Source organism: Seriola aureovittata, chromosome 9 (assembly GCF_021018895.1).
Source record: "Seriola aureovittata isolate HTS-2021-v1 ecotype China chromosome 9, ASM2101889v1, whole genome shotgun sequence".
NCBI classification, from domain to species: Eukaryota; Metazoa; Chordata; class Actinopteri; order Carangiformes; family Carangidae; genus Seriola; species Seriola aureovittata.
In genome coordinates, this window is record NC_079372.1 from 23506038 (window position 1) to 23566985 (window position 60948).

A 60948-nucleotide genomic window follows, 5' to 3' on the forward strand; every position below is an offset into this window, starting at 1 on the left:
GTGTCTCTGCTGTGTCTCTGCTCACCGTGCAGTCATCATGGTGCAGTCGATCCGTCCGTCAGCGGGTTCACTGTACTGCGTCTCACAGCTGGGGGGCGACAAACAGCAGCAGAGGACCACAGTGTTTGTGACGAAGCAGCAGTCGGTGCATGTTAAGGTGGTGACGACGTCTTACCTGGAGGAGCTGAACTCAGAGAGCCTCACTTCACTCAGAGAGCTGCTGTTCACACATAAACCCTGCAGGGAGCCCGGGCCTGGATTCAGATGAACAAATGAACAAACAAATCAACTGGCACAAATATCTTATTATGACACAGAACATGTCAAGTTTTTATTTTTATTTTATTTTTTTATCCATGTATGTTGGACATATTTCTCTGTACCTTTCACGTGGATCTGTGCGGTGGTGCCGTCAAACAAGATGGATGTGCTGTAATTGGAAAATGTCACTTTGGCGGTGACTCTGCTTTTGTCCTTTGAGAGCTCCACGCCGTGAATCAGCTGAGCGGAGCTGTTCAGTCTCAGTGTTGTGTGGTTGAGCTGCAGACCAACATTAATAAGTAGCTTAATGTCATAATGTTTATCATCATCAATCAACCATAATCTGATTCACCTGTATCCAGTCATGCCATGTTACAGTGCTACATTACGAATGTATTGCACAGTACATTATGTTCATCCAGTGTTGGGAAATACACCATAACAATACGAGCAAATCTGTCAAATATTATAGTTCCCAGTAATTTTAATTATATAACTCTGTATAAGATATAGTTTATATAGATGGAAGATTAAGGATTTTACCTAGTGACAAAATTAAAAGGGAAAATAGAAAAGCCATACAAACAAGCCATAATTAATTATTAAAAAGAAAAAGGAAATCAAAAAAGGAAAAAGAAAATAAGAATAAACAATTTAAGCTTTTGCATTAAAGATTTTTGGTATTTTCCTTTTTCAGTTTACATTGTCTTTTTAATGTTTGATTATGACCTGATTATCCTGAGATAATTATCCTGAGATTATCCTGTCTATTATTTTTTCAATTGTATTTCTGGTTTAAAATAATCCTCCATGGCAGATTGTCTGGGTAACCTGAGATGTACGCTAGAGTATCATCAGCATATGTGTGAGGTTCTGCTGCTTGTTGAATTTAGTTCACCAAGAATCATTTTAGATTTTGGTGTAACTGGACTTTTAAACAGACACATCACTCTCTGCAGCTGGAGGCATCTTACCTGAACGTTCCCACCTTGTCCCAGGTGAATGTCAACACCTGACCCGTCCAGACGCAGGATCACACGCTCCAGAAAACTGACGTCTTTGCGGCGCCGTTCCTGAAAGGTGGCCAGCAGCTGGAGGCCTGCAGCCGACATCAGAGTGTACGCACAGCGGTCCTGGACGGAGCTAACATGGCCGTTGAAATCTATGACCGTGGGGCCAGTCACAGTACAGGTGGAGTACACTACACACCTGACAGGAAAAATAACTATCAGAAGGGGTGTAATTTGGCACTGAAAATATTTTTCTTAGAATTGATCTGTTTCATCAGAGTTGACACAGACGTATCTAGAAACCACCTCTGAGTTAGACCTCAGGGAGCCTCAGTGTTACTGTAAAACTTCAAAGGTCTAATTCTAATTTAAACCATCAGGTTTAATCCATTGACAAGAGTCTCAGACATGTAAATCATATTTACTGGCCGTTGCCCTGGCAACGTCTCCCAGGGCCACAGGGGCTGACGCTGAAGGCTGCTGATGCATCACAGGTTACAACAGAGGAGGAGTTAGAGTTGCACGCCACTGTGTTGGGTTCATAGACGACACCTGGAAAACACACGGAGAACTGACCCTTTAATAATAATCCTAATTATTTTATGTAAAATTGATTTCTTTTAGATTAAATTAATAAATATTAAATACATTTAATTAGTTAAATTAAAAAATTATTTCTTTATAATTTATTTTATTGCATTTCAATTTGATTTAACTTAATTAATTTTATTTCATTAAATTTCATGTTCAATTTATTTTAATTTTAAATTGAGTTTTATTTTATTTTATTGAAATTTAAATTTCATTTTAATTCCGCTTTCTTATTTTATTTAATATAAAATGTTTTGTTGAAAATAATGTATTTAATTAAATTTCAGTCACTTCAGTTTTATTTTATTGTAATTTTCTTTAATTTAAATTTAAATTAAATCTGTTTTAAGTTTAGTTTTTCCTTTGTGATGTGTGTCAACTGACCCAATTCAATTGATTAAAATTTAGATAAAATTGAATTTAAATATAATAAAATTAATAAGATATAATCTTTTTGTTAAAAGGAAAAAGGGGTAAGTTATCGGGTAATTCATTTCATTGTTATATAAGGTGAATATCATTATGATAATATCCTCACTCAGCACATGATGTGTCCTGCAGATCCCTCTTGTTTTTGTGTGTCTGTATTTTGGTGTCCGGCCCTTTAAGGACTCACCTGAGTGTCTGCATCCGCTCAGGTCCCTGAAGTACTTCTTGTTCTTTTGCGTAAAATTGAAGTGACGAAGTGAAACACCATCGACCTGCACATCGACCTCCTGCAGCAGACACACATAAAACACAAACCACACTCAACACACACTTTACAACACACACTGTCAATAATAAGGATTACACAATGTTCAGACTCAGAAAAGTAAATTATCTGAATTTAAAGTCAGAGTTTCAGTTGTGACAAACAGAGAGTGAGTCTGAACAATTTATATTCATTAAGTTCTTTACAAAGTGGGAAAGTTTAGCTATCTTGTGTCTTTCTGTTGTTCTGGTTAGCAGACATCAATATATGTTATAACATGTTTCAGGCATTAGGGTTACTGGTGTTTCCCATTAGAGTTACATGTATAGTGTCTCATGTTTATTTTCTCCAGTATTTAGTTCAAAGTACAAAAGTCCTGTTATAATTTTACAGTTTTGAGTTGAGTCTTTATTTCTGTATAATCGCAGAGAGAGGCTGTGAGCTGTGTGACAGTCCAAATAAGAAAGATAGTCTGTGCTGGAGAACCCCGGTGATTCACCTGGTAGAGTTTGTGCCATTTGGGGTTAGTCCTTGTTCTCTCTGTCTCACTATGACTGAAATAAAGGCAAAACCCTGGAAAAATAACTTGAAAAAAGACAAATAGTTTGTCTCTTCTAACTTTCTCTCTGAGTGATCATTTTACAGTAAATACAGCTGAGATCAAAGCTCAGTCTTTGTCTCTGACTTATGTGTTTGGTGAATTTGTCACATGACATCTCAGTTAAAATGAATGATAAAATAAAATCAGGATTTGACCATAGACATACTTGATTTAGACCTAGTCTAGTTTCTCTCTATTGCTGCCACCTGATGCTCCAACTGACACCACAGTATCAAAAAGACATCTTTAATCATCCCACTGTCTTCTACGTTTCCTCACCAGAGAGCTCTGTGTGAAGGCGTCCTGAAGGGACACCGACACAGCTGCTTGGTCCTCAAAGCGGCGCATCTGGCTGAGCATCTGGAGACATGACACAGACAGGAATCTGTCAGGATACGGCCTCCGAAGCCTCTGAGTTGTTGTCAGAGATATTCAGATGAACAGTACTAACATGGTCAGCGCTCCGGTCGTCCTTCAGGATCAGAGACACAGCGCAGGGTGACGAGCCTGTGAGTTGTCCCAGAGAGAGATGAAAGTCTGATCCAGGACCAGTACTATTGTTTTCTATGCGGACTTCAACATCGGTTACACCCCCATAAGATGCCAGGAGACAGTCGTTCTTGGCTCCAGGGCTGTAAGGGCCTTTAAAACAAACTGAGAGTTTCCCCCGCTGCTGTCCACCTGTGAGCATCAGAGAGACACAACAGACAAAAGACAGCATGACAGATGTGGCTTTGGTTTGAGGGTTAATGTCCAATTGCAGAATCATTTCTGTGCTCAGTGAAGTGTGCAGCTGAACTCTGACAGTATGTCTAGTTTAATGAAGTGGAGTATTTGTGATTTGCTTTCTGTTGAAAATGAAAACACTTCTGGCCAGTTGACCTGTGTAAAAACCTCTGGGCTCATGTGGACGTCTTTTCCATCAATAGTTGAATGTGAATGATCTCTAACTTTGCTCTGTCCGACAGTTCAGCAGCTTCATGTTTACTGTGTCAGTGACGTTTCTGTTGTGGTTAGATTATTGTTTCTTCAGTGAGTTTGTATGAATACTTGTGTTTGGAGTTGAATCTTTCTTTGTTGAATTATTAGTTTATTGTATAAAAAAATACTGTGATTACTAGAAGAATAGCTCGTGTTTATTCTCTTCCACCAGTTCAAACTTTTCCTCGTTAACAGAATAGACTGGGACTCACAGCCTCTTTCCTCACACACTGATTCCTGATTCCTATTCTGCGCCACCTCAAGGCCATTTCTAGTCAAGTCGAGTTCTATTTATATTGTGTCAGATCAAAACAGAAGATATCTCAAGGCACTTTTCAAATAGAGCCGGCCTAGACCGAACTCTTTATAATATTGATTACAGAGACCCAACAATTCCCTCCATGAGGAATCACTCAGTAACAATGGCGAGGAAGAACTTCCTTTTAAGAGGCAGAAACCTCGAGCAGAACCGGACTCATTTCACAGTATATTAATTAATTCTGCAGCATCTGACTTCTCAGCTATGGAGACAGTCGAACCTGAGGTAAGGTCCTCTGAGACAAACTTTACTCACATATATTGTTGTGTAAAGTTTTCCAAAGTAGAGGACGGGACAGCTGCTGATGTCTGTTTCAGTGGGAGGAGTATTTGCACCTGCAGGCACAGACACATGGTAAGAGTCAGTCAACAGGAAAAGCTGCAAACACGGATGTTAGGCAACAAAATGTCAAATTAAAGGTCAAATAAAGTTACAATGTTTTGACATGAAAAGCATAATAACAAAAAGTTGGCATATTTCAAGAAGAAATTTGTAATATTTCCAAAAAAAAAACACTGTATGTTTTCAAGAAAATTGTTTGAAAAAGTTGTATTATTTAGAGAAAAATAATTTAATGTAAAAGCCAAATGTTTCTTGATTAAAAGCATAATATTTCAAGATTAAAGTCAAAATATTTTGAGATTAAAGTTTGATTATTTTGAGGGTACAGTTGGAATAGTATGACTTTATTATATCATTTTTCAGAACTATGAGACTTACACCACGAGTTTAGGTAATATTTGTAGATGGCTGGTGTGGGTGGGGTCAGATGACGTCAGGTGTGTTCTTACCTGTGAGCTGGCCGAGAGCAGCCAGGTAGAGCAGGAGGTGCAGCATGTTGGAGGAAGCCAGTCAGCTGACGGACATTTACATGCGCACAATGACCAGGTTACACAGAGAAATCAGGTTACACAGGTAACTGAAGTGAATACATCCACTGTGACCTGGTTCCTGTTTGCAAAAGGTAAAATGTGAACGTAAAAGTGAAATGATGGAGAAGTAACTGCTGTCGCCACTAGATCCAGTTTCATATGGTCAGACCAACCAATCAGTTATAAATAAACTTTGATTATTTGAATGTGGCAGGGTTTATGATTGGTCAAATTGACAAGGACAAAATAAAATACTTTTCAGTTATTTTTTGGGGGGGATGAAGCGGGACAATTTGGTGGGGCATTGCCCTGCTGTGCTGGGCCTGGCCCGTGATGTCATAAATGATTTATTTAATCATGATCCCTTAAGGTTTCCACATGAATTAAGGTCAGTGATATCACATCAGTTAAAGTTATGATACTGTGAAGATGACTCTGACTGACTGACCTTTTTTTGGCTCCTGTGTTTCTTATATATTTGTGTATTCTGTGTAGACTTATCCTGTAGACTCACACTGGCTTATAAATGATGATATTCACAATTCTAGCATTCTTATCACATTTTTTATACTTAACAGTGAAAGAAACAAAATGAAAAAAAAATGTTAGGAAAGAGAATGAAAAATAATAAAATATAAAAAACAAGAACCACCACAAACATAAAACAGAAAGAACTGAAGGTACCACACTGAGTGAGCAGTCTGTGTTGTGTCTGTAGAGACAGCAACAGAGACCGTCATCTTACCTCCTGGAGGTTTTGTGGACGATCACAGGGACGATGCTGCAGGACTCAGGACTCTGAGGAGACAGTTTGATCTTTTTGGTGCAGGAAGCTGTGTCTTAGTCAAACATTTGTCCTGATTGTCTCCACCCAACACACAGATGACATTTTCACAGATTCTTGTAATTTTTCTGTCTCCACCAACTGGTTCTGTCATTTACTGATTCAACCTGCAGGGCACGACTTAAAAAACATTAACCACAAAATTGATAAGATAAGATGAGCTAAGATAAAATATCTTTATTGATCCCTCGCAGGGAAAATTCAGTTTGACACAACAGAACAAACGCAGTTACATCAAAGAAAGACATTTCCATAAATACTTACTTATACATCAGAAATAAAAAACAAATAAACTATCATAAGATAAAATAGGAATAACGACTCAATAAAAAATATCTGTGTGTCAGTGTTTGTGTGTTGTGCAGTATCTGTGGAGGACACAGGTGTGTACAGTTGTGAGTCTCAGTCAGTGGAGGTGGGAGGTTCTGGGTGCTGTGGTGTTGTGGAGTCTGATGGTTGATGTGTTTTGAGGCTGTGACTGGATGAGTCTAATAATAATAATAATACATTTTATTCATAGAGCACTTTTCATACAAGAGATGTAGCTCAAAGTTTTTTTTACAATAAAAAAATCTAATGGTCCAATAAAATAAAGGCAGATTGGAGGACAATGAAAATAGACAATAGAAAGACAATAGGTGATAAAATATGAAAATGAGGATCGAACTATAAACCAGTAAGAATAGTGAAATATGAGACAATTCTTGTCTTGGCAGGGTGTTCAATAGTTTTGGAGCATAGTTTAAAAAAAGCTGCACTTCCTATTTTCTTGTGCATAAAATTGTGTGTATTTAAAAGCCTGGCAGGAGAAGATCTGAGGGCTCGTGAAGGATTATAAAATGACGGAGAGTCTGCCGTGTCGGACGGTCCCAAACCATTAAGAGCTTTAAAAACAAGTAAAAGGACTTCACACTCTATTCTAAAAGATCCTGGGACCCAGTGGAGTGAAGCTTAAACCAGAGTTATATGATCTCTCGTCCTTGAATGTGAGATTGTGTGATTTTTCGTGAATTCTGAGTAAAATTCGACAGAGTTTGGTTGTGCAGAAGGAATCACGACGCTGGGACTGTGTGAGTCCACAGGAGGGATGATTGACAGCAGCTTTTCTCTTATAGGTAAATGAGCAGAGTTGTGTTTGTGGAATGGAGTGGAGCTGGAAAACAGTTCAACGTGTCCTATCATCAGCTGCGTGACTGATGAGAACCTGTAGGCTGTTTAAGTCTAATTACTTCATCCTCAGGGTGGAAGCCAGTGAGAACCGCTGGAGACACAGCAGACTTCAGAGTGTGTTACTGCATGAGAGTGTGTGTTAATGTGAGTAATGACAGGCATGTTTTAACACTGACTGATGTCACTGTCAGTCTCTTAAATGGTAATGTGTCTGAACATGGACCATGATTTTGTATCCTGGTGTAATGATTTTGTCTCAAGATAAATGTGCCAACTAAAGACTGAAGACATGATCACTGGTTTTAGATGAATACAACCACAGGAGGTTTATCCAGCCACAAACACAGCTCAGTGTTACTGACACAACCGTCGAGGACACACACACACACTGATGCTGTTCCTGAGGACAAACACTTGGAGCTTTTGTTTTGAGTCAGACACTGATCCTGATCCAGACAGAAAGGTCCAGCAGTTTTGTTTTTTCTAAGAAAGATGAATTCTTCTGTGCGATGATCTTATGGCTTTATTTTATCAGTGTTTTATTGATCTTACTGCATTGTAGCTTCATCTTGTTGCCTCAGTCTGGTGAATAAAAACAGCCTGATTCTGAGCCCTGATCTCAGCATCATGGAGTCAGTCTGGAATCACAGGAAGAGACACTGAAACAGGTTCTCCAAGATACTGGAACTACCTACATGACAAGAACCTGAGGAACTGTGTTCAGGTGTACTGAGGAGAACTGGAGCTGGTTTAAAGGCAAAGGGGGGTCACAGCAAATATTGATCTGATTTAGGTTTTTACTCTTTACTGAACTTTCGATGAAGTTAACTGAGAAATAAAAACTATTCTTGACTTTATTTTTTTTATAACATCCTCACTTTACATTTACTGGATAATATAAATAACCTTATGTCTCCTCATGAATTAATCTCAATGATATCATGTCAGTGATGTTGTGATCCCTGAGTCATCGCTGCTCTGAGCTCATGGTCATAAACTACCTTTGTAAAACTTAAGATAAAGGTTCGATACAAACTATAAAACTGAAAAACTTTGTTAAATGTTCTGCTTTACAGATGTGACCGAGCTCCCCATGAGATCATTATATAACTTTTCATTTAAGGCACAGCAGGATCATCCACCTGTTCAGTAACATCAACTCCAACAGGTGTAGCCTCAGTTAGTCTTGTTGTTCACACGGTGGCGCCCTGAGGACTAGAGTTGCAGTAACTCTCCCCTTCCAGCAGTTAAATGTTTCCTTCTTAGAATTTGAAATCTTGTTCTCCATCACTGATCAGCTTCCTCTCATTATCAGTTTCCCCCATGTTGCTAGGCAACACACCTGCTGTAAAAACAACGCTGCCTGTTGCAGTTGAACCACTGCTTCCTCTGTCTTCCGAAGCTCTCGGTTAATCTGGTTAACCTGGTTAACCTGGTTAACATTTCACAGATTTCAAACTTTCAAAGTCACTATTTTGGACATTGCAGCAGAATGTCTCATTTTTTTCTCAAAAGATTGAATTACAAAAGGAACTTATTATCTTTTCCACCTCAAGTTCAGTTTAAAACTTTTACAGAAACTTACAGCAGGCTTTCTAACTGCTGCATTTACTGTGATGAAAATTGAGCCATCAGATCATTCATCATCATCATGACTGAGTGGTTCATTTCTGGTGTTTATAGGGAACTTGGTCTGACAGATTTTATAAGGCAAGAAATATTTTTTAGTCTCAGCCTGAAAACCCAAGGACATGAACTAATCCATTTGTCTGACTTTGTGTGGTAAATCTCTCATTATGGTTGTAGATTGTTATTTTCATGTTGTTAATAAAGTAGAACTGTGTGGAGAGAAAGACAAACTGACTGAACGTAGTTTTTATTTTATTTTTATTTTGTATATTCTTCTTTTTGTATTCTAATTTGAAACTTACATTTCAATCAAAGAAAATGTTTTTAATATTTTTAAGAAAATAGCATGTTATAATTTTACAGCAAGATTTGAAAAAAATGATTTTATTAAACTGATAATAAATCTTATATTTCTTTGTGTCATCTTAGTCTTATTTTTTATATATTTATTTTAATTTATTTGAGTGTTTATAATTTTCTGCCTTTTGCTGCCACCAATAACAATAATAATCAAATATCCTGTCTCTATTATATATTTTTTTCTATTTTTATGTCAATAAAACACACAGATACACACACATAGATACTGTACATATAGATTATATTTATATCCATTATATATTTATTGAAATAAGCTTAAGCAATGAATATCAGTCCAGACTTAATATAGACTGCTAAAGTTACAGCATGAGGTCGTGGAAGTTTGGTAAAAATAATAAAAACAAAAAATTTAAGATGAACGTGGTGACGTAAAAAGTGCCGTCGCGACCAGGAAGTGACGTCGCGGCCTCCGTCAGACTGTTGATGTTGTGGACTGGTCGGCCGGAGAACGGGAAGACGGAGACGCGTTTTGTTTTTGTTCAACTAAACCGTCGAAAAGGAGCCGAGTCGTCGCTTCTGTCGTCCGTTTCGGTTCGCTAAGAGCCTTAGCTCGGTGATTAGAGCCAAACGGCCGGGCCGGAGGGCGAATACACCGAGACATTTGATCTAGAAAGGGAGGACTCTTCACCCTCTGACCCCCTCCCTGCCTCCCTCACACGCTCACCACCATGACGATTCTCCCGAAGAAGAAGCCCAGCTCGGGGGTCGGCGTTTCGGACCACGCCGATGACAGCGATCGTCGGAGCGGCTCCGACCCGCACCAACACCCGCACCCACACGCAGGGAGGACCGGAGCTCGGCCGAGGGCTTCACCTCCGCCGTGGTCCTACCAGCCCGCTCCGCCCTCCACCAGGGACGACAGGCGGAGCATCGAGGCGAGCTCCCGGCCGCAGCAGGCCTCTCCGCCGCCCGTCGGCTCGGTGTCCCCCGTAGGACCAGGAGACGGTCGGGACAGCAGCGGCGGGATGGTGGCCGGGACGCGCGGGGAGCTCGTCGTGTCGGCCGGCGTCGTCGGATGCGGTGGAGGTATCGGCAGCTGCTGCTCTGGGCCCGGACTGAGCAAGAGACGGCGGCAGGCAGGCACCTGCTCCGGTGGGGTGGTGGCGGCTCTGGCCGGCGGAGGCCAACCCGGGGTAACCGGACCGGGAGTAGTGGGGTCCAGCCAGGATACGGAGGAAGGAGCCGGGAACAACAGCGAGGACGAGTATGAGAACGCCGCCCGGCTGCAGTCCATGGACCCGGCTACCGTGGAGCAGGTAGGAAGCTAACGTCAGCTAACACAACAGCAACAAGCGAGAACCAATGCTAATGCTACCGTGGCTACACAGATGGACCCATGAAACGGTTCACTCCGAGTTTAAATACGATTCATCAGGTTTATCGAGGTGACACGAGAAAACAACATTAAAACAATACACAGACCGTCGAGAGACGTTCTCAAAACAAAAACAACTGATTTACTCACAATATGTTTTGAATAAACGACGACTGTTCCAGTTTGTTTGTGTGTTCAGCAGTAAAATAACATACATGTGAAATATTTAAAATCATACGTGTGTTCGTCTCAAACACAGTTCAGGACAACAGTTTAACCACCTCTCATTCACCTGCAGGTAACCATAGCAACATGAGTGATGCTAGAGTTAACTAAGTGGTGAAACAAACCTATAACCACTGAGTTAAACTGATCAGAGACACACAGGATTTAAACACAGCAGACTTTTGTTCACACAGGGACAATAACCAGCTGTCCAGGTGACCCCCAGCTGTCCAGGTGTTAGCTTGGAGGGGCTCAAACACAAATCAGATACATCGTACAGAATATTCATTTAATGATGATTGATTTTCACTTTTATGTCATAATGAAATATAATAAGGAGTCGCAAAAGCAGTGCATAATACAAACCATATCCATTTATAATCCAGTTATTATCAAAATTCAGGTCAATAGTTTAACCACCTTTCATTAACCTGCTGGTAACCATAGCAACAGGGCTGATGCTTCAAACTGTGTTCTTAGTCCTTTTTTTTGAGGATAGAAAAAGACTAAACTTGTTGCTTTTGTTTGTTTTGATTCACATTAAGTTGAAGCTCTTTGGGTTTCACCTTAGACTCTGAAAACCATGGATGGACATTTTCACAGTTTTCTTATCTTTTAAAGCAGTTGGTCTATTAGCTTTAATTGTGCTATTGAAAATAATCTGTAGTTCCAGCCCCAGAACAAATGAACCTTGGTTAAATTGACTGCAGACACAGAATTTAAACATATCCACATTTGTTTCTTTTGATCTGTGGACCTGATAGAACAGAAAGTGATCTCTGTCCAGGTGGAGATGATAACGTGCACAGAAATATGAACACCTGTTGTTGACGTGCACGTGTCTAGACAGCCATAAACTCAACAACAGAAACTGCTCAGTCTCACTATGTTGTCTTTTCTGTGGTTTATGGTTTTTATTTTGACAAAAATTAATTTGTGGAGGTTAAAGAGATTATTGAAAAACATCAATTTACAGACAAATCACCACGTCAATAAAAAGAAAATACTTAGGTGTTCTATTGTAATTAAAAACATTTTAAATATTAAAATAACTCATTTCAAAACATTAAAACTCTAAATAATCACCATCTGCCCGTTTAAGGTTTTTAAACCTGACATAAAAGAGAGTAGAGCTGAAAATAAAACAACATTTTTAACATTTAATGTAATCAGAAACTTTTCTGAGTATTGATTAACTTCAAAAAAAGTCATTTTAAAGTAAAACCTCACTTTGTTCTCTGGTGTCAGTTTCTGTGTCTTAGATTTTATATCAGTAACCAGAGCTGCATTAATTGATCAGTCACTCAACAGAAAATTAATAAGCATCTTTTTTGATAATTGACTAATGGTGTCAGTCAGTTTTATAAACATTTTATAAATGGAATAATTGTCAGAAAATAATCATAAATTGAAGTCTCACAGTCACTGAGTCTGTTTTGGTTTTGGACAAAAGACGTGTGATGACATCACTTCAGACGTTGAGGAACTATAGATGACATTTTGACTATTTTTATAGACTAATTGATAATGAAAATAATCAATAGTAAATAAGTGTGTGAGGATAGGGAGGAAACACTTACAGGCTAAATTATCTCTGTCATAGGACACTTTGGTCAAGGACATGTCAGAGCTGCTGTCACATATTTTCCTCTGGTGAAAACTGAAGTTGAATTTTGTGAATGTGTTTACATTCATATTTGTACCGTGATTGTGATCAGGTTTGTTAGTGGTGTGTACGTACACATGTAAATATCCTTGTTTCAGAAACTTCGATTATCTTCTCTGAGAGCTCGGAGGACTCTGATAGAAACTGAGATGTATTCAAACACCAGCTTTCCTGGTCTCTGTCATGTTCACAGCTGTGTCATAAAGTCAAGTTAATACTTAGTCTTTAATACTTAGTTAGTAAAATGAAAGCTATGATGCAATGCTGATCTGTTTCTGTGAAGTGAAAGTAAAAGTCTGACAAGAGTAATACAGAAGATGAAGTGTACTGTTGAAGAACTAAATCTTGTAGTCGTGAATCCTGCAGCCACAGTTGGATCAAATATCAAATTATAACCCAATGTCCAAAAAAGTGTAAAGTCAAACCTGAGTGAAGTCTTGTTCACTCTGCTGCTTTGTTTTGATGGAGATAAACAGCTGGTGGAGCTGATTCTCAAGTTGCTGCCATCAAACCACAGAAGAAGATGAGCTAATTAACAGATGCAGTTAAAACTCAGACAATGGAAACATGTGGAGAACATGATGGATTGTAAATGTGAGGAGGGTTCAGCCTCCTCGTCAACATCGCTCTACACATAGCTAATGTTTCCTCTGTTCATCCTTCATGTACGACTTTATTCATGAAGTCTGTTTCACTTTGGTTTTTTTATCCACACAACAACAAACACTCATCTTGACTCGACAGATTTTTAGTTTTTTATTTACATATTGAAAAGGTTGATAAACACAGGTCGATGTAAACATACCTCAGTTCACCTGTCCAGGTAACTCCGTAAGTTCAGTGAGCTCACCTGTTCTGACCAACAGTTAAAACCTTTATTGTGATATAAAACTGCTCTGTGGCTCTGAGGGAGGGCGTAGCTAAATGTCTCTGTTCTGTGTTGACGACAAAAGAAACACCATCATTTCAGAAAACACATGTTCTACTCGGCTCTTATCTGGAGGCACAGTTGTGACGGTTTGAAGCTCTGTTAACAATCTGAATGGTGCTGATTGGAGACAGATGAGGATTTGGATGATCACACCTGAAGTGGTGCGTTGGATCTAGCAATGTATGGGTTTCAGTACTGAGAGAGCCTCAGCTCAGGATATCAGGTGGTACAGAGAGTCCTAAAACCCGTGACCTTACTGTGTGGAGGAGACTGGAGTCAGTAAAGGGAGAAGATATTCCCCCAGTGGGGAAATTTGCAGTGTTACAGCAGCAAAGTGGACAGTACAAAAAAAAAGTAAAATAATAATATGTACAATTACATATTTAGAAAATATAAAAAAAAAAAAAATAGCAGCAAAAACAATAACACTGGATTTATTGTTGACACGTCAGAGTTCAGCCTCTGCAACACTAGACAGGTGTAGTACACGATGAGACTGTTTGGTGCCGAGACCACATCCCTGTTCATGAGGTCAGTGTCCATACTACAGCTGCACGATATGCAAAAAAATTATTACTTATTGTGATTACTTTGGGATTTGGATTGCGATTTCAGTTTGAATGGTCGTTTTTAAATTTAATTTTCACAAAAATTTAAAAATGATGATGATGTAATTTTTGTTGGGTCTTGTACCAGACAAACATGTTCCTTTTCATCTGGAGAATATGATTTGTAGACCGGGGCGTCTCTGTAGCACAACAGATGGTACTTACAATGCACAACAATGTTGTGACACATTTTGACTTTTACCAAATTGCACTTGGCTATAGTGTGATTTCAATTACATTTCAATTAATTATGTAGCCCTAGTCCATACAGATCTACGTTATTACTACTTACATGGTATATTCTCTTTACAGTGCGGGGCTAATACACTTCAAAACTTTGTCTTCAGTCTTGACACTGATGATGAGATTTACTCTTTAGGATCTTCAATAGATTCAAACAAATTCAGTCACTCCATAAAAGTTCAGTACCCAGTGTCCAGATTGAGGACACAACTCAAAGTGACCAAACTGTGAGATACAATGTTCAGATTTTTCTCTGAGATGATGTTGATGTTCAGACGTCTCATCATGTGAGTCACATCATTTAAGGTCCTACCATCAGACTCCATGACTGGACACTGTGAGAGTTCATTTTAAAGTGGAGATCATATGCTTTTCCAGGTTTAACACCTGCACTACACATCTGTTTGGTGCTTTAATCAATAATCAAAACTACCAAACACTACATTCATCCAGCTGCTCAGATGTGAACGGTTCTTCATGCCCTTTGATTGTAAACTTAGTGTCTTTGTGTTTTTGACTGTTGGTTGGACATGATGAGACATTTGATGTCATCACCTCAGACCAAATGATTAATTGGTTAATTGATAAAAACGTTTCTGATTTGATAATGAAAATAATTTTAAATCGCAGCCTTAGAACAGTTAACATCTCTGGGACCTGAGAGAAGGAATTCTGGGTGGTGAAGTCTTTAGCTGTCCAGGCCCAGTATATGGCTGACCCTCCGTGTGTGTGTGTGTTCAGCAGGAGCACTGGTTTGAAAAAGCTCTGAGGGAGAAGAAAGGCTTTGTCATCAAGAAGATGAAGGAGGACGGAGCGTGTCTGTTCAGAGCCGTGGGTAAGTGATACACACACACACACACACACACACACACACACATACACACACACAATCACTAGGTCTAAAAGACATGCAAAAAATCATGTTGTGATATCATGATTTCGGTTAATGATAATAAAAAACATAAAGATGATAATGATGTGATTTTTGTTGGCAAACAACCAGTTCCTTTACATCTGTAGAATATGATCTGCAGACCGGGACATCTGTAGCACCACAAAGCCTCATCTATAATGATCTGTTGTTGTGGCACATTTTAACTTCATCAGAAAAACTGCAGCTCCTGTGATTTGGATATTTCACTTGGCCATATTGTGATTTCAATAATATTTTGATTCATTGTTCAGCTCTAATTAACATGTAACGCTGCAGTTCGTCTGCTCGCCAGCAGGTGTCAGTGTTTAGCTGCTGTTGGACTGTGTTGTGTTTTACTGAGCATGTTTCCATCTGACTGACAGACAAACCAACAACCAGTCACCAGCTCAGTTATATCCTCATATAACTGTAACGTCCACAGCTCTTGGCTGGAGGAGTGTGTCACATGAGTCCCTCTTAAGTTAAGATAGTTTAATCTTTAAAAGAAGAATAAATCAAACTGACTTGACGTCATCAGCTGTGTGTTGTCAGGCCTCTGGTCTTTAGTGGTCGTTCATTTATTGTGGGTTTAGGTTTGTTTGCTTTAGTCAGTGTGGTGTCATTGATGTGCAGGTGAACAGGTTCAGGTGTTTCTGTTTTGTTGAAAAGTTCTTCAGAATAAAACCTTTTGAATGGCATCTCTGTGACTATACTGTGTACTATATACATATAGTACAAACTGGACATATGTCTCTTTGCCTTGTTTACTGTTTCACACCACCTGGATGAGTCAGTAGAGGGATTAACCTGTAAACAGGTGTCTGTACAAACCCAGCTGATTTTCTGTTGAACCTGTTTTTTATTATGTGAATGTGAACAATGATGAGATGACCTACATCACTGAGCACTGACAGGAAATTGCCGCTGTGATTCCTCACTGACAGCAGGGGGCACTGTGTGTGTGTGTGTGTGTGTGTGTGTGTGTGTGTGTGTGTGTGTGTGTGTGTGTGTGTGTGTGTGTGTGTGTGTGTGTGTGTGTGTGTGTGTGTGTGTGTGTGTGTGTGTGTCAGGGTGTGTGGTGGGAAAGTATGTTCAAATGTGGGTCACAGTGAAAGATGAGGGTTCCTGTGTCTACCTTTAGGACACACACACACAGACACAGAGGTCCATTCAGTAGAGTCCAGGTTGTGTTTCAGATAACAGCTATTATGTTGCTGCAGTTATGTCACTTCACTGACCTCAGCCATGTGTGTGTGTGTGTGTGTGTGTGTGTGTGTGTGTGTGTGTGTGTGTGTGTGTGTGTGTGTGTGTGTGTGTGTGTGTGTGTGTGTGTGTGTGTTGTACCTGTAAGCTCACACCTGTCTTCCTGTTGTTGTGTAATAAGGTGTTTATTGAGTCTTCATGTTAAAGTCAGAATCCTGTAGCGGGTCTGTTTTGTGTGAATTGGACTGAACCCTCCTCTACCAGGTCTTGGTCCAGCTGTTCAGTCCACATCAGTCGCTGTAGCTGGTGCGTTCAGAGCAGTTAAAATTATTGTGCTGTGTGTATCCTTTGTGTTTTTGTTAGTTCAGTTCATATTGATCTCACAGTAACACTCGTCCTATGATTGATCAGTATAATTGATTTTCAGTCTAATGGCGCAAATAAAGCTGCAGTCATTTCTGTGCGAGCTTCTGTCGACAGCAGAGAAGATGAATGCACATAAACACAGTAGAAGCAATCAAGACTGACCTGGAGTCAGGATCTGGTCCTGATGGTGCAGGATGACATCCCGCCAAAACCGACCAATCACTGACTTAGCTGTCAGTCAAGTGACTTCATGTTTACTCCTCCGGTTTTGTTTATAAAAAGTCAGTGTGAACATAGACTGTCCACATTTAGACTAAAATGCTACAAATGCAGCATTTTACCCAGCATGCTTTTGGGAGCTGAGTGTCAGGGCGGCTGAGACAGCTGCTGCTGTATCATGTACTGTACATGTAAATGTTGGAAATGAGGCCACTGTAAAATTCACTCAGGTGTTGTGGGAGAAGGAACAAGCTGCTGGACAGGTGAGAGCTTTCAGTCAGTGTCCATGGTCATCATCATGAGGAGAACAATGTTTAGGAAACATATGACGTATTAATTTCTTCATGAAGAAACACTTTGGGCTCAGTTTGTCTGAAGGTAAAGAGAAGCTTGTTTTTATTGGACAGTTTAATCGCACTAAATAAACATTAATACGTAAAACATGTATCTCCAAGAGAGCAGACAGGGGCAGAGTGCTGTGTGATGTTAGAGTTAGTTTTATTATAAAGATATTAGAGTGAAGACAAGTGTATCTGTTGATACTCACTCACACATCACAGCTGAAAACTGAAAACTATTAGTGGCCGTTTTCACTCGTGTCAGACAGAGATGGTTGAGGCCTCAGTGTCTGGGTCGACTCCAGGGCTCGTTCAGGTGTCAGAGACCAGAGATGCTGGACGGACAGACGGACGTCAGTGTTTCTCATTCTCTCTCTGTTCACTTCTGATTCTTTTCACTTCTGTTTTCAGAGGCTGTTTCTTCACTCACTGCTGCATTTCACAGAAATACACACACACATTCTTTCTCACAAACACACACACACACACACACACAGACACACACACACACACACACACACACACACACAGACACACACTCCCACACCTGCCTACCTGAAACAGAAAGTGGACAGTGAGGTGTAAAAACACTTTTGAGACATCAAACACTAAACAACAACATTTCGTAAAGTATGTGAATGTGTGCGTGTGTGTGTGTGTGTGTGTGTGTGTGTGTGTGTGTGTGTTCGTGCGTGCGTGCGTGCGTGTTGCAGCCCCTCTGTCCGTCTCTGCTGCAGTGAACATTTCAAGTCAGTGTTTCCCGCCCTGAGGGTTGAGATGATTTCCAGACAGTGTGGAACAGAAAAAACTAAATTCTGCTTCTTTTCTGATTTTCCTTTGATATTATAAAGAAAAAGTTTTTTTTCTTTCTTTTAGAAGAAGCTTTTTTTATCTGTTTCAACAATGAAAAAAAAACGTCCAGGGGTCACAGCTCATTCTCCCTGACACCAGAGGCCTCAGGTCAATTCAGTACAGTTACATTAACAGTAACACTGAATTGAACATTTGAGGTAAATGTGCTTTATATGTGTGTGTGTACTTTGCCCCAGGGTTCATAGTTCTCTGTGTTTCATTAGTTCACTCACTGGAGGCAGCGTTCATTGTACTAAGTGTAGTAGCTATGACTAAAGAAACAGAAGAAGAAGAAACTTTGTCCTGCACATGTGTATGTATGCACACACCTTCTCTCACCGGCCCCTTTTAAACAGAGATCCCACTATACTCCCGTTAATCAGACCCTGGTTTTGCCGCCTTTTCTCCTTCACACTGAAACAAGCGCAGCTTCATGCTGCCTCAGTGTGTGATGTCAGAGCAGGTTGCCGTTCAGGAATCAGAGACGTAACAGTGTATGCGTCTGTTCCGACATGACAGCTCTCGTCTTTAACACAGACGTTGGTCCGGCTCTGTGATGACCTCTGCTGCCAGAACGATGAGGAGGAGGTGAAGTTTTTACTGATGTTAATTACTTTTCAAATTAAGACTCCAGAGCAGCACTACAGATGAGACCAGCTGAGACTCTCTGTGCACTGTTACTACATTACTACTGATACTTCAACTACATGAAAATCACTACATGAACACGTGTACTTTTACTGCAGTAGGTTTTGAATGCAGGATTATTCTTGTACTTGTGTGTCTGCTTGGTTCAGTGAAGGCTGTGATAAGTTGTTCCTCTGCTGTAAACACAGATGGGTGTGTTTCCTGTGGTCAGGTCACATTCCTCCATGACAGCTGGTCGACATGCCGATCATCTGTCTGGGGGGTTTGGTCCAGAGTGAGACATCTCTACAACAATCAATCAGCACACGCTCGGCTCCTGATCTGTCTGATGCTGTAGTGAAGGGTGTGTGATGACTCGTGGAGCCTGTAGGAGGAGCTGCTGTCAGCTCCTCACACTCTGTGTTGTTGTCTCTAAATGCAAATGAAGCATGTGTGATGTTCTGGGTGGTGGTGACACTCGTCCACCTGTTGTCGTCTCTCAGCGGGTTCCTGCTGAGCAACATCACACACACACACACACACACACACGCACACACACACACACACGTGATCAGCTGATCCACACACACCTCACTGCATGACAACACTGTTGCTCAGTAACACAATCAACAAATAACAGTTTGCAGGAATCACAGAAACTATTTGGACCTCACTACAATTACAGCTGCATCCATTAGTTGATAAATTGGTTAATTGATCAATAGAACATGAATTGGAAACTATTTTCATAATCAAATAATGGTTTTAATTATATGTTGAAGCTGAAATACAGAATCTCCGCTGCTTCCAGCTCATAGATATGAAGGTTTCATGTTTTCCTGTGTGACACTGAACATCTGTGGTCTCTGGACAAAACAAGACATCTGAAGATGTTACACTGATGTGGGAAATATAAAAACAGTTTTTGCTTTTGTTTGACACTTTATTGACAAATCAGTTAATTGACCAATTGACACAATAATCAGCAGGTTAATCAGTGATGAAAATTATCAGTAGTTGCAGACCTACACGATGCTTTACTTTTATTTTCTCTGATGTTTTCACCTCACACATGAACAGAGACATTACAGGTAAACATGAGACTCGTGTTGGTTTGGAGCAGAAGAAGCTTCAGTAATGATGCAGAGTTTTTATAAAAATGAAAAACACTATGATGTTTTTAAAACACCATAGTGAGACGTCTCACAGAAACTGAATGAATGAAGGGAAACATCATCAGTTTATTACAAAAACCCTGCGCTCAGAAGCAGATTAAAGTTCTGTGTGTGTGTGTGTGTGTGTGTGTGTGTGTGTGTGTGTGTGTTAGATACAGTAAGTCAGATGTGGTTGTTCGGCACGTCTCCTGCTTCAGACCCATTGAGCAACCTCTGATTGGTCAGACACGTGTTCCCAGCGTGCTGATAACTCCCAGCATGCACTGCTGCTGGTCATGCTTTATCAGAGAGAACAAGAGCAAAGAGTGGGTCACCACGCTGAGGAGGCCTTCTCATCTTTGGTCAGGTGCTTTTTTCTTATCCACAGTTTCTGTTTTTAGAAACTTTTCTTTGACGTCTACTTCAGTAAACTTCATATGAAACATTCACACCGTTCAGCTGCTCCACACCGGACTCCTCTACAAGACTCTTGTCTGATCTAAACTCATATTTTAATGTGTCTGTTTGTCACCTGGGATGTCATCTCTGCTGCCAGGCTACTGAGAGCCCCTCGTGCCCCTCCCCTGTCTCTCCTCCATCACAGTTAGATTTGTGGTTCGGTCGTTTTAAGACACTCGATGTGTAAAAGACCTGATGGTATCTTCCCGTGAAAGAGAAACTAAAGCTGTCAACATGTTGACGTGATGAGTATCTGTCTACAGCCGGTCCTACTGGTTTTACTGACTTAAATACTGTCAGGTTCCAGCTTTCAGGTGACCGACCTGTCTGAGCTGCGAGTGCATTGTCACGGTAACGCTGTCAATCATCCCTGAAGGTTTTCACTTCAGTCCAAAAATCTTGTCAGGCCTGTGGTTCCGCATCTGGAGGAAGTGGAAAGTTCAGACCAGACCACTGTGTTTTTAGAGCTTTTATAAAGTGTAGAGTCATAAGTTATAAGATGTGATAACCTGTGATGTTTGGAATTAATGTAGTAATTTTATTTTCCTGTCTTGTAGGTGCATCACTTGTGATTAGCCTTTTATTAATCGATCACTTCTGTTTACATTTTTCTAAGTTTAGTGGTTAAAGCCCTAATGTCCTAAGTGACCATTATGAGGAAGCAGTCATGAAGAGGCACCTCTATAAATTCTGGTGCTGGATGACATATGGAACACACCACATGTAACAGAATAAGAGAAATTCAATTTTGGATGTGTAACAATTATTTGAAACTAAATGAGGACAAAACCAAAGTTAAAGTCGCTGATGCTGCTGATTCTAAAAGGGACAAAATTCTGAGTCAACTTTGGTAAAGCAGCGTCAGTGAGAAGCGTCTTGACTACATCAGTAACACTGTGTTTCCACCTGAGTCAAACCAGGTTCATGCTCTGAATCTTTACACTGACTGATTCTTTATGACTAGCTTTTAAGGTTTGAACGGTTTAGCACCTCCACTGTTTATCCTCCCAGTCGCTGCCTCAGCTCATTGAACACCAGCAGTAAATGAACCAATTTCTCATTATGAACAAAAACTGTGGAACAGAGTATAAACACCGACCATGCAGCTTCTAAACACCTATAACACTCATCTCTCAGATCTTCTCCAAAGCGATTGTTTCCTGCTGTTACTGAGTCTCACAGCAAGTTTTTAAAATTCATTTGATTTGAAATGAATTGTATGAATGAAAGATTCTCTGCAGAGGAGAATCAGATTCTACTGAATCTGATGAGGAAAACGGCGGATCAGCTTCATTAGTCCAGACTGCAGCTGGACCCGGTGAATAGTGAGGAACGTGATGTCATGGAGGATACTGTGTGAGCGCTCACTTTCCAGGGAGTCTCAGAGTTTGATTGACACGAAGAAGACTTCACTCATGTTCAGACACGTTTCAACCTCAGTTTTTAGCTCGTTCATAGCAGGTCCCTGTCAGCATAACGAGCTGTGTATGTGTGTGTGTGTGTGTGTGTAACAGACCCCGGTGTTGAGGATGAAGACCACACTGTGAGTTACTGTTCTCTGCTCGTTAACAGCTGTTTGATGACGTGCTCATGATGTTACAGGATAAACTGGAGCAGAGTTCAACCTGACAGTCTGTTTCATCACGTTACAGTGTGATAATGTACAAATGTACACAGTAGGGAAATCTACTGTGTACAAATGACCTGCTGCTAATGAGTCGCTGAGCTCACGTGAAGACCAGGTGTGTGTGTGTGTGTGTGTGTGAGTGTGTGTGTTTGTTCGTTCGTTCGTTCGACCTCTGTCATAGTACCCTCTGACCCGTATTACTGTAACACCGACGTCTGACTGTTTGAGTCCAGACAGTGTGTGTAAAGAGGAATCTCCACCACAGTTTCTCCATCAGTCTGCTGCTGTGTGTGTCTGTGTGTGTCTGTGTGTGTCTGTGTACAGAGTCAGATCTGGGTTAAGGTGGATTTTCCCTTCACACTGAAATAGTCTACTCTTACATAGCTTGTGTTTGGATAGAACTCATACACACACACACACACACACACACACACACACACACACACACACTGCTCAGCTGACTGTGAACAGTATTTACACACTGACCTCTGTCTCTGTTGAGCACAGCAGCAGTGTGTGTGTGTGTGCGTGTGTGCGCTGAATGACAGTTTTGTTCTCAGTTTTTATCTGAAGTGACACAAATGAAAAGTCAACCGTGAACACTGAGCGTGGACAAACACTGACGAGTGTCACGCAGCTCTGATAACCACGTTCTACCTGACAGAGGTAAAGACCAGAGTTCAGTCTGAGTCCAGGATCTGTGGAGGAGCTGAGAGCTTCCTGGTGAAGCTGCAGTCAGAGATCATACCTGTTACACCTGTTGTCTAATTCTGATCAGCTGACACAGTGATGGCAGGTCAAGGTGTTATTGACCAGCCGCACGCACACACACACACACACACACACACACCGTAATACAAACCTCTGCAGGTGTAGCAGTCTCAGTGATATAACACCTGAGCTTCACTGTCCTGGATTCAAAAATGATTTTTGTTGTGTAGTTGTGTTGTGTGTCTGTGAGTCTCCAGGACTTCAGCTGTGATCAAGGTTCAAACCAAGTCCCATTCAGTCAGGAACAATACAGGGGGCGCTTGGGGTTGGGGGTGTCTGAACAGTGTGGTTTGGTTCAGGTTTGGTGCAGCTCTGAGCCACCATTCAACACCCATCTGCACAGTTTACTGTGGATGCACTGACCAATCAGAGAGCAGGTCCTCCAGATGTTCGACTTCAGGAGACGTGTAGGTGAAAACATCAGCAGTGAAACTGCACCTGTAGGTTACCTGGGAAACACAGGTAGTTACAGTAGAAGAAGACTCACAGAGGGGTAATATAACTCTGTGTGTGTGTGTGTGTGTGTGTGTGTGTGTGTGTGTGTGTGTGTGTGTGTGTGTGTGTGTGTGTGAGAGCAGATGTATAGAGTTTCTTGGTATGAATAGAGAATCTGGTTGACCTCATTTACACTTCATGTGTCTGTGGATCACATAACAGTTCAGTGTAAACACATCTGTACCTCTGATGGTTCAAACATCTGGAATCTGTGGAACAACAGTTGTGTCTCAGACAAATATTTTTTGCAAACAAATACGTCATGTTGTTTTTTTTTTTTTTTTTTAGAAACAACTGTGAGACTGTAATTTCAGCAAGCAAAGCTTTTGTGATCCGTTTTTAGATTGATACAGAAAAACCACTCAATAGCTGGTAAAAGTAAAATTGAGTGAAAGTTGAAAGTAAAATCTTTTGTTTTTACTCACAAACTTCAGAATAGAATTCATAAATGAAAGTGTTTTGACTGTTAAAGTGTGTGAAGTGTCAAAGAAGTGACTCTGACAGCTACACAGATAAAACAGGTCACCTGCAGCTGGTCACTGAGGACTGACCCTGGATCAGCACACACACACACTCAGTGTCTGAGCTGTGTCTGTGTTGTGGTGATTCAGTATGGTGGTTCAACAGGGTTATAAACGTGATCTCTGACAGGAAGGGCAGTGGTGTTAGAACCAAGCGCTGCTCAGCCAGTCAAATGACCCCCTGATGGTGGGCGCAGCTTCAGAGCTGATAGACTTCTACAGAAAACAGATGACACAGACTGACTTCTCTCTGCTTTGTGATTGGTCAGCTGCAGTGAGATAACACCACAGCAGAGACACACACACACATTAACACACACAACCTGTCCTTAATGTGTGTAGCAACATCACCACTACCTCCTCTGTGAGGGAGGGCCTGATGTTGGTCCAGATCAGAACCTCATGCTCTCATGCTCTCTCTTGTCCATACTGGACTTTGGGCACTGAAAACCTTTCAGTGTCAGTGATGGACAGAATCCACAATGTAAAGGCTTAAGGTTTCTGAGTTAGACAGATCCAGTGAGTATCTCCCATATTATACAGCTTTTATTGAGAAATTCCCTCATCGTGTTCCTGTCCCTCCCCTGCAGCTCAACAGAATCACCATAGAAACAAAAACAGGGAGTTTAGTTAGACTTTGATGAACTTGGCTGATTCACATTAACTCTGTCAGTAATGTGATTAACAAAGAACAACATGAAACTTTGTGTCTGTTCTCTGCCAAAAATTGTTTATGAGGTAAAAGAAGCATCACTCTGTAACACCACCGTACGGTCAGAGCAGAGAGTTTCTGGAGTTCAACAACTTCAACAGAGTGAGACATCATCTCTAGAGGATCAGGAGTCGCGTTAAAGTTTGATTCATATCATTCAGTGAGTTGTGTATTTTTCTCTCCATGCTCATAAATTAAACTCAGCCTGATCATTTTGTTTCCTGTTTGTTGATAAAATAAGTGAATTTGTGTAAAGATCCTGATGAATAATGAGTCCAAGGAGCCAACTAACGACCTGTCAGTGAACTACAGTACCCAGCATGCTTTGCAGTTTGCTGTTGCTGGTGGTCCGGGTGGTGTCAGTGTCTGTGAGGTTCAGATAAAAACTTTATCAACATCATTAGTAAAAACGAATGGACGGACGCAGTTCCTCTGTCAGGCCCCACCCCTACCTTTCTGAGAATAATATCCAGGCTGACCAATCAGAGCGCTCGCTGTGGTTTCCTGTGTATTTGTGTGTGTGGTTTATTAATTCTGCAGAAGTCTATCTCTGTGTGTGTTTCTCAGCAACAAACTCACATTTACCTGCTCTCCTCTCCTTGTCTCCTCTCCTCGCCTTGTGTCTTCCTCTCCTCCTCCCCTCTCCTTTCCTTTTCTTTTCTTGTTTCCTCTTCTCTTCTGTCCTCTCCCTGTTTCCTCTCCTCTCCTGTCCTCTCCTTGTTTCCTCTCCTATCCTATCCTCTCCTCTTCTGTCCTCTCCCTGTTTCCTATCCTCTCCTATCCTCTCCTTGTTTCCTCTCCTCTCCTATCCTCTCCTTGTTTCCTCTCCTATCCTATCCTCTCCTCTTCTGTCCTCTCTTTGTTTCCTCTCCTATCCTATCCTCTCCTCTCCTTATTTCCTCTCCTCTTCTGTCATCTCCTTGTTTCCTCCCCTCTCCTATCCTCTCCTCTCCTTGTTTCCTCTCCTCTCCTCTCATCTAGGGCTGGGCGATAAAACAATAGCAATAATTATCTCGAATAATCTCGATAATTTTCCTCGATAGAAACATTAAAAATGTTTGATAAATATTCAGTGAGAGGTGTAAATGTAGGCCAGCACATGATATTAATTACAGATGCACGCAGTGGTTGAGAGGCTTGAAGTTGGAGTGGAGTAAGCAAATATGGCGAAATGACAGACACCGCAGAAAAAGCAGAACACAGCTCGGAGGACGAAGAGAGGCCACTCAACTTCAGTAGTTTGCGGATATTTTGGCTATTTACAGTCCGACAAAAAACAGAGCGACGTGCACCGGAAACTGTGCCGGAGACACATTCCTTCGAAGACGGGCAACACCACAAACCTGTTTGATCATTTGAAAAAATATCACTCGTTAAAACACACAGAAAGTAAGAAAAACAAGTATTAGTGGAACTTCGATGAGCACCAGGCCAGTGCCCACTGCAAATCTTCTTCGTCTATTTATTTTTTTTATATATTTTGCAGTCTGAGCCATCTTCCTTTCAAAACTTAATTTTTAACTTTACTTTGTTAAATAAAGAGGACTGAAAAGGATTTTAATTTTAATAATGCATATTTTATCATAATTTGAATGTTTGTACCTCAAAGTTTTTAAGTGTTCTGCTGTTTGTCATGTTTTAGAACATATGTTCTAAATAGAACAGTTTAAAACCACAGTTGACTGTCTGGTTTCTTCAGCTTTCACTCAGGAGCAAAAATCAGCCTTTAAACCTCAAAGAAATAACGATGTGGCATTTATCCTGATAAATATCGATATGGAAATTTTTATTGTGATTACAGTTTTGGCCATATCGCCCAGCCCTACTCTCATCTCAGCTTCTTTCCTCGTTTCCTTTCCTCTCCTCTCCTCTTCTTTCCTTGTTTCCTCTTCTCCGTCCTTGCCTCCTCTTCTCGCCTCCTGTGAAGTGTGTGGGACTCGCTCAGTGACTCACTCACTGTGGGTGATCTGAGGGGAGATTCCCTTTGTGTGTGTCTGACTCACACACCTGGTTTGTTTTTGAACAAAACTCTATTTTTTCTTTATGTAAAAGAAGCTGAAGTTTCCGCTGTGAGACTGACTCTCTGCTGAGGTCAGATTTTTCTTAGAGTCAAGAAACTCCATGTGCAGACTTGTAACTAAGTTCAGCTGATCACTGTAGCTTTTTATCAAACAGGAGGAAGTTGTGCATTTGTTAAGGGCTATTTTCAGCGGCGGATTAATCCACATTTGTTGCTCTAGTGGACAGCGTGTGTGTGTGGTAGAGTCATGATGAACTAGTGTGCAGGGCTACATTGTTAAAACATGTATTTATTTTTTGTACCTGCCACAGTTACTGTGTATGTATTATTTATTATTATATATTATTAATTAATAATTTCTCTGCTTTAAGTTAATTAAATAAAAGTGACAGAGCATCAACATTTGAAAAAAGACTCGTTTTAATGTCAGTTTGGTTTATTTCCTTCTTTTCTCTGCAAAAATCGACTAATATGGAATTTGTACAAACATTTCCCAACAGCTGTTCATCATCTTTTATTCATATTATTCATCTTTAACACCTCACACAGCAACAAACATTTACACTGATGTTGACTTAAGTAATTGAATTAATTAATTTAGTTTTTCCCTCTTTTTAATGTGAGTAAAACGGTTGGAAACACTGACTCAGTGTGTGTCGCCCTGCACATCAGTCTGATTCATATATATTAACATCATTAATATCATACACTCAGACTGTGTGTTTCTGATTCACACACCTGCTGCTGCTCAACGGTGTGTGTTAGTTTTGTTCTGAGTGTGACCCTATATCTGTCCCTCCGTGTGTGTGCGTGCGTGCATGCGTGTGTGTGTGTGTGTCAGTCATCACTTAGCAGCTTCAACTTCAATAACATCACAACTGTCTTTACACACATGCGCACACACACACACACCCAGAAACTGCTGATGAGAAAAAGGAAGTTGTAGGGGGGGTTCTGAGAATCGCCGCGGTGACAGACCATGTGACTTGCTGGAAATCGAACCAAAGTGATGCTCATTTGCATACCAATGCAGGAAGTGTGTGTGTGTGTGTGTGTGTGTGTGTGTGTGTGTGTGTGTGTGTGTGTGTGTGTGTGTGTGTGTGTGTGTGTGTGTGTGTGTGTGAATAAATGTGTAATTGAGTAAAAAGACTGGTTCACTCACATTTTCACTGAATACCAGTATGAATCAAAACTGACAGTTAAAGGAACATTTCAACAGTTCAAAGTCAAAGGTGCAGTTCAGCATTTAAAGAACTCCTGTTGTTGACTTGTTTTTTGAACTTGTGTTTGTATCAACTGCAGTAGTTACATTAGTGTTTGTGTGGACCCGCAGATGGACATTTTTTTTCTCTTTGTATGAGGTTCATGGTTTTGACCAAGATCCCTGACAAGTAAATTTATTCAAATTTAATTCCAAAATGACCAGCTAGTTATATTAGCTTAGCATAAAGACTGGAAACAAGGAGAAACAGCTAGCCTGCTCTGTCCACCCATCAGCCCGCTGAACAGTTAAACTGCACAGTATTGTCACCTTCCTCTGCAGACATCTGTGTTTGACATTCACATGTATGAACAGTGTGCACACACCATAAACATGTGTTAATGTGTTTTTAATGTGTTTGCCTCACAGACGTCCTCTGGTATCAGGTTTGACATCACAGTAAACTGAGTGTTTGGGACAAAACAAAACATCTGACGACATCACTTTGGACATGCCACTGATTCTGACCTTTTATAGACTGAATGATTAATCGGTCATTAAAGTGTTCGTCAGTTGCAGGTCTTCACTGTTCTTTACTTTTGCCCGGTGGAGGAAACGGTGTGTTTGAGTCCATATAGGATGAACTGTGGAAGTGTTTCATAGTGACTGAGACCCATCACACATGTTAACTGACTGATCAGAACCCAACACAGCCTGTGTGTCTCTGTTTTAGTTGAAACTACACACAGTCTGGGCTCTGATTGGTCCTAACCCAAACTCTCTGTCTCTGTCTCTCTCAGCTGATCAGGTGTATGGAGATCAAGATATGCATGAAGTGGTCAGGAAACACTGTATGGATTACCTGGTGAGTCACTCTGACCTCTTACTTCGGACCTTACTCTCAGCTGATGAATCTTCTTCTTCCTTTGTTAAAGTCTTTGTCAGCGTCTGTGTTCATGAAGGTGTTTTTCCTCCTTTAGATGAAGAACGCCGACTATTTCTCCAACTACGTGACAGAGGACTTTACCACATACATCAACAGGAAGAGGAAAAACAATTGCCATGGCAACCACATCGAGATGCAGGCCATGGCTGAGATGTACAACAGACCGGTGGAGGTGTACCAGTACAGCACAGGTGAGTCTGACTGTCCAGTAACAACCTCCACGTATGTTGTCATCAGCCAATCACACCTTACCCTCCTCCCTCTGCCACAGAGCCAATCAACACGTTCCATGGCATCCACCAGAACAACGACGAGCCAATCAGAGTGAGCTACCACCGCAACATCCACTATAACTCTGTGGTGAACCCCAACAAGGCCACGATCGGCGTGGGACTGGGACTGCCCGCCTTCAAACCAGGGGTACCTAAACCTGACACATTTAAAACCATAGATCAGGGGTGTTCAAGCTGTGAGGCCTGCCGGGCACTTGACAAAGATACTTGACCAAATGTAAACAAGCACAGGACAGAGTTAGAGAGTTACAAAAGCCCTGCTCTGTAGTGTTGATATTTAACCCCTGGTAGGCAGGAAAAGTGTGTGTGAAGTCAGTACTTGGTGGACTGGTATATCTGTTGACAGTGGATTTCCTTCCCACCCCCCACCTCCACCCTTCCCCCCCCAGTATGCAGAGCAGTCTCTGATGAAATCAGCCATCAAGACGTCAGAGGAGTCGTGGATCGAGCAGCAGATGTTGGAGGACAAGAAGAGAGCGACGGACTGGGAGGCCACCAACGAGGCCATCGAGGAGCAGGTGGCCCGGGAGTCTTACCTGCAGTGGCTGCAGGACCAGGAGAAACAGGCCAGACAGGTACAGGGGGGGACTCCTTACACTTTTAAAAGTGTAAGGATCTGCATAAAAAGTACTTTCAGTATGTGTTGTTATCAGTCGCTGTGTGTTGAGACCCAAACCTGTTCTCATTCAGAGGAGGAGGAGCTGATCCACTGGAATGTAACTGGAACTTTTTATCAGAGGAAAACCTCCTGAAGGGAACAAAGACTTCACAAGAAGCAGAACACTTCAATCAGCCACCAAACAAACATTGACTGCTTATGTCACCTGAGTCCAGTCAGATGCAGGAGCTGGATTTACAGACAACTCAAAGGGTTAACAGGAGTCGCTCCATAGAGACTCACTATATGGTCTAGTCTTAGAGCCCTGTGTGTCTCTGTGTTGATTCATTCATACGTCGCAGCATCATCTCTGTGTTAGAGGTCTGTTACTAAAGAGCAGGAGCCAGTTGCACAAAACACCCTTAAGTCTTCTCCTTAAGGTATTTAAACATTACTCTTCTCTTACTTAATGAATCTCTTAAAGTCAGTTAAACTGTTGCACAAAAGAACTTAGTGACCACAGTAAGGAAATAAACTAAAGGTATTTCTGACTCTATCTTAACTGCAACATGACTGAGTTTATGATGATAAATGAAGGAAATTAACACATCCCAAGAAGATTAGAATTTTATGGCTGTAAAATCTCTATTACTGCTGTAAATTACTTTTTTCCTTAACTAAGGAAACTTTTTAGGAGATTCTGTGTAATGCCCTTAATTAAGACCCTTAGCTAAGGAGAAATTAAACCTCGAGTGTTATACTTAGGTAGAAAACTTGCAGCAGAACATGTCAGCTATGACGTAACCTCCATCAGTATCCTGTAACCCCTCTGCACATGGCTTTGAAGCTACAGTTACCATGAGGTTGTTGCCTTCAGTCTCCACCCCCAGCTGACTCAGCACCACCAGAAAAAAATAATTATTTAACAGATGTAAACATCTTTTCCCTCTCAGCCCCGTAAGGCAAGTGCCACCTGCAGCTCGGCGACGGCAGCGGCTTCCAGTGGGTTGGATGACTGGAGCGCCCGGTCGCCACGGCAACGCGACTCAGACCCCTCCCACTCCGACCTCACAACCACCCCATCGACCAACAACAAGCCCCCCTCCCCCGCTGGAGCCGCCCTCATCCTGAGCAAACCGCCCTCTCCCTGCGCGCCAGGTAACCTGTATACACACACACACACACACACACACACACACACACACAGGTACATCATCCTCACTGCATGTGTGTCTCATGAAGTGTTCAGTACCTAACGTGTGTGTGTGTGTGTGCGTGTGTGCGTGTGTGTGCGTGCGTGTGCGTGTGTGTCTGTGTCTGTGTCTGTGTCTGTGTGTGTGTAGGTCCCAGTAATCAGAGTCGTCATCATTTGGAGTACAGAGCCATCATGCAGGAGATGTCACCTACAGCATTTGGTAAGACACACGCATGTTTGTACTTCTACCTTTGTGAGGACCCTAATTAACAGAATGCATTCTCTAACCCTGATCTCTCCTAGAGGAGGGAAGGGATCTCTCCTCTGTTGCTCCTCCTCAGGTTTCTACCATTTTTCGCCTTTAGAGATTTTGTTGAAGTCCTTTTTTGATTCAAGGGTCAAAGGTTGTTCACTGCACAGATATTAAAGCCACCTGGGCTGTAAAACTAAACTAGACTTGCTAACGGTGAGTGGTGCTGCTCGTCTCTGCAGCAGACATGTAGCTCTCAGTCACTGCCTGTTGTTTACCATCAAAGCTCAGCTTGAGTCAACAGGAAGCTGCCGAGCAGAGCAGGGCGTGGTGTGTGTGTGCGTGTGTGTGTGTGTGTGTGTGTGTGTGTGTGTGTGTGTGTGTGTGTGTGTGTGTGTGTGTGTGTGTGTGTGTGTGTGTGTGTACGTGTGTGTGTGTGTGTGTGTGTGTGTGTTTAAAGTTATCTGGGGTTAAGCAGAGGCTGGTGTCCCTGTGAGAAAACACTCTCAGTTTCATTGTTGTTTTCTAATAATATGAGTTTTATCAGCTGTTTACAGCTCAGCTCTGAACACTCAAGTATGTTTTTATCAAAGGACAGAACAGTGTTGAACTCTCACCACGATGTTTCTGTCTGTTTCATCTTCACTGCTCAATAATTTCTTGGGATATAATCATGAGCTGTTGCCCAGAACTCTGCAGCTCTGAACATGCTGCTGTCTTCCTCTCGGCTCCACCAAGGTCTGGTCTTTTGACTCCACTGATGTTCACCAGAAAAGCTTCAAAATCAAGCTACAGAATGAAGAAATAGAGGAGGTCGATGATTTCAAGTTCTTAGGAATAATTTTAGTTTCACAACTCAAATTTGATAAACATGTAAAGAAGATCTCAAAAACAGTAAAGACCAACCTTAATTGCTTCAAATTACTGAGACACAACATACCCTATGGTTTTTTCACATTTCTCATATTGTATCGCAGTATGGGCTCAAGCGTCACTATCTACAGTCAGACCCCTCACATCCTACAATCAGGCACTGGAAATAATGGACAAAAAGCCTGTCCGATGGCATCACTGTCACATACTGAAAAGATACAATCTACTTAGTTTTGAGAGCTTTATTCATCTTTGCTTCCTCAAATTAGTTTATAAATGTATCGATAGTTTAGCCCAAGACTCTCTCTCCAGATATATCCAAAGGCAGGACAGGAACAGAGTAACCAGGAGCGTGTAATGGCAACTACTAAATAAAATACCACATTGAACATCTAAATTTAGACAATCAGCCCTCTCCATAAAGAGCTGTGAACACATGACCAACTGATTAACTCCAGATATAACTCCAGATTAACTCCAGATATAAATTCCTTTACAACAAAGGTTCAGTGCTGCTGAAAGCAAACCAGAGCTTTATTCGTTTCTAGGTAATTGTATCTATTGTTTATTGTCTTTGTTTGACTATTTGTAGCTTGTTGTGCTGTTGTTGTCTCTTTTTAGACTGAACATCTGTATATTTTTAGCTAATTGTAAGATATTATCAATTGTGTGGTCTGTTTTGTGTTGTTTTTGCTATTGACTGTTTTAATTACATTATACACATAAAAGCCCAACTAAGGACAGGAGTCGTGAATTAGCAATAGCTATAAACTCTTTGTACGACACATTAGTTTCATTCTTTGTGTTGAAACTATGTTAAATTGCATTGTCTCAATCAAGTAAATAAAATAAAAATAAAAGCAGTTAAAACACAGTCTGCAGGTCAGCGTTGAACTCTGTTTCCTCTGTAATAGTCTTGACTGTTGCTGATGTCAGGAGACATTCTCAACCTCTATACTCAGAGGGGTTTTTTGACGGCGGATTTAGCTGCAGGAGGTTTCAGTCTGATCCATCATACCTGCAGCAAACACAGGAAATAAGATCATCAGTTGTAAAAGATTAATGCCGCAACTTAACTGTTATTTTGCCTCATCAATTCATCTGGTTTTTCCTAGTAAGTCTATTAAATGTTGAGATGTAGTGAAATATGTCCATGAGATGATGAACAGTGTGACTGTGAACATCTCATCTTCAATAGTCCCTCCTGCCAAATCCAGCCAAAGCCATAAACCATTCATTTGTGGAGTCCTAGGCATGTCTGGCCCCTTGGCAGCCATCTTGGCGACACCCTTCGGCAGTTATTTCAGACATCATCTTCTTTTATGGCTCAGTCCAGAGAGCTGTGACACTATGCTGTCAGTTCAAATGTGAGAGTTTGTGTCTGATGTTTGAATAAAGAAAGTTGATGAATTACAGAATTGTTTGTTTTGATCATTGTCTGTAGAAAACTAACACAAGATTTTACTACAAAGTTAGTTTTCACTCAGCTTAAAACTTTTATGAACCTCAACTGTGTGTGCTTGCATCAGTGCAACAACACGATTGGCTCGATATGTTTTTTGGTTCAGCTGCTATAAAGCAGACGATTGGCTTTCTGGGGGCAGAATATGTGTCATACATCTTTATCGTTACAGACTTTTTTGTTCAGGATTCTTGAAGTAGATTACCGTCTCTGGTTGAAACTGTCAAGTGTGTATCTGTCACCCGGTCTGTGTGTGTTCCAGGTCTGACAGACTGGGAGGATGATGAGATCCTGGCATCAGTGCTGGCCGTCTCTCAGCAGGAGTACCTGGACAGCATCAAACACCAGAGTGCCGCAATGCACCGAGAGAGAGAGCCGTCACCTGACAGCAGCTGATAACCAGCCGACAAACGACACACAAACACACACACCGACACAACCATGACCTTTGACCCCTGCCCTCCACCATCCTGACCCCTCCACCCCCTCACCTCTGACCCACAGAAGGAGATCGACCAGGGAAAAAATAAAACATCAAAGAAATGCACACTTGTTTTTTTTTTTTTTTTTTTTTTTTTCAACTCATCTTCTCATCTCTCTCCGTTCTGTCGGCTCCTCTTCCCTTCTTCCCTGTTTCCTTTCATTTCCTCCTCCCCTTTCTCTCATAATGCCCTGCTTCCAGCCAATAGTGATCCAGCATTACCAAACAACCCCCACTTTTCATTTTCCAGAGGGAGCTCGGTCTTGCTGCTGATTTGGGATCAGTTCTGACATTTAAACATCACATTTGGCAGCTTTCAACTTCATCGGTTTAAATTTTTATCTTTTGTTTAGTTTTCAGAATTACACCGATGACTCTTTTTATAGCAGGATATTAGCTCTGCGGCTATCAGGCCATTGGTTTCAATGACGAATGCTAATCAGAACTGAAAAAGACAACCACTCTACAGGTACTGTTTATTGGTGTCCTGTATGATAAAATAGCATAAAGTGTAAGTCTAGTCCCTGCTAATGCCACCAACCAGCCACATTGCTGTTAGCTTAGTTGCTGATAGCAACAATTTTTGCCACAATTTGTACTCCTCGTCGCGTCCGTTGGCAGCCATTTTGTGTGATGAATGCTAATCCCGCTAATCAGAAGTGAAAAACACGACCTCTCCACAGGTACTCCAAGCTATCACCTGAAGTCTTACTGTGTTTAAAGCTAGTTTCCTCTCATATAGCTAACAAGCGCCATTGCTGTTAGATTAACTATCAATATCTTCATTTTTCCCCACTCATTCTTACTCGTCTCATAATTCTCACTGGCAGCCACTTTGTGTGGGGAATGCTAATCAGAATTCTAAAATGCTAATCCTGTAGGCTAAGTTAGCTCACTCTTTAGTAGGAAAACAATCACCCAAAGTCTTACTATGAGGTAAAGTTAGTTCCTGCTAACACTGTTAACTAGCTACATTGCAGTTAGCTGCCAATAGCAAAATTGTGAGGAACGCTAACCCCGCTATTCAGAACTGAAATTTATGGAAAAGTTATACTAAAGCATCTTTATCAGTGTCCTGTAAGCAACATTAGCATGCTTCTCAACAAGCTAGCTATCGCCTGAAGTCTTACTGTGTTTAGCTAGTGCTAACTCTTGCTAACATAGCCTCGATTGGTTGTCCTGTTAATTCTGATTACTCACACAAACAAAAGGAGTAGTAGTAGTTGCTACAAGAGGATTGAGAATTACTGGGAAACAGTTTTGCTATTGACAGCTAAGCTAACAGCAGAGCAGCTTGTTACCGGTGTTAGCATCCTTTAACTGAGTCTACAGCACCCATAGTGTTACTTTTTAAGCTTAGCTGCCGTGAGCAATATTGTTTCCTGCTCATTCTCAATCCTCTAGTAGCGCACACTGGCAGCCATTTTGTGAGGAATGCTAATCAGAAATGAAGAAGGCGACCCGCCTGTGGCGTATACGTTATGTTAGCATGCTCTTTATTGAGCAGGCTATCGCCTCAAGTCTTATGTTTTAAAGCAGTATCCTTTGGTTTCTAGGTTTCTAACACTGCTAACAAGCTGCATTACAGTTAGCTTAGCTGCCAAAAGCAAAATCATTGTCACAGTTCCATTGGCAGCCATGTTGTGCGACCAACACACATTTACTTTCCATTGTTGTCTGAGAAATAAAACAGCCAGCAGTGACTTCATGGTCTGTAACACCTCCTCCCTCTTTCTCCTTTTTGTCTTTCTTCTCCTCTTCCTCCACCATGACCTCCATCCTCATCATCATCATCGGACTTATTTAGCTGCATGTTTAATTGACCACGACCAATATCATCATAGAGAAAAAGCGACAAATAGAAAAGGAGAGAAAAAAAGAGAATTGTCATACTTATCCCCTTAATGATTGATTATTATTGTTGTTATTATTAATAATATAAGTTTGTTTTATTTTATTTTCTCATTTGGGATGAAAATACCTTTTTTTTCTTGGAATAAAAAGAGGAAAATGTTTCCAAAAAAAATGTTTGTGAGATTTATTCTGCACACAAATGCCTCTCTGAGCCTTGCCTCCATCTTTCCCCTTTAATCTGTGTCGCCATATCTTTCAGTGCATCCTCTCCATGTATTTACTGAACAGGCCTACGATGGACAGGACCATGGGCCCCCTGACACCTCGGGCCCCTGGTCCAGAACCACTTCCTGTTTCTGTTTGTTTGAAAGACAATCAAAAGATCAGCCACAAAAAAAGTTACAGACAGACACAACATGACTACAGAGACACAACATGACCACAAAGAAACATTGAATAACTGCAAAGAGACACAAAATGACTACAAACAGACACAACATGACCACAAAGAAACATTGAATAACTGCAAGGAGACACAAAATGACCACAAAGAAACAAAACATGACTACATAGACACAACACGACTACAGAGACACAACACTACTACAAAGAGACACAAGACGACTACAAAACCAACAAAATCACCACAAATGTTGTGTTGGTCATTTTGTTATTTCAGTCTGGGGGTCTTGCTCTAATGTAAGAGGTTAGGGCTCCCTGATCTGTCCATGATCCTCTCCCTTTTCTTTTTGTTTCCTCGTCTTTTCTTCCTGCTTTTTTATATCCTCTCATATTTCTTTCTGACTCCTTCTCCCTTTTTATCACGCTCTTTTCACCCACTTTGTTCCCTTGTCTGCTCTACCTCCTTCCTACATCCTTTTCATTAACATCCTTAATTTTACCATTCATTTTTTTCACTTCATCTTTTATTCATTCACAGAACCTTTCCTCTCCCGTCTGAAGCGAGAAGAGAGAAGTGTTTTTTTTTTCATGTTTGTGGGTATTTTTGCTCTTTTAGTGGATAATAAGCACAGCGGACAGAAAATGAGAGAAAGAGATAAGATTACAGTGTTGTCATTACGCTGTCAATGTCCTAAACTCTCCACCAGGACGTCCTGGTTACACAGTTCTAAGAATAAAAAGAGGCAGATTAAATACAGCAGAAAGAAGAAGGAAGTGAACCCTGTGGAATCATCTGAGTATACAGTATATAAAATATCAGATCGTCATCTAAGTTACATTAATGAACAAACACAATCTGTTTAAACTAATAACACTAATCATTGTGTTGTTCTAATGACATGAACAGAAGCTACCTGGAGTCCAGTAAGTGAAACCAGACTGGAAAGAGGATGAAGAAGTGATGATGAGCATGAAGCACAAAGGGCCACAGAGTCATCTCAAAGAGTCCACAGTCACACAAACCGTCTATAGAAGGTGAAGCAGGGTGGACGTAGTACCACCGTTTATCAAGGTCTCTTATAGGATAATGTCAGAGTGGCTGTCCACCTGCTGAAGCTCAGGATAAGCTGCTGATGCAGCAGAACAATGACCCTAAACTTAAAAGAAAATCCACCTTCTGGAGTGGTCCAGTCAGAGCCCAGACCTGAATCCAGTAGAGATGCTGAGGAGTGAACTGTAGAGAGCCGGACATCACACCAAACATCCTGAGAGTCTGTCTGAGCCGAAGCAGCTCTATAGGGAAGAACGGTCCAAACTTGCTCCTGAACATTGAGCAGCTCTGATCAGCAGCTACTGGAGGAGCTGGTTTCAGAGGAGGTTCATCCAGTTAACAAATCCAGGGATCAATTCCTGTTTCCAGTAGCACTGTGAAGGTTTAATGGTTTTGGAAGGTTTATGATTGTGCGTTATTACCTAAACCATTTCATTCCAGTGTTCACTGACCTTTTCTTGCAACAAACACCAGACGTCCTGACAAATTTTCTGTTCGCACAACTGGTTATTTGGAAATAATTTGGAATTTTTCACGTTACTGCAGCATATAACCATAAGCAGATAATCATACAATCATACACTCAGTGTCCACTTTATTATGTACGCACGTAGAATCTAATGCAGTGTAGTACAACATGTTTTACCTTTAAGTTTATGATCTGGTTTTGTTAAAACTTTCTGAGGTGTTAGTTCATACTGAGGTTAGTTAGTAGTTGTGTTTACCTCCTCTTCCCCCTTTATGTTTGTAGGAATACCCCAACATTTTATTTTAAAGTTCCATAAATTCCAGTTTATTTCAAAATTACCTCTCCTGGAAGGTACCACAGTGGAAACAGTCATCAGTTATTTCTAAATGCTAAGCTAACACAACAATGAGACTTTCACTCATACAAAATGTGACGTGTGTCAAACTAGCATACAATTCAGCAGAAATTAAGAATAAACCAAATGATCGGCTTAAACGAAACCATTCATTTCATGGAAATTCATCTGGAAGTCAATAATAAATTCAACACAACTAATTTAACTAAAATAAGTGGTCTCAGAAACTGGACTCTATTTTTCCTGTCATTAAAACCACCAACGGTTGTTTCTAGGAAACTTTAAAGAAGTTGGTGGGAAATAACAGACCTGTAAAATACAGCGTCAAACATAAGCTCATTTTCAGAGAAGTCCACTGCTGAACCCCGCCTGCCTCGGTCAGTGGTCTTGTAATGAGACATTTATTTTGAACAGGAACAGGAAGCGCCCTCATACTCATTTCTTATCAAGGAGAGCTAAACTGGGCCCTGCTTCTGTCTGTACACCCTCTGTAATACCAGACCAGATCTGACAGAGACCGGCAGAGGAAGCGCAGCGTGTGGACGAACCGTTAGTGTGTGTGTGTGTGTGTGTGTGTGTGTGTGTGTGTGTGTGTGTGTGTGTGTGTGTGTGTGTGTGTGTGCGCGCGTGTGGGCGCGTGTGGGCTTTGGGGGAAACTGTCATTCTCCTTCCCGTCACCTTCTCTCACCGCTCTGAATTCTACGAATTCCTCTCGCGGGATTTGAATATTCATGAGCTGAAAGTAGAAACGGCAGCTTGAATCACATCGGCGGGACAGTTTCAAAACATTGAGCACACGTCTCAGCGCTGATTGGACAGCCTGAGTGAAGTGGGCGTAGTAGTAGAGAGGGGTATAAATACAGACCAAAACAGATGCGTAGATCACAGAAGGCGGTCAACAAGGCGTTTGGAGATCGTATCAACGGCTTCAAGTTATTATTTTCAACTATTCAACCAGTTTTAACCGGAGAAACTAACTTGCATAGTAATTTTTTTTTTGTTGCTGAAATTGGATTTTAAAATCGTAAAGCAGGAAACAGCCGGAAGGAAACTGTAGCATCGTCGGTTTAAGATAGAAGAGGGTTTAAAAACGACTAACAGGAATTCAACCAACAGCAGGATGGATTTTATCGGCTTCTACTAACTGTAAACGTTCAGAAAATGTTGGAGAAAAGAGCGGTGGAGTTTCAACTGGAGGAGGAAGTCAGAGGGAAAAACGGTGAGAACAATGAGAAAGTAAAATATGTTTTAAAACAGGTGGTTGAGATCAAATAAAACAGGATAAAATCACCGTGTCTACGGCGGACCAGCTGCTCTGTTATTTATCTTCTAGCTGTTCTTAAACTAGATTACAGTCACAAAAAAACGATTTTAAACGTCTGTATTATCGTTCCAACTACATCCAATAGTCTAAATATTGCCTCGCTAATATAGCACCGTTTCCACGGTGACTGGATTTTATTAAACAACGGTTAAACGTCTCGTATTGAACGAAAACATTAAAATTTAGACTTTCAGGTTAATCCAGAGTCCCGCTGAAACTAACGGCTGTTTTAAAATGACAGAAAGAGGCTTTTTAATGGGTTTTATCCTGACCTTCATTTTATTCTCATTTTATCAAACAGCTGCAGGCCGCCAACAGTTACCACAACAAACACACAGACAGTGTCCTCTGTAAATGTTGAGACAGCTCACTAATAATCAAACACTTACATATGGAAATATGGTTTATTTTCAACATTTCTTCTGTGTTAACCCACTTTAGTTAGTTCTTAATCGTTTTTTTTTTTTTTTTTTAAATGAAAGACATGAAATTAACAATAAACTCGTGAGAAAACAGAAAACTGTAGCTGCAACCATCAGCTAATGTCAGTGAAGATGAATGTCTGTGAGTGGACATTAAAAAATAAATAAAAGAGCATTAAGTATAAACTCACGTTGGAGGATTTTTAACCAGTATAAATATGTTGTATAACAACAGTTTCTCAGCATCTCTGATTTTGTGTTCGTCCTGAGGGTACAAAACCATTCTTTACAGAAACAATAGATCAGTATAAACCCATAGATCACTGTGATGTGTTTGAGGCCAATCTGTTATTTTACATTCTCTGTATGTGAAATCTGGATTGACTGGTGTGTGCTTCCTCTCTCAGTGAAGGAACCGTTCTGCAAGCAGTATCACTGGGGGTCCCTGCTTGGCCGGGGTGGTTTCGGTTCAGTGTTTTCAGGCCACAGGCTCTCTGATGGACAGCAGGTTAGACTACAAACCTTTATACACACTTTAATTCTGCCCTTATTTATCATGTTTTTTTCAGTATGTGTATTTACATTTGCATTGTTTTAGTTTACTCGTTTTCTTTTAACTCTACAAAGTGGCTGTGTCTTTAAAAGTTCTGTTCCATTATCACTAGACCTGCATTCAGTATTTCAGTCAAAGCATCATCTTCTTTGGGTGACTGAAGAGTAATGACATTACTGTGAAACACTGGCCCACTCTGCTGCTGCAGATTTTAACTAAACTGTCTGTGTGCCCTTTTTGTCCACCCAGGTTGCCATTAAACAGATTTCCAGTGACAGAGTTCAGCAGTGGGCCAGACTGGTGAGTGCCACAGTAAATATTATCATTATTAGTTATATTTTTAGTCTGTAAAATGTTCCCAGAGTTCAGTGTGGCGTCTTCAAATATCTGGTTTTGTTTGACCATCAGTTCAGAACCCAGAGAGGGTCAATTTAAGACCCTGATACTGTATGTCCGCCCATAAACTGAGAAACAGACCTCAGGTCAGCTCTGCCCTCTGCTGGACCGATGAGTGAATTACAGGGTGGTTTCGGGGGCGGGACAGCTTCTGGTTCCCACGGAAAGCTGTGATGTCATGGGTTGGTAAATGACGCTGTAGGATTTTCCCCTAGTAACAAACTTATTTCTTATTCATCACAACTTTAACTGGGAGTCCCCCCCAACCACAGCACAGTGCTCCTGGAACACACCTGCAGATGATGAGTCAGGGCAAAAACACCCACAATAACCCAACTGGAGTTTCTCTTTGAATTACCCGCAAATATTTAAAAAGAACACCTTGATTCATAACAGAATATTATTGTTATATCTGTAATGAAAACACCAGGTGTTACAGTAACTGGTTTATTATAGATTGTTATTTAATATATGTTTTTACTTCATTGAGTTATTAAAATATATATGTATGATAATATATATGTGGTCTTAATCATAACAGACATCATTGTTATGATGATATAAAAAGTTTTATGAACAACTTTGCTGTTCAGTGACATTTATCCTCTGTGTCACAGGATGAACCTCAGGGGGTTCATGAAATGCATTATGGGATAGATTAACAGAGAAACGTTCTGAACTGTTGCTTGGATACAACAAGACATTTAAAGATGTAAACTTTAGACCTGATAAAATTATGACAAATATTTTTCTGAAGTATTATCCCTCTGAGTCTCTGCAGCTGGCAAACATGTAAATGCCAGTAAATGAATGTACTCAGTAAATGATTGTAGGTGTTAGTGTTTGTTGTCATTCGACTAGTTTGACTGTGACTACGGTTTTGAATTTATCCTCAGCTTAAAACACAGTAGTGCAATGAGGATGATAATGGCTCATGTTCATTAACCCTCTCCTCCCTCAGCCTGGTGAGGTCAGCCCTGTGCCCATGGAGATTGCGCTGCTGCAGCGGCTATCAGAGGTCGGGGGTCACAGCGGGGTCATCTCCATGCTGGACTGGTTCGAGGTGGAGGGGCAGGGTTTCCTGCTGGTGCTGGAGCGACCGGCGCAATATCAGGATCTGTTTGACTTCATCACGGAAAGAGGAGCGCTGCCTGAACACCTCGCTCTCAGGTTCTGCTCCACTCTGCTCTTTGATTCTGATGTTGGTTTTCACTTTCCTCTGCGCGGTGTTAAACTTTGCTGTGTTTGGTTTTCTCAGGTTTTTCCGCCAGATTGTGGAGGCGCTTCAGTTCGTGCACGCTCATGGCGTCGTGCACCGAGACATCAAAGACGAGAACATTGTGGTTGACACGAGGACACTTGAAGTCAAGATCATTGACTTTGGATCAGGAGCGCCACTCAAAGAGACACCGTACAGCGAGTTCGAAGGTACAGAGTCTGACTCTGGTCTCTGACTCTTCAGAGGAGACTGTAGACTTAATGACTGGTCAATGACACAATCAACAGAAATTAATTGGCAATTATTTTTATAATCACTGAATCGATTCAGTCATTTTTCAACCAAGAAAGACAAAAAAAAATCTGGCAGATGAATTTATAATGAAAGTAATAGCAGCTTTAGACTTTTATACAGGTTTGATAATATCTCCTCCTCTCCTTGCCTCCTCTCCTCGCCTCCTCAGGTACTCGGGTCTACAGTCCTCCTGAGTGGATCCTGTCTCAGTCCTATGAGGCTCTCTCTCTCACCGTCTGGTCTCTTGGGGTTTTGCTCTTCGACATGGTGTGTGGCGACATCCCGTTCGAGCGCGACCAGGAGATCGTTAGGGCCACGCCCATTTTCACCAGACGGGTCTCTAAAGGTGAGCACATGCTCCGCCCACTAGTCCTTCCATGTGATTGGTTCAAATGGGAACTGTGTCATCACCCTGTTCTTGCATCACATTACCTTCAATCACAACCTCACGCCACCATTACTTCCCCTTTTCTTCCCAGAATGCCACTCTCTGATTCGCTGGTGTCTGTCCTACCGTCCAGAGGAGCGTCCGACTCTGGAGGAGATCCTGTCACACCCCTGGATGGAGGGAGCAGAGGTTGAGGAGGAGGAGGAGGGAGGAGACCTGCAGGAGGACCACTCTCTGCCCAGTCAGTCCCTTTAACTGCACAGACCCTCACAATAAACGCAACCCTGAACGCACAGGTCTCTGGACTCCTGAGACTCCACACGAGGGACTCCTCCACCCAGGCGGCGCCAGAAACTAAAGCCTCAGGCTGGACTTTAAAGGAGCAGATCTGTGGTGTCTTCATGTTTCAGCTCATCAACCACAGTTCACAGAGACTTTAAACCTGCTGTAGACAGAAAACACACTGAAGACACAGTGGACATTTTAATTTCACCTTTATGGTTTATTTCATCAACATCAGCTCTGTGTCTGAAAAGTGTCCTCGAACGCATCAACAGAGAGTTTTTGAAACAGTCTCAGCTGCATCAAAGGTGATGTCTCCGCAGCAGGTCTGGAGCTGTTTTTGGGTTGATTCATTTCTTGTCCGTGGTTATTTATTGACCTGAGTATTTATTAAGATGTGGAGCATGTCCTCTCGTCTGTTCTTCGGTAGGTTCCAGCTGTAGAAGAGAACTCTTGTTCTGGTTCTCTGCAGTTTGTTAGTCCAGTAATTCACTCTGTATTCATGGCTCCGTCACTGTCCTCTGTTCTAACTTCGAGGAAAATGGAGAGAGTTCAGTCACTCAGCTTGTGTACTTTTAAGTTACATTTATAACAGACAGTTCATCATCTGTGGAGCTTCAGTTACATGAACATTTACACATTAATACATATACACAGTGTGTCAGTGTCATCTGCACACTGAAATGTTTCAGCTGCAACAGACACAGACAAGAGATGACTATATAAAATAACTGGGCTGTAACAGTGACAGTAAAAATGTCTGACTGAGTTTCACACAAAATCCTCAGAACTGAGAATCGGGAACAAGAGAATTTTCACCATCTCTGTTTTAAAAAAAAAAAAAAAAAAAAAAAAAAGAAAAGAAAAAAGACTAAATCAGTTAATTGATAGTTAAATTATTTAGTGTTGATCAGCTCTAACTCCGCTAACAGCCATCATAACAGGATTTAAACATGAGGTGTCCTGACAGTCTGTAGTACACATTTTAAATGTTTTATATCATGTGATCTTCTGTTATATCATGTGATCTTCTGTTTACACGTCATTTGTTGTCTGTTCATGTGGAGGAAAGTTTTGGGGAGATTTTCCACCCTTTCTGTTTGTGAGATAATATCCTCAAATCTCATCAGAGCACTTTCTCCCTTTTCCTTATTCCCAGACATTCAGACCTTCACTGGGGAATGTCCTAAAAATACAGTCACACACCAGAAAATCACTCCAGCTATTGTGGAAAGGTGGGACAGTCCACAGTCAGATCTCAGATCAGTTTTCAGCTCAGAGGTCAGATGTAGTTTGACCTTAACCTCAGAATCTTAATTTAATGTTAGAGCAGATATTTATTTTCTCTGAGTTTCCTCCTGTGTCATCAGGTCTGAGGGGGTTCTTCCAGGTTCAGATGAAAACCGCTCAGTCTGGTTCATAGTGATCCGCGTCCTGTTGATGTTTGGATGTGAAGTCACTGTAAATACTTGTGTATTATTCTGTGTTTTAATGATCAAAGTGGCTTGTTGTCACTTGTTCCTGTTTATTTACATTAAATAAATATCGATGGATCGAATTGAAAAAGATCCTATGTTTGAATAAAAGAGGTTTTTTGTCTCTTCATCACATGGTGTCCTGGTCCTGACTCTGCTCTGTTGTGTGCCATGTGTATGGTGGATTATATAAACTCATTAACTGGAAAGTTTTTTCACTTTATTGACAAAGCAGAATAAACATACATATAATAATGTAAGACAAAGGTCCACAGAAAAACAAGAACGTTATTCAAAGCTGTAGAATTAAAAACGTGTTTCAGGTTTTCACATAAAAATATTTTTTAATCTTGTTCTGAATTTCATGAAGTCAAGACAAATTGAGCAGCAGGTTAACAGAGGATAAAATATAAAAGAGCACGTAACATCCCTTAACAAACAATATCTTTTCCAGTTCATGTTTTCAGAGCAGTTATTCCAAAAGGAACCACATAGTTGCGCAGTGACTGTGTCTCAGAATAAAGTTACTAACACACCAAAACCATCACAGGCGAGACAGAACTTATCCTATATCTTAAAAAGCTTAAGAAGCTGTAAATGATCCACACGGCGCTCAGGTACTGGCACTGTGACAATGAACCAGCAGGTGGCGCTCAACATCAATCACATCTGACAGGTGAGGTGTTCACCCAGCAGCCAATAGGATTATTCCTGTTTCAACCTGAAGGAGAACAAGGAAATGATTGTTTTTCAGTTGGCAGGATCAAAGAGGAGTGAGAGGAAAGAGGTCTCACTCTGAAAGTTTATTCAGAGCTCCTCTAGCAGTCTGCTGCCCCGTTTCCTCCTTTGAATCCATCACATTGTTTTTTCTTTTTACAGGGAAAATATGAGATAAAGCCACCAGACCATTACATTAGAAATTCAATTGATTAACATCAAGACGAATATATAATTTGATATATAATATAAATGACACTTAGACCAAATATACATATATCAATAAGTAAGTCAATAAAGAAAAAAAGAAAGAAAGAAAGAAAGAAAGAAAGAAAGGGTAGTGCTGGGATGACAGACAAACTACAGGTTTGACAATGAGAAATAATCGATAATTTGATAAACCTTAAATTTCAGTCTAGTTTTAATAGTAATATGGAAAAATACCGATAACTCAGCCGATTTATTTTTATCGGTTTTTACAAGTTTTACAGTAGCACACCGTTTCACAAACTTGGGACGTATGGTTCTTTTTACTGCTGTGCATTTATTTAATAACTTTAGTTACTGCGCAGATTCAGTTTAATAACACTAAAATACATAATAAATGTTTTTGTATTATTGTGTTGCACTGAGTCCTGAAAGCAGCTTGGTTTAGGTGAACGGGCATGTTTATCCATCAGAGTGATACCTCCTGTCAGACATTCGGTCCCATCTCAGCAGCTGTAGTTCGGCTCCTGGACACTTCAGCTCCTTCACGGGGTGTTATCACTCCGATGGTCTCGGTGGTTCCTCCGCAGGCTCCTCTAACCTCAGCTCCGGCCTAATAGCCGTCTACAGACCGGCTGCCTCTCACGGGTAACAAAACGGAGGTCGTTGCTCCGGCTGGGTCTCAACTGTGATCCGGGGCTAGCTGGGAGGCTAGCCGAGCGTAAGCTGAGCAGGCAGCGGGGCGAAGGCTCATTCCGGACTGGACGGCGGGCAGAGGGAGCTCACCATGGCCGGGGGAAACCACAGCCAGGCGGCCGAGGAGAAGGCAGGGAACCGGAGTCAGAGTGAAGGTGAGCGGAGCTGGGGAGGGAGAGTCAAGATCCGGGAGCGGAGGGAACCTAACACGGCCCGGTCGGTTCAACACCCGGATCTGTGGGGGGCTCCGTGATGGGTGGGCTGGTTTATTAAAATAAAACTTAAATGATTTTCTGTGGATTGATCTAAAATAATAAACTCTAGCCTCTCGGTCTGTGTCATTATTAACGCGTGTATATGGCGGCGAAGGTTAGCTAACTAACGGCTAATCTAACCAAAACTAGCTGACTTCATGAGGGTTATTAGTCGTGGAGGTTAACCAGGAAAGTTAACTAGTACTCTAACTAACTAGTGTGCACAGTGTTACACATCATCTGGGCTGATAAATAAATAAAGTTAATACCGTAATTTAAATTAAGGTAAATGTCCTGTTAGCATGCTAGCTGAACTGGAAGCTAGTGTGGCTAATTCACAGCAAACTTCACTGTTTACTAGTTCAAATCTAGTTTAGCGCAATTAACTAACCTGTCAGTGTCATTTAATGTTGTCGCTGTGTTTAATAGAGGCTGAACCTCAGTGGCGACACACTGACTAACAGTCTTATTGAAGGTGAATTAACCAGGTATGTTAGTGAGTAGTGAGGTGTCAAAGAGTTGGCAGCTGGTGACGTGGACCTTTGGCACAGGAGGAGTTTGTGGTCACTCACAGGTAACAAGCGTCCAGCTCTTATGGTGGAAGTGTCAACATTCAGGCAGGTGTGTCTAACTTACAATAAGCACTAATGATACGATCTATAGGGAGTTACTGCAGCACAAGTAGAGCTGTGAGTCAGTTAACACTCTAGTTAGTTGTGTTAAGTTTATAGATAATTGTTAAGTCCCAGAAGAATGGTCTTTCTTTGATAGACCTTTTCCATTTAAACCAAAATAAATGTCCATTAACATTTTGTGTGTTATTGGAAACTTTGTTTAGGCCGTCAGTGCCTGAACCCAGCCAGTCCCTGTAGAGGTAGATGACTTTTAATTTACATTCAGGACAGATGTTTTTATCTTTTTATCTGTATTTGTTTTCAAGAAGCCAAAGCCAAATGATCAGCCCCTATTTGCAGTGTTATCATGGATGTAGATACATCTATCACTGGATCATTGTGATTCTGAAGAAACCTTAAAAACATGAAGGTTCTGTTTCTATGATTGATGTTTAAAAACCTCTGAATTACAGACAAACTTTCCATAGGTGGAAACAGCTCTTATGGTACAAATAGAATACATCCCACACAAATGAATCTCTACTGTCCAGTTAAAGAAAACGTTTCCAGACTGGGAGTAGAGCTGTATAAACTGAAAACGCTGTTCTGCTGTTGGCCTTTTCACCTGAGAAAAAAAGAGAGACCACATCACATCTGTTCTGGCCTCTCTGGCTCCTTGTAGCTTTTAGAATTGATTTTAAATCTTTTTATTGGTTCACAAAGACAACACCACATAGAAAAGTATTGGAGATACAGCTATCTATACTGCTAAAATGTAGAACAGTAGACATCAAACAGACAACCTCAGCTCTGTCCTTTAAAAATCAGCTGAAAACGTATCTTAACTTAGCTTTTAATTCAAATATTTTTCTCTTGATTCTTAAATTATTCCTGTATTTTATCAGTGTATTATTCCTATTATAATCTTGTGTATTAAGCACATAACTGTGGAGTGTCTTCAGAACGAGTCTCTGACTGTCCTGAAGTGGGCCAGCCAAAGTCCAGACTTAAACCCCAGAGAACATATGTAGGGATACTGGCCTGGAAATCAGCCTCAACAGCAGGTTCATGTTTATTCACTCTTGCAGAAAAAGACAGACCAATCCACTTATTCCTCATCACAGTCACGAAGAACAAACACCTATCCCTGTATACTGTGTTGAACTACTGCTAATTCATTCTCTGAAAATGTGTCAGTGTTTATTTGGAGGTTTGATGTGTGTGTTTGTTTTCCTGCAGTTAACAGGAGGTTGAAGTACATCAGCCTGGCAGTGCTGGTGGTCCAGAATGCATCGCTCATCCTCAGCATCCGATATGTCCGCACGTTGCCAGGCGACCGCTTCTTCACAACGTCAGCCGTCGTCATGGCGGAGGTCCTGAAGGTCTTGACGTGTCTGCTCATCATCCTGCTGCAGAAGAGATGTAAGTTCATCAGACACAGTGTGAATGAACGGTGATAATACACAGGTTGTTACAGCACCAGTGACGTGTTTGACCCTCTGATCAACAACTGTCTGCTTAAACAAGACCAGGTCCAGATCCAGTATCTGTCTGGACCGCGTGTGGTCAATGTGTTAAACTGTTGTGGATCCTCTGTAAACGCGAAGCCCCATGATGATGTCATAGACACTGTTCATGTCAAATTATTTTGAAAGAGCAACAGTCAACACTCAGCCAATGGTGTAACTCACTATCTCACTCACATATATACAAATATTGAATACTCACATACATACATAACAAATACAACTCCCAAGGTGCATTTCACTAACAAGCAGCCAATCACAGAGCTTCACACTCTAAAGCTGAAGCCAAATGACGCACTCTTACACTGTTTTCTGCTCTTGTGTCAGTTTTCTGACGGGCTTTTTCTCCATGGCAACAACAGCTGAGGCGCATGGGTATTGTAGTGTTTGGGTCATCTACAAAACTGTCAAAAAAAACCTGATTTGTCTGGATTGAAGTGTAAATACTTCACACTGGAGGCCAGAACATAAACATAAATGATGTTATTATCCAGTTCAGTAACATTCAGGAGGTAAATTTAGATTAAAAAATAAAATTTCAGGAACCAGCAGCTCCTCCAAATGTCTCTGATGAAATAATCCAGACTTTTATTGCAGGAACTGTGGACACCCAAGACAACATGTCCCACCTCAGTGTACTGCTCTGGTAGGTGATAGAACGACATTACCGCACTGTCTCTCTCTCTGTTTGTCCCCTCAGTCAATGTGAAGGAGACGGCATTGTTCCTCGTCGACTCAATTGTGTTTCAGTACAAAGACACTCTGAAACTGGCTGTTCCTTCACTCATCTACACTCTGCAGAACAACCTGCAGTACATCGCCATCTCCAACCTGCCGGCCGCCACCTTCCAGGTCAGAGAGAGTCCTTATCAGGCTGAAGTCTGGTCCAGCCTGGCTCATCGTTTCACATCTGTTCTTTTATTTTATTTAAATGTGAACTGTGTGAAATGTGTTTTTCTATATTTCTGTTGTCAACTAAACCAACAGTGTCGCTCAACACTGTCCGTCTGTGTCTCTCAGCTCCTAGCTCATTGGTTCCTACTGAAGACGTAAATCATTACCAACATCTCATAAATATGTAGTTTCATTTTAAAGAGGCTCAGTAATTTACTGAAACAGCTGCTCACTGTAGTTTTTATCAAACAAACGGGAGGGAATACAGCATTTGTTGGACCATTTTCAGTGGAGGATCCACACTTGGTGCTGTTTTCTCACAATATCATGCGTAATATCACAACTTTAGTCTTGAAATAATAATTATTAATAGTTAATTTTTGGGTATTTTATGTGAACAAAGATCCTTCACCAGATGTTAACTGGGGAAAGACATGGGTGTAAACATCACAAGACAAGATGCCATAGAGACAGCAACAAAATAGTGTAAAGACAGAGTGCAGCCATGTGGAGCAAAAGAAATAGCACAACATCATGTACAGCACGGCCTCAGTTATGTGGACAGGCTCACAGACAGCTGCGTTCTTCTTGTACTGTTTCAGTCCACGTGACGGAGCACATCTGCAGTTGGTGAACTTGTAGTGGGTTTAGAATGGTTATCACTAATTTAATGCAATTTAATTCAGCATATTAACACACTGTGCTTGTACTGGGCAGCTCCCAGGTGGGATTGTGGGTGACTTTGTAAGAGAATCTACCCTGGACAGATAAAGGTTAAAGAACTACTGGTTTGGATCTGTGGGAAAACTAACAGGCCCCTCCCCCTTCAGGTGACCTACCAGCTGAAGATCCTCACCACGGCTCTGTTCAGTGTGATGATGCTGAGGAAGTCTCTGTCCAGAGTCCAGTGGGTGTCTCTGCTGCTGCTGTTTGCCGGAGTCGCTGTCGTACAGGTATATTCTGTCTCCTCCAGCTCACCTGTCCCCTCCACTTTCTGTATATGTGACTTTACTGATCGATAGAACCGATTGATCTTATTGATCTGTTTGTGTGTGAGTGATCTGACAGTTGATCAATAACTGATTGATAGGTGATAGATTTCATCACTTGTCTTCGTGATCGATCGTTTCCCTGCAGGTGCAGCAGGAGGGCAACAAGGAGGCGTCCGTGACAGGCAGCTCCAATCAGAACTATATGGTGGGTTTGGTTGCCGTGGTGATCAGCTGCCTGTCGTCGGGGTTCGCCGGTGTTTACTTTGAGAAGATCCTGAAAGGGAGCTCGGCCTCCGTCTGGGTGAGGAATGTGCAACTGGGAATCTTTGGCACGGCGCTCGGCATGCTGGGACTGTGGTGGAACGACGGCGCCGCCATCGCACAGCGCGGCTTCTTGTTCGGTTACACCGACATGGTGTGGTGCGTCATCTTCAACCAGGCGTTTGGCGGGCTGCTGGTGGCCGTGGTGGTGAAGTATGCTGACAACATCCTGAAGGGCTTTGCCACCTCGTTCTCCATCATTGTCTCCACGGTGATGTCCATCTACCTGTTTGGCTTCCACGTGGACCTGCTCTTCACGGCGGGGGCAGGGCTTGTTATTGGCGCCGTCTACATGTACAGCCTCCCCAAAGCAGCCGGCAGCGGCTCCTCATCCCTAAGCTCCTCCTCGTCTTCCTCTGCGTCTTCAGCGCTGCCAGGGACGGACGGAGGCGCGGAGATGGAGGCGTTTCTGCCAAAGTCAGTGCTGGTGAAGTGACTCTCTCTCTCATTCTCTCTCTCTCTCTCTGTGACATCTCCTGGTGCTCACTTCCTGTCTGCTCTCAGCAGGGTCAGAGGTCAATCACTGAATCTGCTTCTGTTCACACTCTCTCACCTGCTCTCTGCGAAGGTCTCTCAGTCTCCTGACCTCCTCCTCTCCTTCACCTCCTGATAATCAGCTTCTCTCACCAGAGAGGGGCAGGATGTTCCTCACCTTCTCCTGACCTCCTCATTTATTCTTCATCCTGCCTTGACCCTAACCTCTTGTTGACCCTCAGTCCTCCTGCAGACCTCCCCCATGCCCCCCCCCCCCCGACCTTCTGACCTCCTCCTTAGTGAGAACAACTGAAGACTCTGGAGCGGTTGATAAAAATAGGAGGAGATTCTTTATTTTCCTCCTTATCTTTAAGAACTTGTCTCTTCTTTCCCGCTCTGCCTCTTCCCTCCATCACAGCCTCCTGAACTTAAAGAAACAGACCTCCTCTTCTCCTTCCTCCTCCTCCTGTGATGAACTGGAGAACAGAGGAGACCCACTCCTCACTTTCCAGCTGTCACTCTGAACTCGCTCTTTCCTCCCCTCTGGAGGAGGAGGTGAGGAAGGAGGGCAATGCTCCGAACTACTCTCTGGTTCTCCTCTTTCCCCCTAATCAATAACCTCTCCCTCTCTCTCTCCCCCTCCTACCCCTCCCCCCCCCCTCTCCTCCTCAGAGCTCAGGGAGGCGTCATGTCTCCTCCCCCTGCCGTCCACATCACAGCCTAACATGTCAAAGCACAACAGCAGCAGGAGGAGGAGGAGGAACAAGTTGTCTGTCTGTCGCCCTCTCTGCCTTAAAACTCTTTACGTTACTAACTGAATGAAAAGAGAAAAAGCCTTATGCTGATTATAGATGATATATTGATTATTGGTGTAACTGCTGGTGGAGAATCTGCAGTTTTGAGCTGATGTTGAAGAGATGGATGTTTTCACTGCGCAGCCTCCACCTGCCACAGGAGGAACTGCTGGATTCCACCTTAAACACTTTCCTGCAGCTGAGACAGTCACCAGCCAATTAAAACGCTCGGCCGGCAGCTCGTCAACAGATTCATCCTCATTAAAAGTCTGTCATCTTCAGAGCTGCAGCTGTTTATCAGCTGTTTATCAGCTGTTTGTGATCAGCTGCACAGTGAAAATGTCTCATGGGTCAAACACAGCTTCAGTTTCCTGTCGGCTCGTCTGCAGAGCGGCGTCTCAGCGCGGACGACGTCGCTCTGCAGACGGGCTGTGAGTGTTCGGTGCCTTTTCCTCTCATCTGTACAGAAGCCATATGGGTGTCGGTGTAAAGTTAGCAGTGTACAGTCAGTAGAGTTCACACAGGCCAAGTGGGACTTTGTACAGTGTGAAGACTCTGCAGGTTCACAGACTCTTCTGGTCTAAAAAACAGTACCGGCTCCTGGACTCGTCACGCTGCTGTAAAGTGGTAAAGACGCTGAACTCAGATCAGCTGTGACGGGAGCCGAGATGCTGAGAGCATCATAATTCTAAAGTTTGTTCTCACCCAACCTGTCCTGCTGCAGGCGTCTTGTTGAAGAAGGCGTCCTGTGGAGGCGTGCTGAATGTCTCTTTGCTCGAGCGCTTTGACGGGCTAGTTAGTAGAGTCCAGGTGGAGGGAAGTCAAGCTGCTTCTGTGTTTACGTTGCTGTTTCACTCTGGGGGGAAAGGTTTTTGTTTTTTTTATGTCTTCAGGTCTCTGCAGGAGCTGATGAACAGTCCACCAGGCTGGTTTTAATCTATTAGAGGGGGTGACTTCACAGTTTCACAGTTTCAGTTTGATTCATTCACTAAAACACCTCAAGATATCATCTGAGTTATTCTGCGACAACCTTTGCCCTGGATTTTGCCTCACAGGCAACATATCTGCCCTACCTTTTTGAGAAGGCCTGCAGACATAACTCAGGGCAAAAATTATGTCTCTAAAAACAGTTTGTGTTTCAGTTTGTGGTGATTTGATCAGTCACAGGTTTGTGTGTTCGCACTGAAACTCAATGTAAACTGAGATGGAAGGATCTGCCTGCAACTAACAGTTATTTACATCGTCTGCTGATTATTAATTAATGAACGGATTTATTGTTTAGTGTTTGGCCGCAGCCCAAAGAGATGTCCTCATGTGTCCAAACATCAAACACTCAGTTCGCACTGACGTAAAACAGAAAAACAAAAACCAAAGATATGACTTTCCTGTTCGAACAAAAAGAATCCAAAAAGTTGTTTATTTTGTTTTATAACAAAAAATAAACAAGTGTAACAGCTTGAAGCTCCATGTTCTCATGGACGTAATGACGCAAAAAGTCTTTTTTGTTTGCAGTATTTTTCAACCGGAAATTTTCCTCTGGAGTAGATCATCCAGGAAGGCAGTTTTCTGTTTTTGCTTTTGATGGCACTGCAATCATTTTTGTAAAATCAAACAATTAGAAGAATTAGAAAAATACCATACCAGCATTTTCCTTAAATTCTTATTATTTTAGTTTATGTTTTGCATTTTACTAAATACATTTCTGCTGAATCAAATGACCACAAACTGTTAATTAATACATTCACAATGCTCAATGCGCTGAGATTAAAGCTAAGAACAGTTCTTTAGTTGTTCTCTGACGGGAAAAACTTCCTCCTCCTAAACATGAAAACTGAAAACTAACAATAAATTGTTAGAAAAATGATAATTAATGCTGAGATCATGAAATATGAGAATTATATTTCTCATATTTCATCTTCATGGGAAAACAACTAAACATATTTAACTGAAAATGATTCATAAATAATTCAACAAACGTTTCTCAGCTGCTTCATGTCGATATGGACACGAAAATTTTTTTTGAACCTTTTTTCCAAAGGTTCAAAAAATATTAAGCGTTTGTTTTTTGTTTGTATCAGAATCAAAGGTGTTTTCCTGAATTATTGAATCAAACTGTGAAGGGAGAAAAAATCAAACAAGATATTGTTTTATATTTCATTATTTTCTCAATCCTCCAGGAAACAGTTTATGTCTGAGACTCTAAAACTATAAATTAATATATCCGTTGTTTTTATTTCATGTGGAAATGAAGGTTGGTTTGTGATTTTTTTATTTTTTGTTTTTGGTGGTGGTGAATGAGGAGGAAGAGGAAACTCAGCAGGAAGCTTCAGATTTCAGTCAGATTGAAGTCAACAGTCACGACAACAACAAAACAACAGCAACAAAATCTGAATTTGATCATGTGTTTTTTTTTTCTCTCATTTTCACGTAAAAAGTTGTAAAAAATTATATTTTCAGTTAAAAAGTAATTGATGTTAGAAAAAAGAAAACTCCCTGTATCTGAGATAACAAGACCAAAACATGTTCACATCATCAAAAAATATATTGAAGGAATAATTATGTTAAGATAATTATAAGAGATTAATTATCTTATTATCTCCAGAAAATGTTTGTTTGTTTAACGAGAAGAAAAAGTTGTTTTTAGTGACAATAGATTAAATATCTTGGAATAGTTAAGTCTTTTTCTGGAGATAATTATCATGTTATCGTAATTAATATTGTTATTTTATTAGTATTATAACATTATTATTATCATGAATATTGTCATCATGAGGTAATGACATCATCTGTCATATAACTACAGCATCTGTACACACTGATGTGATATAAAATATCTCTTTATCTCGAGATATTGGGAGTTTTATCTCTGGATCATATCAGGATAATTATCTCCAGAAAATAACCTTTACTCCTCAGATAAAAATATATTTATACAGAAACAACATATTTATTTCAGAAGTTCTTTAAATACACTTTGATTTTGTGAGCAATAAACATTTATGTTTTAAAATCAGCCGTCGAATTTAAAGAATCCAGAGACGACAGAGTGCAGCTGGAGACATTTAACTTTTACTGTCTCTCAGCAGCTGAACGTGTTTTACATGAGATTCATTTAAATATTTGTTTTCTCCCAAAAACAAATGAAAAATTAAGAAACTCAAAATTTTATATTTTCAAACCCAGTTTCAGTTTTGAACCAAACTGTAGAAAATTGAACCAAACAGTAGAATAAATAGTTTTTGTTTTTATGAATCAAAAACAGTTTCAGTTTCTGTTGGTTCCTAAAGTGAGAGTCTGGAGCGCCCCCTGCTGGCAGTTTGAAAAGATCCTGTCAGATTCAGCAGAAACAAATCCCTCAGGATCTGATGAGACTGTGGGAGGATTCCCAGTCTCATCAGATCCAGCAGGAGGATTCGTTTTTCTCTCTGGATCCTTCAGGACGTGGTAAACTTCCTCTTCCTGTCTGGACGTCTGTCTGCTCTGTATGGAACCGGTCCAGGTTTCATCTCTGATCTGTTAGTTTGCACTTTGATTGTTGCTTTGTACCAATGCCTCTGAATTTGTACATACTTCTTTTGGTAAAGTTTTATATAAACAAAGACATGGACTCAAAAACACTGGAGTTTGTCTTAATTTGTAGGAGCAGCTGTAGTGAACTGTAGCGCAGGATGTTTACCTTTATGTTCAGGGTATAGTATTTGTCTTCTGTCACAGTGTCGTATTCGAGTCACTGGTACAGAAAAAAACTAGAAAATCTGGAGAGTGAAGGTGAAATATTTGAGTCAGAAGTCGATCATTATGAAACAAGTTGTAATATTTAGAGGAAAAAGTAGTGACTGGGATTTTCATCCTCTGTCGAAGTCAAAAGTTAAAGTGTCTCTAAAGCACTGTCGTTCAACAGGAAGGAAAATCTGTTTATTCTTAACTAATATTTCCACAAAGGGAAAACTGACCTTTATGTAATTTATGACTGTCATTCATGATCCAGCTTTCCCCCTGAGCTTGTCTTCTCAGGCAGAGCTCTCGTCGACCCCGCAACAATCTAACACAGATCAGATTAGAGTTTTTCTCTAAACTCATCCAGCTCTGACCTGAAAACTGACTAACTCTCTAACTCATACAGTTGGTTTGCATGAAGACCTGAATCTGCACTGAGATCAGTCTGAAGTCAGCAAAATGTTGGACTGTTGCTTTATAGGACAGTGTAACATTTTCCTGTCAATGATCCTCTGCACACTGACTCCAACCTCCAGCTGCAACTAACCATTATTTTCATTACTGATTAATTAGCTCATTATTCTCTCCATTAATTGTTTTGTCTATAAAATGTCAAAAAGTTCCTAAAGAGTTTATATTTTTAGATCATGAGTTAATCATCACAACAGGAAGTCCACCCGTTGTTACATGAAGAAAAACTTGTTTTGCGATATTTAGTATGAAGATAAAAAACAACAACAAATAAAAACTGTTTAAAGATAACTTCAGATAACACAATAATAAACATTTAAGTAGAAGTTTCTCAACGCAAAGAGGAAGAAGTTCGTCCTTAGATTCATGTGAAAGTGTTTTAAACTCAGGATTCAGATGCAGAACACATTACACAGACAGACATTAATTTTCATCCATGATGATTTGCAGCGACATTTTGACCACAGTGCTTCCTCATCCGAATATGCACAGAAAGGGATTGTGGGATATGTTTACAGTGACATCATAATCATCTAATCACATGTCCAGACATTTACCTGAGAATGTCCTGATCCCTGTGGCGTCACAGTAGTGGAAGAAGTACTCAGATCTTTTACTCAAGTAAAAGTACAAATACCAAACTGTACAAGTATTCAATGTTATTGATCTGAAGTGTGAAAAAAATCAGAAAAATGTCCTGAAAAAATGAAAAGTGATAGATGCAGAAACACATCTCTGTTAGAGTGGTAGAGATTACATATATATATACATTATTACTCCTGCATTAATGTGTCAACAGTATTTCACTGATTAACTTTATAAAGTGAGTCAGCAGACGGAGGAGACACCTGAGCAGGTGTGTCAACTGACTGCTCAGGTGCTGCTGTTTCCTCATCACCTCTACCTGCTGCTGAGGATGGTTTAAACACCTGTGTGGATGAACAGTTAGGTTCTTTGTAAATCATTGTGAAACTGAGAAATATCAGCAGTCAAACTTTCCTTCACAATAAAGGCCACTGCAGTACAATTTGCCTTCAAAATAAAAGCAACACATGTAATGGAAACATACAGAAGGAAACAAACAGGATGAAGGGAGTGAGTTTTATTCTGACTGAACATAGTAAATGACATTTCAGTTTATTGTCAGGTGTGTTAATCACTGTAACATTAAGATCAGGAAAAGTTATTGATCCACGGTCTGTGACCATCAGTACCTCAGAGAGTGACATCATCTCTAAACAGGACCTTCCCAGTTCACAGGAGCTGCTCCGTTGTTCAGACTGAAATACCAACAGCTAATGTTCAGATGTTCGTGTTCCCCTCAGGATGAACCCTGCTCTCATCTGAACCTCTCACTTCTCCTTTAGCGCCACCATCAGGTTTTGAATCGTGAAGTGTAGGCTGCTCTAACATCTTCTTCTTCTTCTTCTTCTTCTTCTTCTTCTTCTTCCTGTATGTGTTGTGCAGGTGTGCAGGTAAAGAGAAAGGATCCTGAGAGGACGGACTGATGGACAAACTTCTGCCTTCAAACAGCACCCCTGCTGGTCCCACCATGGTACTGTAGTGTTGTTATGGTACTGTACTGTGTTCTGGGTGCGTCAACACAAGCAGCCTTTACTGTTAACACATTAACAATCTGATACAACAACAGTATTAAATCAACATATTTATCATTATTACCTCAAACAATAGTAGTTCAAATATCTGATTATTATATGTATTAAAAAGGAAAACAAAACATAATTTTATGGGGATAACAAAATAGTTATCTCAGTGTAATTATCCCGAGACAGTGAGATAATTATCCAGTTATTCTCTGATAATCAAACAGATTTTTAGACAAAAATCATGTCATCTCAAAAACTAGATGTAATGTGAAATATTCATGTTTTTGACATAAGAACAAATGTTTTCTCAAAGTAATGAGATAATTATACTGAGATAATTCTGAGATAATATACTTTTATCTCATTATTTCAGGATAACAACACATATTTTTTTTTTAATCATGTCAACTTAACTAAACTGAAAATGATGAGTACAACACAGCTTCCATATAAAATTAATATTTATCATTAACAGATTTTAAACATCCAAAGAAACTTATGATCCATACAGATCAACATGGTTTTCAACTGATGGTTAATTGATTTATATGCAAGCCAAATTGTGCCAGAAAAAAACTATAAGATAAAAAAAATATGGTGAATTAAAAATATGAGATAGTAAAAAGTATATGGAGTGTATGGAGAATGAGGAGAATATTTATCATTTCAAAATAAAAGGTTTTATTTCTTATTTCAAAATGGATTTGAAAGATTTTGGAAGGAAATCACTCAAGCTGTTAAAATATGATTTTTTTTCCCTAAAACAAAATTTATTCTGAAAAGGAAAAATCTTTTATTCAAAATATTTTGACCAAAAATCAGAATAATCAAAATTAGTATCTGTTATTTCAATATAAAAGTTAGTAGTTATGTTTCTAAAATAGATCTCTTGCTTTTTTCTCAAAGTAAAACATTTTGTACCAAATTTAAATTATTAGCTTTACTACAAAGTTTCAAGTCCAAATTTTATGATAGTAAGTCATATATTTTACTGAGTAAGTCAAAATCATGAAGTGAATATCCAAACTTTTTTAGTCAGAATTAAGGCAAAAAATTATGGAATTTAATTTTAAAAATCAACTGTTGTACTTTGTGACTTAAAACAAGTATTTTAATTTTCCTTTATTTATTTATTTTATTTTTGTAGTCATTTTTTACATTTCAAAATAAAAGGTGTTATTCCAGAATGGATGTGTAACATTCAGAAAGAAAACCATTCAAACTGTATTGTGAATTTTTAAAGTCTGTGACACTAGTGCCTCAGAGCAAGGCAGTGAAATGATTCAGCTTGCACAAAGGGAAAATCAACCTAAAGTGACCTTAGAGTTTTTGTTCTGAAAGTTTACAGTGTTTTTACAAGTTTTTAAGATTATACTGAATTATTTTCTGTTAACCGCCTTGTATTCTTTTTATTTTGTTTTTTGTTTTATCTTCAACACTTTGAAACTGTCCATGTTGTGAATGTCACCTCTGTGCCTTAAAGGAACAGAACAGTTTCTGTTCTGTGAGAAGTAGTTTGATGCTTCTGAACAGTGTGATGAAGAAATCACTGTGCATTAAACTGATAAAAACACAAAGTCTCTGTTCATTTTCTCACACTGACAGAACTACAGACAGACACACAGACAAAATACCAGCAGACTACCAAATGAATGAATGAAGTCATGAATGTATGAGGTTCAATTTGCGCCAAAAATATATCCACGTGTCTCTGTCGACTGAACATGTGACAAAACATCTGTCTGTGTCTGTTTAACTTTAAACTGAACTTCAGCTGTGATCAGATTATCTGTGTCGATTCAAAGTTGAACACACAAAGACAAATGTTTTGACACATGCTCAGTCGACATAGACAGGTTGCATGTGGATATGTTTTTTGGCACAAATGGAACCACGTAGTTCACAGCTGGAACACGCTAGTTTTTTTTTTTGACTCATAAAGTCACTGAAATACAACAGTACCTCAAAACTCTATGTACTCTTATGTATGTGATGTTGACTTCACTGTTTGTGCACGATCATTATGTTCACTGTATCCACTGTAAAATGAAGACAACTGACATCTGACCACCGGTCGAGCCAGTATCAGAGATCCTGGGTTCCTCTCAATCAGCTGGAAGGTTTCTCCCTGCATCTCTGGAGCCTTTACACAAACACTGCTCTGGGCATGGATGTACTGATAATGTATTTACCTGCCTGGTCGATGTAACACCGGCCAGATGTTTGTGATCACCTTTGATGCCTTAATGAGTAACTCGTACAGTGTCTACCACATCTACATCTTCAATATCTACATCTTTATTCAGACGCAGCTACGATCAGCCCCCATGAGTCCACTGTGTTAACAACATGTTTTATTGGTTGTTTTATCTTGTCTGTATATGTACTGATTGTTCTATGGGCCTGAGGTGCCCTTAGTTATTAAATACAATACTCTATTAAATGTACTTTACAACACCGACTATTTTTTACAAATTTTAATTAAAGAATTTAAAGTGAACCTCATCTCCAAGTCTCTTTGTGTTTTCATGTGGGAATATTTTGAGTTTGTTGATCCTCTCATCATGAAGCTGTTTTTATGTTGAGCCTTTAAAATCTTCTTCACCGTGTTGTAAAATCTTTCTCACTGTGTTTTTTCAGTGAAGTTTAGACCTTTTTTCTCCACAGCTCAATATTCAGTGAAGAATAAATTGTTGTAGTTTGGTTGTGCAGCCACCAGGAGGCGACAGTGACTGTTTCCATCCTCAGAGGCTCAAAGAAGAAACAAGTGAAGCAACCTGCAGGCGAACAAGGCAAAACACACAGTGGATCAGAAGCAAAGATTAAATATGGGATTAAATCTAAAATTAAGAAAGTAGGATGGGAAATGAAGACGAATCACAGCAGCTAAAAATCCAGCTCCACACTGCTTCAGAGAAACTTAAGTTTCTACACAGAGAAATATGAATGAAAACCAGGCTGAGCTGCTCTGATCCTGAACCAGCAAGAAAACCATCTGAAGAAGAAACAACAAAGAGCTTCATCTCTTCAAATCCCTGCCAGGTATTTGTCAGGACCTTCTACACACTGCCAGGTATTAGCTAAGACCATCTGGTCTCCCTCAGATATCAAAAAGTCAAGGCCACCTGCTCATTCCCAGGCGTAACATTGGACCACAGCATAATTTAAAACCCTCTGGTCAAGACTGTGGTCTGGGGTCTGGCATTAGCTAAGACCATCCAGTCTCCTTCAGATATTAGTTGCAGCCCTCCAAATCTTTTCCT

General features: G+C 40.8%; 4 protein-coding genes and 1 long non-coding RNA gene across 7 annotated transcripts in view; 3 read left to right on the forward strand and 2 right to left on the reverse strand.

The window, feature by feature from the left end:
* The window catches only part of LOC130175106 (alpha-tectorin-like), a 10551-nt gene extending 5257 nt beyond the window's left edge, over positions 1 to 5294 (reverse strand). Inside the window, exons 1-9 of the mRNA XM_056385399.1 lie at positions 5249 to 5294; positions 3609 to 3838; positions 3437 to 3517; positions 2479 to 2578; positions 1697 to 1823; positions 1236 to 1470; positions 384 to 540; positions 176 to 254; positions 26 to 88 (exon numbers count right to left, since the gene is read on the reverse strand). Coding sequence (XP_056241374.1) covers positions 26 to 88; positions 176 to 254; positions 384 to 540; positions 1236 to 1470; positions 1697 to 1823; positions 2479 to 2578; positions 3437 to 3517; positions 3609 to 3838; positions 5249 to 5294 — 1118 coding nt within the window. The remainder of the gene's footprint in view (positions 1 to 25; positions 89 to 175; positions 255 to 383; positions 541 to 1235; positions 1471 to 1696; positions 1824 to 2478; positions 2579 to 3436; positions 3518 to 3608; positions 3839 to 5248) is intronic.
* A 4397-nt stretch (positions 5295 to 9691) lies between these two features.
* Positions 9692 to 34017, forward strand: otud5a (OTU deubiquitinase 5a). 2 transcript variants are annotated; one of them, XM_056385089.1, is made up of 9 exons: positions 9692 to 10609; positions 15086 to 15176; positions 28620 to 28684; positions 28800 to 28956; positions 29037 to 29185; positions 29448 to 29633; positions 30610 to 30814; positions 31000 to 31071; positions 33699 to 34017. In XM_056385089.1, the coding sequence occupies exons 1-9, from the start codon at positions 10022 to 10024 to the stop codon at positions 33830 to 33832; spliced, it is 1647 nt and encodes a 548-aa protein (XP_056241064.1). In that variant the 5' UTR covers positions 9692 to 10021; the 3' UTR covers positions 33833 to 34017. The 2 variants fall into 2 exon arrangements, with proteins under 2 accessions (XP_056241064.1, XP_056241063.1); XM_056385088.1 differs by having other exon boundaries at positions 9693 to 10609; positions 15083 to 15176.
* A 4850-nt stretch (positions 34018 to 38867) lies between these two features.
* On the forward strand, positions 38868 to 44534 carry pim2 (Pim-2 proto-oncogene, serine/threonine kinase). The gene is made up of 7 exons (XM_056384324.1): positions 38868 to 39267; positions 40202 to 40302; positions 40597 to 40647; positions 41705 to 41913; positions 42002 to 42171; positions 42426 to 42602; positions 42736 to 44534. Exons 1-7 carry the CDS (start codon positions 39210 to 39212, stop codon positions 42897 to 42899), a joined length of 930 nt encoding a protein of 309 aa, XP_056240299.1. The 5' UTR covers positions 38868 to 39209; the 3' UTR covers positions 42900 to 44534.
* On the reverse strand, positions 43763 to 45930 carry LOC130174488 (uncharacterized). Its single transcript, XR_008828599.1, has 2 exons — positions 45807 to 45930; positions 43763 to 45122 (listed from the first exon to the last, which is right to left on the reverse strand). It is a non-coding gene; the product is annotated as an uncharacterized LOC130174488 (long non-coding RNA).
* Positions 45831 to 60180, forward strand: slc35a2 (solute carrier family 35 member 2). Of its 2 annotated transcripts, none has more exons than XM_056384322.1 (6): positions 45831 to 46176; positions 48129 to 48311; positions 49116 to 49267; positions 50140 to 50262; positions 50447 to 51039; positions 51769 to 55507. In XM_056384322.1, the coding sequence occupies exons 1-6, from the start codon at positions 46113 to 46115 to the stop codon at positions 51818 to 51820; spliced, it is 1167 nt and encodes a 388-aa protein (XP_056240297.1). In that variant the 5' UTR covers positions 45831 to 46112; the 3' UTR covers positions 51821 to 55507. The 2 variants fall into 2 exon arrangements, with proteins under 2 accessions (XP_056240297.1, XP_056240298.1); XM_056384323.1 differs by lacking the exon at positions 51769 to 55507 and adding an exon at positions 57546 to 60180 and having other exon boundaries at positions 45832 to 46176.
* Positions 60181 to 60948: the final 768 nt, after the last annotated feature.

What these genes read in the sequence shown, in the direction of transcription:
- pim2 (XM_056384324.1), top strand. Translation starts at nt 39,210, where the DNA reads ATGTTGGAGAAAAGAGCGGTGGAGTTTCAACTGGAGGAGGAAGTCAGA. An exon ending in CCTGAACACCTCGCTCTCAG is followed by an intron (nt 41,914 to 42,001) that starts GTTCTGCTCCAC and finishes TGGTTTTCTCAG; the next exon opens with GTTTTTCCGCCAGATTGTGG. An exon ending in ACCGTACAGCGAGTTCGAAG is followed by an intron (nt 42,172 to 42,425) that starts GTACAGAGTCTG and finishes TCGCCTCCTCAG; the next exon opens with GTACTCGGGTCTACAGTCCT.
- slc35a2 (XM_056384322.1), top strand. Translation starts at nt 46,113, where the DNA reads ATGGCCGGGGGAAACCACAGCCAGGCGGCCGAGGAGAAGGCAGGGAAC. An exon ending in TGCCGGCCGCCACCTTCCAG is followed by an intron (nt 49,268 to 50,139) that starts GTCAGAGAGAGT and finishes CTCCCCCTTCAG; the next exon opens with GTGACCTACCAGCTGAAGAT. An exon ending in ATGGAGGCGTTTCTGCCAAA is followed by an intron (nt 51,040 to 51,768) that starts GTCAGTGCTGGT and finishes TCTCCTCCTCAG; the next exon opens with AGCTCAGGGAGGCGTCATGT.
- otud5a (XM_056385088.1), top strand. Translation starts at nt 10,022, where the DNA reads ATGACGATTCTCCCGAAGAAGAAGCCCAGCTCGGGGGTCGGCGTTTCG. An exon ending in GTGTCTGTTCAGAGCCGTGG is followed by an intron (nt 15,177 to 28,619) that starts GTAAGTGATACA and finishes TGTCTCTCTCAG; the next exon opens with CTGATCAGGTGTATGGAGAT. An exon ending in GGTGTACCAGTACAGCACAG is followed by an intron (nt 28,957 to 29,036) that starts GTGAGTCTGACT and finishes CCTCTGCCACAG; the next exon opens with AGCCAATCAACACGTTCCAT.